Here is a 72,089-nt window from a genome sequence, read left to right as displayed (position 1 = left end):
TCAGCACCTTCTTTAGTGAGACCGGAGCTGGAAAGCACGTCCCCAGAGCTGTTTTTGTCGACCTGGAGCCCACTGTCATCGGTAAACTGTCGTGAAAAGTAGAAACCACGGTTACTCTGATTTCCTTAAAATCAAACTGTTGAGTCATTTCTGACTGACTCTGTCTCTTCAGATGAAGTACGCACTGGAAGCTACCGCCAGCTGTTCCACCCTGAGCAGCTGATCACTGGTAAAGAGGATGCTGCCAACAACTACGCCCGTGGACACTACACCATTGGCAAAGAGATCATTGACCTGGTGCTGGACAGGATCCGCAAACTGGTGGGTAACTTTACATCAGGAGTTAAACTTTTATTCATTTCGACAAACGTCAGACTAAATCATAATATTGTCTCTCATATTTAATCCGTCAACCTCTCTGTCTTCAGGCTGACCAGTGCACTGGTCTTCAAGGCTTCCTGGTTTTCCACAGCTTCGGAGGTGGCACCGGCTCTGGCTTCACCTCACTGCTGATGGAGCGTCTGTCCGTCGACTACGGTAAGAAGTCCAAGCTGGAGTTCTCCATCTACCCAGCCCCCCAGGTGTCCACCGCTGTGGTGGAGCCCTACAATGCCATCCTGACCACCCACACCACCCTGGAGCACTCTGACTGTGCCTTCATGGTAGATAACGAGGCCATCTACGATATCTGCCGCAGGAACCTCGATATCGAGCATCCCTCCTACACCAACCTGAACAGGCTGATCAGTCAGATTGTGTCCTCCATCACTGCTTCCCTCCGTTTCGATGGTGCCCTCAATGTTGATCTGACCGAGTTCCAGACCAACTTGGTGCCATATCCCCGTATCCACTTCCCTATGGTCACCTACGCTCCGGTCATCTCTGCTGAGAAGGCCTACCATGAGCAATTAACGGTGTCTGAGATCACAAATGCCTGCTTCGAGCCAGCCAATCAGATGGTGAAATGTGACCCTCGCCACGGTAAGTACATGGCCTGCTGCCTCCTGTACCGTGGAGATGTGGTGCCCAAAGATGTCAACGCTGCCATCGGCACCATCAAGACCAAACGCACCATCCAGTTTGTGGACTGGTGCCCCACTGGTTTCAAGGTCGGCATCAACTACCAGCCGCCCACTGTGGTTCCTGGTGGAGACCTGGCCAAGGTCCAGAGGGCTGTGTGCATGCTGAGCAACACCACCGCCATCGCTGAGGCCTGGGCTCGCCTTGACCACAAGTTTGATCTGATGTACGCCAAGCGTGCCTTCGTTCACTGGTATGTGGGTGAGGGTATGGAGGAGGGAGAGTTCTCTGAGGCCAGAGAGGATATGGCAGCTCTGGAGAAAGATTACGAAGAGGTCGGAGCTGATAGTTTGGGAGAGGATGATGAGGAGGAAGGGGATTATTAAACACACGCATTCCCTAGTATTTTCCTGAGCATTGTCATTTTGTTCTTAATAAATTGTGTTCGTTGACCGCAGTATTGTTTCCTTTATTTAAATTTTTTTTTCTCTCTCTCTCTCTCTCTAAATATATATATATTCTTTTTTTCACAGAGCAGTGGATTTGTTGCACTTTCCATTTTTGGATTTGTTGCACTTTCCATGCTCATATCAAACTGGATTGTATTTGTACATGGCAACAATCACTGATAAAAGTATCAGTTTTACATGTTAGATGTTTTACACAACTTAACATCTAGAATAAAATGTGTCACCACTTAAAAGATGTAATATGCTTTGACTTGCTGTTTGGTTGGTGGTGCAGGTTTTGGCCGTGACAGACGCACACACATGGCCGCTCGGTCAAAAGCCAGATCGAATGCACGCTACTTAGATTAAGAGGAAACCCAGCAGCGCCTGCCAGGCAGAATGAAGCTCAGACAGGTCGCGACCTCACTGTTTTCTTATTTTTTTGAGCGTGGAGAGGCTGGCGTGCAATATCAGAGCTGAAGCAGGAGACAGATGCTGCTGCGGAAGAAAGAAGCAAAAACATAGAACATGGAATTATGTTGCCAGGAAGAGGGAAGGTTGCTTTGACCCAATAAAACCGAATAAAACCAAATAAAACCAAAGCCTGAATCCTGAGGGTCTTCTGAGGAGCTGAAAGAATTGCTAAAAATCTTTTTATTTCTCAGCCTCTAAAGCAGATAGAGATATTTGATCGCTTAAACATTTGTCTTTCATTGTAAATCAGTTTCCCTGAGCTTTGGAAAAATATTTAGAAAAACCAATAAATCCAACAAATTCACAGAGATCGCCCGCTTTTCTTCCTCCTCCTTTATGAACACTGGATCATCGTCTGCATCTTCATCATTGTTATTTTCATTGTCTTCGTCAGTGAATCACTGCTGCTCATTACGACAACATCGCACATATTTATTCCCGCTCTAAAGGGAGAAGCATGGAGACGTCGTACCCGCTCTCAAAAGCATACACATGCATACGAAATGGGTTTATCGCTTGGTAGCCAAGACAAAGTTTACGAGATGACGCGGTATTTGGGGTCAGAGGTCAACAGGAGACATGAACACATGGGACCCATGGGACCCATGGGCTCCTTATTGGTCCCTCAGGAGTAATAATCCCCTTAATTAAGAGGCATTCCTCTTCGAGCGGCCCTCGCCGCAGAAGGAAGCAACCACTCTTCCTTTATTAGGGGATATTAGATGTGACTGGGCTGTTCCGCTGACTGGAAGCTCATTATTTTAAAAAGCGGCGTTACCTCAGCAAGCTGTCCTCAACCGCGTCTGTTCACGGAGAGAGAGAACTGGAAGAAAGAATAAAAAGATTCACATGCATGTTCCGAGGGAGGTAGTTAGGATGTGAGAGACCGGTGAATAGGAGCCTTTAGCCTGAAAGCAAATAGGCCAAGACCAACGGATGGGATGTGTACTGTGGGAATGACCCGCCCCCCCGAAATGAATATTCTCCCAGTAAATCCTCACATGCGAGCACACACACACACACACACACACACACACACACACACACACACACACACACACACACACACACACACACACACACACACACACACACACACACACACACACACACACACACACACACACACACACACACACACACACACACAGACGATGCCAAAGTGGTGCCATCCATAGCCTTCAGAGGAGACAGACAATGCAAACTCCCAGGCTCCAGGCTCGCTGGCCATTCAGCCTCACTCATTAGAGATCTTTTCCAATTACGGTGGAACTGTCCGCGGAGCCCAATGTCACGGTTATTCAGGCGCCATTGTTTTCGAGGGGCTCTGTCCATGTTCCAGAGTTTGGAGCCCGGGAGGATGGATATGAGGGAGTTAATGTTTTGGGGGAACAATGGCCGCAGCGCACCGAGTGGGGTTCAGGGAAGCGGGGCTGTTTAGTCTGTGAGAACAGGCCAAGAGAGTGCAACAGACACCGGGAGGGTGAATAGAAGTGGGCTGGAAACAGGAGCGGCGCCGTGGATGCTGCTGCTGCTGATGATGATGTCCTCGCACTCAGGCAAAAACCTCCCACAGTCTGAATGGCCTTCTCGCATGAGAGGGGAAAGACGGGATGAGAAAAGAGAACAAAAGGCCCAAAAATAGGATGCGCAGCGAGATGCCATCAAGCTGAAACGGGTTTGAAAATGCTTTCAGATAAAAACACAATGCATCCATCGAGAACCCGCATTTAGCATCTCCCTTTAGAATACAAAGGAGTGACGACAACAAACAGAGAGCGTGAGCGGAGAAAACAGGAAAATACAAAGACGGACAAAGTGCCACAAAGAGACAAGTCGTCAGGAAGACAAAGGAGAGGAGCAGGAAAAAATAAATAATAAAGTTAGGAAGGTATTGAACATGATGAGACAAAGAAAAGTTCATTCATAATGAGGAGTTAAAAGTGCACATGTGAAGGACTAAATCTAATGGCGAAAAAAGTTGTGTGTACAGAGTGCAGGAGTTGGTAAGTGGTTTTAAAAGCACCGGGGAGGACGTCTCCCTGCTGCGCTCGCTCCGCTAAGAGGAGCGGAACAGTTGAAGCGTGCACTTCAGGGCACTCAGATATTTTCAGCTGCAAAACAGACGCTGAAGAGAGAGAAGGTTAAAAAAAAATTGGAGAAAGTCGAGAGCATTGTTCACAGCTGTACTCACATGTGTCAGGGTATCAGGGGGTGTAAGGATGTCTATGTTTAATGTATGACGGCATCGCATGATTGTCTTGGGTGTATCGTGTTTTCCCCGCATGCGGTTCAACACAGGTTCAACATGATTCCACCTTGTTTGGTTCGGGTCTTCCGTCTTTTTGGTTCAATCCAAAATAACAGGTGTGAAAGGTTCCTCGGACCACAGCTCGGAAAACGGACCAAAGTTTAGTCCGACCAAAAGAGGTGGTCTCCATCTGAACAATGGTTTGGTTCATTTGCTGTGTGAAAACAATTTTGGGGATAGTTCAGATGTGCAGAGCGTTTGCAGGAACCTTAAATAACAATTCAAAGAATGATTATACAAAAAAAGTCACATTATTGCAAAGTGACATTGATTAATCACTATGTATCATTTAAGTTTCAATCGTCTCATTCATTTATTCAGTCTATTTGATTATTCATGTTCTAATCGGACCCTGACACCCCCACCCACCTGCCTCTCTTTCCCACCTGTGGAGTCACCTGACCTCCTCTTCATCAGGATACATACTGATCCAGTTCCTCTTCCTCTGTCACATCTGTCTGTGGACCATGTGCCCTCACCTCACTCCTCCTACCTTCCTGTTCTGATCCTGATCGTGTTCTTCACTTGGCACATGTGTTTTCTGGATGTTTTCCTCAGCCTGGCCCTTTGCCTGCTTATTTTACTTGTAAAGACTTTTTTACATCCGCCCCCTTGAGTCTTCGGTCCCTTTTCTGCGAAACCCCCGACACCGAGTATGGCTTTTCTGCACGCAGCTGTGTCAACGCCATTTCAGCATCAATATGTTCCCTGCGATTTCTCGGTGGTAATTTGGCAACGTGTGGAGGAGTGGGAACCGAGCCGAGGTCTTTCAAACGGGGGGCAGGTAAAGATGCCAAGTCTTGGCAAGAGTGTGTGGAAAAAAGAAAAGAATGCAGGTGAGGAAGATGCACTGGCAGCTTCACACGGCCCCTTATTTAAAAAACTATGGAGCGACAAACAAGTCTGGATAAATCGTTAAAAAAACCTAAATTTAAACAACAGAACAGGTCTTTGTTGCCCTCCAAAATAAACATTACGGCTGCGTCAGAATAACTCATAACAGCATGTTATGGTGTCGGTGTTTTAGGAGTTGGAAGGAGTCGAGTAAGAAATGGAGAAGCCTCTTTGATGAGAGGTGAAACGTCAAGAAACACAAGTAAGTCTTGTTGTTCTATGTGCACTTGTACAACTCCTGCAGATACCGTGACCTGGACATGCTTCGGAGTCACATATTTGCCCACCCATCCTCTCTCAACTCCTATCTGAAGGTTTTCTTGGCTGCGTGACAATATTACGCTACTTCTGGCTTCAAGAGAACAGTCAATATTTGCACAGACGTCTTGTCAAGAAGAGTAAAAATAGTCGACCTTTCTTCCCCTTTCTCCACTTTCTAAAAATGAAAATATGACCAAATGTGTCACGTTTCTCCGATAAAGACGATATATCACCTGACTTCCTAAAACAACAGAATTAATCAGAGTAAGATCCCATCATTCTTCACTGAAATGCAAAAACCAATACAACAAATTCTACTTTGCATAGCTCACATTGTTTGTTTGTCACAGTTTATAATCCATGGATCTAATTTATTGGGCTGTTTGCGTTATTGTGTCCAGCTCTTACTGTGAACACATAGAGAGTCTGCTACTCTCTCCATGGAACTACTTCAGTGGCCGTATGATTAAAGTCACTGCAGCAGAGACATCAAGACAAATTACTGTACATTTGCTGGACATTAAGCTGATTCCGACTAATAAGTTACGGAACATGAGCCAAATGTTACACTAATGAGGGATTTATTTCCTTTAGGAATGTCTCTCCATGTGCTGCACCCCCCTCCTCCTCAACCCCCCCCACCCCCCCCCCCCCCCCCCCTGCCTTTCTTGTACTTTCCTCATCCTTCACTTTTCCTTTCCTTTCCTACAATCTTGGCTTGTGACTGCGGGAAGGGGAAATCAATGCCAAAACACAATGCTATGCATTTTTCAGATGCCACTCCGGATTGCAATCAGCAGTCCTTTCTGAAATCAGGCCAAGAATTGGTTCGGGAATGCGGCTCGCTCCCGCTCTTATTCAGTGTTGTTGAAAAGGATAGTTGAAGTTGAAGGAATTTGCACTTTGATTTAGCAGGATGGAAGGTTTATATCAGATATTTCTACTCTAGGAAAAATATTGTACCTAAACTTATTTATGCTGCTTTTAAATACAAATAAAATATGTCCGTTTCAAACGATGTAGCCATCAATGATCATATACTTCCATACGACCTTTATGTAAATGATTGTCAAGCAATGCATGCACTAGAGGGCAGTGCAGAGTCGAGTTTCTGACAACAAACATGTAAAAGAAGTTCTGCCAATGTTGAAATTTCCTTGTGTCCTATGATCGTCTCTTTAACTATTAGCTACACTGCTCCCCTGTGGTTTCCTGTGGTACTTTTCCGTTCCGTCTGTTTTGTCCGTAACCGCAAGCTTTCATAAGATGTGCACACATACGGACGAAATGAGAGCATAGTCTGGATATAAGGCTCAGATTTTGTTCACGTTTGAATGTAACGTTGATCATTAATGTGCCTTCAGGTCTAGAACTTTCTGTCTTTCTGTTTGGGGTTTCCTTTTTAGGAGTTCTTCTACAACACAATCTTAAAAAGTCCATGTCCGTGTCAAACCTTCCACAGCAACGTTCCACCCAAGTTCTAACGAGGACGTGGCTCAAATCAGGGCACAGCTGAAAAGGGGAAGCTGAGAATGGAGTTCATTCGAGGATAATCTCGGCAGCGACCTTCATCGAGAGCGCAGACAAAAGCAGATGACCTATTATAACAAAATCCATACCATCATTTCAGTGAGTCACAGCGAGTCAATAAGAAACAGACCAAGCTCAAACCTCCCTCATTGTGCCATCCTCCACTCCCAAATAACAGGCTACTATATATTCATTGACAGCTTCCATCGTCTGTCAACTAGAATTTGCTTCCTCTCCACACAAGCATCATTACCGAGACCAACCTTTGTCCTCGGTAAACACTAGACTGCCTCTCTAGTGGGGATGGGACTGAAATCCTCTAATGTCTCTCTACAAGTCTAACTTTTTCCCGTGGCAGATGGGGATTGATTGATGACCAGCAGAGAGAAACCGTCCTGTATCTGTTGTGTATCCATGATTTGTCTCACATACGGAGGCAAGGCCTGGTGTACGAGCGTGAGAGAGTGTGTGTGTGTCAGAAAACGCTGCTTCTTTGCAGACTTAAGTTACAGGAAAAAGGTCAAACGGCGGCTGAACAAAATGAATCCTCGTAGGTTTCTCTCAGGCTGTCAATAAAATGTAGGCAGAGGGGAGAAGGAGTGCGTCTCCGGTGATCTTCCTCGTCAGCGCCGAACACGCTCTCACCTCGGTGAAACTTCAACCTCGGCCAAACACATTGAAATATAAATCTGGCCCAGAAAACAAAAAGCAGTTGACCGACTGTGGCCTTTCAGAAATTCAATTTGCTAAAAGTCCGATTTTTCACTGGTCGTTTTTTTCATTCTCTCTCTCCCACACACACAGAGTCTCTATAACACTGGTTAGGGACTTGTTTTTCTTTTTTACAGATATCTGACACTGTGCAGTTTCAGTATGAAATGTTTCAGTGACTGTTTGACTCCTACATGGTTACTATGGAGTTATTTTAGGATCAGCTAAAGGAGAAATATTATGCTTTTTCAGATTTCTTTCCCCTGGGGGGTTATATAGTTTGTTAAAGTTATAAAAGCTCTGTAAAGTTAAAAAGTAAAGTGGGGGCCTTAAAGAGACAGGAGCTAAAACTGTTTCAGACAGAGGCTGACAGAGGAGCTGCAGCAAAGGGCACTATGAGGGGAGTGATGTGTTTACTGAACATTAGAGCATGAAAACTGTTTTAAGTAATAGAACAAAGTAAAACTATGAACATGACTATGAGGAAATAATACGTTTACTGTAAAACTCTGTAATGAGAGTTGACAAAACAATCACACCTCAGGAGAAATAGGCTTTCGAGGGATTTTGTCAGTATCACACAATCAGAGCTCGTCCAGTTCCACTCCTCTGAGCTTTTAAAGTTGAGGTTGAAACTTTTCAACAAACTTTTTAAGATGCCGTACAAACTGCATGATCAGCAGGATTTCAGCATCACAGAGAACTGAGGGACAACGGAAATCCTCTGGACAGACAGTGTATAGATAGAGGACTTATTGAGAGATTTTCTGTCTGCAGGGCGGAATTATTTGAATTAATCGACGACTTATCACCACAAGTTATTAGAGTAACGTTCCGAGTGGTGCACGGCTAATGTTTACACACACCCATTGTCTTTTGGATTCCTCTGCTTGCACAGTGACATCAGGACGGAGCCGGAGAGAGGACACAGCAGCATCGTGTGTGCAGCAGCTGTGCCAAGCGACATCTGCATAGACAAGAGATCACATCTCCCAGTGGATTTGGGACGAGCGGAGGTGGAACACACAGAGAACAAGCCACCGAGGGGGAGGTGACCACTCGACTCTTCAGATGAAACATGATTCAAACAAACAGTCCAGAAAAACAATTCAAAGAAGAGCTGCAGCTGTTTAAACATAAAAGGAAATAACCATAAATCAACATTTATATTTATTTTTGCAGCCTAAATTTATTCACTTTGATAATAGAGAACTTTTTTTTAATTGATGATGAATATGAATATGTACAGATGGATTTCCGAGTGGAAGTTTCGATTTCTTCTCCAACACCGTCTACACAGATCTGTTTTCCTGTCTGTGTCGCTGACGTTGGGTCGGGATTCTCTGCACGATTTGCAGCTTCTAAAATAAAAAGCTTGCCTCATAAATGTGTGTATGGTGTACACCCTGCGGAAACAGCTTTATGCATGCTACTTTATTATAACTATTTATTTGCCTGCTGTTTTTAAAAAGGGTCTGTTTCTGACAGTTTGGTGAGAAACATGCACACCAGTAGCCTGCTGGAGGCTCTGGCAGTGCTCCAACTGTTCCTCCTCGCCCAAAGGAGCAGACACAGGTCCTGCTGGGTTGATGCCCTTCTGCGACCCCTGTCCAGCTCTCTAACCACCGGTCTCCTGGTACCTCCTCCATGCTCTTAACACTGTGTTTGGAGACACAGCAAACCTTCATGTGACTGCACATATGGATGTGCCTTCCTGGAGGAGCTGGACTACCTGTGCAACCTGATTGGGCTGCAGGTACCGGCCTCATGCTGCCAGTAGTGACAAGGACACCAGCAGAACACAAAGCTAGAGAAGGAAGGATAAGGAGGGAGCAACTGTCTGTGGCCACCAGATGCAGAACTGTTCCCTGTTCTGGGGGGGGGGGGGGATCACTTGTGCTTCTTAACTGGACAGATTTATTTCCCTTAAGTTTAACTGACTTATACTGTGACGATTAAGTGTTCCCTTAATTTTTATGAGCTGCTGTATTTCCCATGTACAGCACGTCCTGTTCAATGCCTCTTGCAGTCAATAAAACAGTTCGTCATAAACTGAGGTAGAACCATAACCGTGGGACGATGACAGCTCAGACAGACAAGTGAGCTGTAATGATAACAGTCGTCACCACAGACAGTGTCTGTTGACTGTAAATCACCAGAGGAGCCAAGAACAGATCACAGGATTCAGGAAACAATTCAACTTGTAGTAATTACACCATCCAATCAAGTGTGAGTCCAGATCCACTGTTCAAAGCTCAGAACAACGTTTGTCTTACATTCTTGGCACACACTTGTTTTTTCCCACCACATTATGGTTTCCCGTCTATTTTCTCTCTTCAATCTAACAAAAAGAAAACGTGTTGACTTTCAGATCCCGTGGGTTATTATCCTGTTGTTGTTGCAGGGAGGATGTGATGCGACTAAATATAAATGGAATAACGACAGGTGTGTGTGTGTGTGAGTGTTTGTCACACTGCCAGCAGTGGAATAAATAATCTGCACAAGCGTCTGCGGCTCCACAAATCTTCGAGTTGAATGACTTCTAACAAATGTTATTTCTTTTCTGACGAATGCGACACAAAGAGGTCACTGAAGTGTTGTGCACACAAACACAATTGCATGTTTGGGAAAGGCTTTGCCGGGATTCTTACTGTAACAGTCACAGACAATAGTTGTCATGTTTTGGAATCGATGACGGTGGATTTCATAAAGAAGAAACGGACTCTCGGTTAAGTTGGCAGGTGGAGGAACCAAACAAAGAAGCAGCATGGAGCAGATCTGGAAACAGCAGGAAATCCAAGCATGTGGACAAACCACTGAAAGCAGCAGGGATTCCTGGGATTTTAACAAACAAACAGAGACCAAGGGAGGAGAATAACTGAACTCAGGTGTGACACCAGGTGTCTTTCTCTTTCTTTCCTTCCTGTCTTTGCACCAATGTGTCACATTGGTGCAAAGACAGGAAGGAAAGAAAGAGAAAGACACACAAAGGAAAGAAGCTTCCAAAGTAAACTTACAAATCCAAAATGCAAACAGAGACATAAATACAAAACCAAAGTCTAAACACAAGAAGATTTCCAAGGACAAAATCTAAATTCCACCAGTTCAAAAAGGATAAAAAACATAAAATGAAAACTGAGGTAAATAGAAACACAAATCCAAACCAGGTCCACACAAAGAATCTGAACTTCATAAAAGGCCAGAGGCAGATGGAGGATTTTTCAAAATAATGGGCCATGAAGGGGCCACAATTTATACCAGGGGGCCAATTACATGTCCAACATCCCAAGTTCGGGTGCAGATTTAACCCTCAGCCTTTCTACAGTACAAATTATACACACTTTTACAAAACCCCCCTTTGTTGTGCAGTTTTCTTAAATATTTCTGTTACAACAAGACAAATCAGAGAAGACAGTAAAGTATCAGACACTAATGCAAAGTATTAAAACCCCTAATTGTTTTACGTGACATTACAGCTTCTTTTAAAAGCTTATGATGGAAAATGTTCGTATAAATATAAATATAAATTCCTTCCCTGTGTTAATTCTTTCTTGCTCCGTGCTTTTTCAGCCCCTTTGTCTCAGTGTCTTGTTATTTTTAAATCCCAACATATTCACCACGGCGATAAATATTTTACTCTGACACGCTGCGGCCGCATTCTATTCCGCGACATTTAAATAAAAAAGAAATGAAGCTTTTGGTGCGAGTTCAAACAGGAAGACAACCGTCAGCCGGTCTTATCTGCATCACGTCTCGCCGAGGCCTCACCTCTTTTCGCTGAGGAATCTTTAAACCGCCTCTCCGTGCTGTCATTGCAGTCTGCGCCGCTCGTAACTTCGCCCCTCCACCGGCGCCGGTGTCAAGGCCCCATCTGAGGCTTCCTCAGGGATTTCAGATTGGCTGCTATTCACAGGTCTATCCGCCGTAGATCTCCTTAATCGACGGATTCAATGCCAAAGTCTTTATTAAATAAAGGTTCTGCTCTCTTGGATTGAAGCATTTTTTAATATAACTGAAAGATCGCCAGAAAGAAATCCTCCTGAATTTTATAAAATGGAAAATGTCTCTGTGACTCGGGTCACTTCAGGTCAACTGACCACAGGTGGTTTGACCCTCATATACACAGCAGGAGGATTTTAGAGGCACTTAACAGACTTTACACTTTACACAGAAAGGTCAGAATCAGCAGGTATGAGCTGGACATTAAAATCTAATCAGGGGAAAACAAAAACAGGTTTCAGAAGAGCAACAGGACGCAGACAGGAGTGGCGTAAATTATTATGTCTACATACAACACAAGCTGTGTCCAAATCCAGAGGGCACACCCTTCAACGACTAATTTCGTAACAGCAGCACGACTTAGCTGTCTAATTTCAAAGGTCTCTTCAAACATGGCCGACAAATGCAATGAAGGTTTAAATGGGCGTGTCCTTCTCCGATCTAATTCATTGTGCGATGGTGACAAAGCTAACAAGCAAACAATGCAGGTGGCTGAGCTGCAGTAAGTGTAAAGGCCCAAAGTCATGATGCAACAATGAGGGCAGGAAGAGTAAGTGACACAAAATAGGAAAGACTGTCTCCTTTTGTTTTCAGCCTTCCACCCTGAGGATGTGGCCCCTGAATTTCGTCAAAAAAACATTGTAAGGTTCTTTGTCCATTTATAAATTGGACCCTGATGCCAGTAGAGCACACGCACAGAAGAAGCAGGTAACACAGGGTGACACGTTACAACATGAAGTATGTTTGCGTATTCGCCAGAGAAGGAAGAGCAAAGAGAGGAGAGAGGATGAGCCGGCAAACACAGCCGGAGAGAATCTGAAAGAAGGTGACGGGCAGAGGAATTAAACTGAGCAGACTGCAAACAACTCCAGTAATGAGTGGCCAATCACACCGGGGACACGGATGCCCAAGTGAAGCCGGGCGTGTCCTGCAAACACAAGTCTGATCATAATAACCTCTGATACACACAGATCAGGTGTATTGTTGCTATCATTGTAATTATTTGACCAATCATAGCAATAAACTGTATTTGAACGGAGCCGTTTCCTCTGCGGTACATTCCTTTATTATTTCAGCTCTAATAAACCAATAGCATCGATTACATCAACTCACGATGGTGTATCTGGCTCTTAAAGGGAATGGAAGACGACACTGTGATTGGTGGATTGCTGATTACACCCAAAACATACCAATGATTAATTAAGAGATTACGTTCCACCCTTTGGATCCATGTGCCTGACATGCTGCAACGATTTCTGCTGTTAAAGTAATTACTTCAGTGGGTAGCACACAAAATAATTCAATTAAACAGATTAAACTAATACAACTCCAAACTTTAATTTGTGTGTTTCCAATTTAAGTTTTTTTTTAAGTTGGTAACAAATGTTCTTTTTTAAGTGATAGCTAAAGTGGAGGCCAAAGAGTCTTGATCGCCCCCTGGTGGTTGGCTGAAGTGTAGGTCATAAATCCCGCCTCCTCCATGTTAGTAGATGGGACATGGACCAAAGTAAAAAAGTTAAAGTACACGTACACATTTCACACTCATGTATTTTTAAAGTGTTAATTTTTCCGGTAAGTCTAATTTAAATAGTTATTTGATGCTTTAAAAAAAGGGTGAAACGTCTTGATTGACAGCTGAGACTGACTCGTGATTGGTCGACAGTGTCTAACGGCGGGACTTTGATGCCATGGCTTCAAACAAGATGGCCGAGTTCGTATCCAGGATATTTTTTCACTTCATTTCTGGATAGCAGCAGGAAGTAGAGACGTGTCGTCCATCTTTATATTAACTCCATGTTCCATATGTTTTAGACCATGTGTGTTTTCCAGACCTTGTTGTTTTTAAACCAGTGAGGTGGAGTTTTATTTAATAAACCCTTTTGATGACAAGATATCGGCGCCATGCAGCAGGCAACACAATAGATACAGGAGATAAATAGATATATGAACACAGGAGAGATCTCCACATCCATCGCATCCGAACCTCTGTTTACCACCGGGACTCCCTCTCCTCTTGCCACAAGTCTTAATTAGAGCACTGTGTCTCTGTCTGCGTCTGCGGCCAAGGTGCCCCGAGTCCCCGCTCCACAAGCAGCAGCCCCTGCTCGTCCGAGTCGGTGGTCAGACCACATCTGTCAAAGCCACTACTGGCGATCGGGAGAAATAAATTGGAACCGTGAACCATGATTACACTCCGGCACGGCGGCGTCTCATCATGAGGAAACAGAGGCGGACACGAGCTGGAGATCCGGTGGTGGAATCCAAATCACGTCACATGTTACGTCACGGATCTGCCACTTCAATTAAAGCATAAGCTCGACACTTACTCACAAACCCCCCGAGGACTGAATCATCCTAATGTTTGGCCATAAAGTCACGAAAATAGAGCGTTATTATTTTTGATAAACGTGAATCGTGTCTCGCAGCGGAACCCTTTGTCTTTATCGCCCAATTCTTTTACCCACCCCCCCCCGCCATCTCCTCACATGTCGCACTGAGTTACGACGCGTTCAGGTCCCGTAAAACCAACAAATCACTCGCCTGCCCTCGTGTTTCCCCCCCCGACCCAGTCAGAGTCTCACTCGCACACACTCGCAAATCTGTCCCTGCCAGCAGGAGTTAATGAAACTGCGCATGCCAGCAATTTATTCCAGAATCAATCAGTGCAGATGTGATGAGCTCGATTTGATTACATATAAAATTGTGATTTAATGTTTGGCCGGGGCCTTGTTGTTATTATGGCCCCTATTGAAGAGGGTATGAAGGCTGAAGTGGCTATTATCACATGACCTATTGATGGGCTATTGGCACTGTTGGGTCAGGGTAATAAGTTCTAAAGTATTTCCTTAAAAAAACGATGGCGAATCCAAAGCGTTAGAGGAGTTTGTTACTTCTGTCTTCTGTGTTTACGTGTTCAATGATCTACCACAACATTTAAACCTGATATTTTCTATATATTTTCTGTGATCTCGAAGTGAACGTCAGCCGTTTGGGAGATGACCAGCGTGATCTTTGATGTTTGACTTTTCTCGGGTGTCAGGATCAAACGAATTGCAGTAATTGGTTCGGTTCTTTTTGATGTTTGCTCTCAGTAATTCGGTTCCTGGCGAACGCGTTATCGACTTGTCACGATACAGACGTCACGATTTTAACTCACTGTTTACCGCTCTGTGAGTGACCCACCACAGACTGGGGTTGACATTTGTATTTGTCTTATCTCTGGTTCGGTTTGGGCAACAGAAGTACTTTGGTTAATGTTTGGAGAAGAGACTGGTTTGGTTTTATACAGATAAACAAACTTTTAATGGTTTAAGGCTGAAATCACTTCCTTGCTTTTGTTGGAAATTCCGAATATGATGATGCCGCACCAAAACAACGAGCTGAAAGACGCAGGAACGCGGCACAAAACTCAGTCGTGTGTCAATTTTATCTCCATGACAAGAAGCGAAGAAAACTAACTTGTTTGTCCGCTGCTCCATTTCAGTTTCTACAGCGTTTTGCCAACGTATTACAATCAACTCTACAAGCATGTTTTAACCTCGTTGGCCTTAGCCCTGATTTAGGGTGACAGCTACAAAAGAATAATCAGCACGGCACCAGTTGCCAAGTGAGATGCTAAACTAATAAAAGGAGTAAGGGGTGTGAGATCTGCTGAGGCAAACGCCAGACCGCTGCGCCAGTGACCTTTGTCTTGTCTCCCCTTGACATCTGGAATCTGGGCCAAAGGAGCTGGATGTTGCATAATCTTCAGACGTGCTTGGAAGGAGTATGAGACGGGTAATAAAGGGATCCGGGCTCATCGCTCATTCGAATCCTTCCGCACTAGACTTCTGTTTGACTCGTACTTATTTATTCCTCAGTGATAGCGCACAATTATCCGCTGAAAAATGCTGCATCGGGCATCACCCGCCCGTCTTATCAAAGCCAGTGCAGCTGTACAGACAGATAAAGGGCAAAAGTAATGATGGAAGTGTCTTTTCGGCGCACCCCGGATCGGACAGATGAACCGCCTGCTGCTTTTTTTGACCCGTACAGAATCCCGGCTGATAAGAGGAAGGGATGCCAACCTTTTTTAAATTTATTAGCTCATAAACAAATGATGAATTTCCCCTTGTCTAAGTTGGGAGCAGTTTTACTTGTCATGCGCCACAGCACAGTGGAGACGTGACCAACTCCAGACACTGAGTCTGACATGTACAAATGAATGGATTCCTTATTTATCTGCACCTTGTCGTTATCCACAGAGCTGCTCGTCACTTCTGCACTTTTAATGTCTTTACATTACACCGGGAACCATGAGAAACTTTGCATTATTCACGGCCTTTTGCCCAAATGTGATAAAATAATCAATCTGTGATCTGCAACAGGGGGACCTTGTAGAGAGCAGTTCATTAAATGTGATGATGAGATGAATCGTAGGGAAAAAGAATTTGTTCTTTCTATTTTCTGCTGAAATGTTCATGGCTTCTGCAGAATTAGTATCAAAACCTGTTGCGTAAAAAGCAGGTTGTTCATTTTAAAATCGCACCTGGGGAGGTCTGTACAGAGCGTTCCTTGGAAATGGGGCTAAAGGTTGTTTGTGGCACTTAACAACAATCTTAACAACTGTTCTTCTACCTCAGGCAAGAGGTTGTCACGTCCGTTTGGTGGTTTGGTGGTTTGTCAGCACGATTACGCAAAGAAACTACAAAACATAATTCCACGAAACTTTGTGGAAGGATGGAACAGAATCACATTTTGGCACCAATCTGGACGAAGAGGGCAGATCCAGGAACTTTTCATCACTTTCTTTACCATTGTGATGAATAAATATAAATATGTATTTTTAAATTGTCCCAGATTTCACAGAAAGTCATAGATCTTGTTCAGCTTGCTCTGCTTTATTAAATTTGCACAAGATGACAGGCTTACGATGCCTGTGCTAAAAAATTTAATATAACATTTGCAGTTGTTGAAGATTCAATATTCATGATGTTTATTGTATAATTGTGTGAAAAACCTTTGCAGGGAAGATCTGTAGCAAAAGTAAACTAGTTCAGTAAATAATTAAAGTAAGAACATAACAATAAACAAAGAAAAACGCATAGTTCTAGAATAAAATAGGTATTTTGAAGTAATACTATGAAACTATGATGAGTATAAATAGATAGACACATTTTTTTAGTGAATAAGATTTGTAACAACCTGGTGGGTAAATACTTTCACCTCACACAAGTTTCTTTTTGATTTCAAGACTTTCATCTCAGAATGAAAAGCCTCAATCTTGACTCGTGACTTGGCCTCAAGGACTCATAACTTAACTTGAGATGCTTCAGTCGACATCTTGGCCTCCTCTCACTTCACATGGAGCCTCTCCGAAAATCCTCCGAAGCAGCTCGGGCAGTTATCTAACAGGCCAGAGTGGAATCAATAAAGAATCTCTCAGCTCTGCCCTGAAGAACCCGCGCACAAAAGCAAAAGTGCTGTCAGATGTAAGACTGTTGTCGGCGCGCACCAGTGTAGCTGCACCTCGCTCTGACCTTTTCTCTGAGAGATGTTGGGCTCCCGCGCTCTCAAGTGAAGAAACAGAGGAATGAAAGTACAGCGAGGACTCTAATGTTACCAGCAGAAAGAAAATGTCACTATTGTAAAGTGGGAACCTCAGAGTGTGTGTCTGTATGTGTGTGGTGATGTCGGCTGACAAATGCCAAACTATCAGCTTTACCTCTTTATTTTTCTCTTTTCAACTTTTTTTATTTTTTCTCAGAACTTGAGGTTAACCCTTCACTATACAAAACATGTTCTTCATACATCTTACCGGCTATTTGAAGAGTTTTAAAATGTTTTATTTCATTTGGTTTTTACTCTTTTGTCGTCTGTACGTTTTGATTCTCATATTTCTACCATAATATTGTGTAATTTGTTTCCTTTCGCCTTCAATTCTTCATTTTTAACTTGTAAAGCGACTTGTTACTGTTTTGAAAGGTTCTGTATAAAATTCTCGACTTAAAAAAACATTTTCTGAATTGACCTTTAGTTTAAGTAGGCGATTTTATGTCATTTTAAAACATCAGTTACATAACTGGATAAATACTCAAGTGAGAATTGTTGTAATCGATCATTTAAGATCATTTTTGATTAAATACAATAAAACATGATACTAGTGTGAGTGTTGTTATATTTCAGTTTTTCTCTCAATGAAGCTTTGAGTTGAATCAACACGTCTCAGACATGTTTTCTCATGTGAATCATATTCCTCTGCTGCTCGTGTTGTCGTGTCCTTTGCTGCCGTTGCCAGAGGACACAAAGTACTTTGACCCCTGGAGACGAATTTAACAGAAACCAATCCGAGCCTAATTTTTCCCCGTCTGCTCTCGCTCTCTTTGGACGACGCAGCATGAATACAGGCGGAAATCTGTGCAGGAATCGATGTCTGAGTGCTTTAATGGGGCCGACGTTCAAAAGTTACAACATGTGAAGTGCCTGAAAACATCTTCTGATGGTTTGACTTGTGATAAATATCAGTTTATGTTTGTGGTGGCTGATAATTCATTGTTTTTTCCAAACGTGGGCCTTATTGTCCCACATTTTTGAGTCTCAACACTTTTACCGACTACGTCAAAATGGCTGCAATGTTATTCCATGAGGCATTTTTCCACCAGAGTGTAGCTCTGACTGCAAACTTAATCGAGCCCGAACTGCACCCAACATACAGTAAATTCTCATATTTCCATGTTTTTGCCGGTTCACAGATTCAAATAGCTTTTCCCTCAGGAGATGGTGGAGACCAAACCAGAGCAAGTTACCGAGGTAGACATGTTTTTAACAGTAACCTCTCTCTGAAATGTAATCGTGAGGTGAGTTGTTGCAAGACGACAAAGGTGTAAATATGAGTGCGTGCAGACAGAGATGTGCTGAAGTTGTGCTACAAATGAATAAAAAACCCTCCTGAACCTCGTGGGCCGTCGTGTTTGCAGGGGCCACGTTGACCGGGACGACCGCTGCCACTCAAACGGAGTAAATCCTACACAAAGCACTTTTTATCCTGAGAGGAGAAACCTGCTGCAGGCGGAATGGAGGTAATGTTATTAGCTCAAGTTATTTTGTTGACCTGGCTCCATCGATGCTGACAAACAGCCCGTGGGGGTTTCACTGCAGGAGTTTCGTGTTTCCTGGTTTTCGCAAACTCACTTAATGTTGGACAAAACATATATAATCATATAAATGTTTTATTCGAACATTTCTGCCCTAATGTTGTGATCTCTACATGGCTTTTAATTCTTTACTATTAATTTTCCCGTCTGTTTTTTTTGGTGCTAGCTATAAAAATAAAGTTGATTATTATTTTTCTTAATTCAATGATTGTGTTATGAGGGATGTTAACGTTTAAGTTTTGCATTGACCTTAAATTCGTGGCAACAGTTTTATATTATTATAAAATATCTGTAAGATAATTGATAAATATTCTTGAACAACACAAACGAAGGTGGAGACATGTGAGCACTGACGGTTTGATACAGAAAGTCCACGTTTTGTTTGCTGCTGTATAAATGCGTATATAGATTCATAATTTCCAAACCTCAATATATTCAAGAAATATAATGTATAAATAATGAATAACATCAGTTGTAAACAGTGTGTGCGTCAGCTGTTGACGTTTGTCAGGAGGGAAGAGATATTCAGCGTTCTCGTGGCCCGAGGCTCGGAGCACTTCTTTATTTTGTCGGTGTCTAATCTTGTCGAGTTTCCCTGACGGTGGAGGAGGCAGGATTTACTACAGCTGCAGAGGAGGAGGTGCGAACGAGGCCTCCAGGTCAGCAGAGCAGCAGGAGACGCTCTAATGGTTTCGTTAACGGTGGAGAGCAAAGAGCTACAGTGGAATATCTTACAGTGAAGAGAAGAGAGGAGACTGTTGAGCTCCGTGTGACACGCTCGCTGCAGGAGTCTGATGGGTGGAGTCAGGTTACCATGGAGATTAGTGTCTGACGGCTGGCTGCAGTGTAGGTGTATGTTAGTGGAAGGGAAATGGGCCGAACCAAAACGAATACATTTTCCACAAAGATGGTTTCTGTCATTTTAGGTGATGCTTATTCCACAGATGTTTGTTCAAGTGCAAGTTTTCCCAGTAAGTTTGGTTTTAGTTATTTGATGCTTTAAAGACAGGGTGAATTGTCATGATTGACAGCTGAGACTGACTTGTGATTGGTCGAGAGCACAGACGGGACTTTGTTACCGAGGCTCCATCCCCCGAAAAACACATTTCACCTCCTTTAGTGTCTTTCATCGGTTGCCTGTTTATTTCTAATTGATTTTGGCACTTTATTGATTCCTTCAAGGCTCTGTATGGCTTTAAAAGTGTTATCTTTCTGAACATTTAATCTTTTATGAGCTTGTTCTCTGCCTGAGGTCATCGAGCAGGAATCTACTGACAAGTTCTGTTCCCCCGGTTTGACTGTGCAGCGTCGCAGGCACCAGCTCAGCAGCATCAGTGGACACCTGCAGGATATCAGGCGATCAAATGTTATATTTGTCAGGTTTATCGGCTGGGACACTCAACTTGGCGCCGTCAATGGAGGTGAAGGTTTGGGGCCAGTAAACATCATTTCTTCTATCTTATCAGTGAAGGACAGTGAGGAGAAGGCGTGTGGGGGTGAGATTTGAACATTACGATGCAGAGGAGTCCATCAAGGTGAAGAAGAAAACAAGGAGACGGAGCCACGGGTAAATCACGTTTGAAACTTTATTTACCGTTCGCATTAGAAAGTAGCTCTGCAATAAATTCATTACAGTACAAACCGGGAACAAAAATAGAAGGCCACGTACTAGACAGTTTGAGGGGCAGAATAAAAATTTAAAACAGCTTCTCGGAGTGAGACGGGTGAGGTGCTGGAGAGAGACGACAGCTGGGGGAGGAAAATAAGAGGGGAGACAGCAGCGGAGAATAGCAGATGAGGGTGGATGGAAATGAAATGATCAAAACAACGCAGCCCTTCATAGAAGGAGAGAGTACAGACCTCCAGCAGCTTTAGCTAATGCTGCAAAGAATGGCTGTCAGCACGTGGGAGGAAGGCACCGCGTCTTCAAACGGGATGCAAAATAACATCAGTATTATTTAAGCCTCCCCTCAAAGCGCTGTCGACGTGATCTCCCAGCTGTTGAACCAGATGTTTCACCTGGACGAGCTCCTTCGCTGCACTCGCGCGACGCCGCATGAGACACAGCCAAACCCGAATCTGTCGGTGCTCAAATCAAGATTAAATTATGAATCCAGGAACACGGCGGAAACAGATCCAGATCACGTTAGTCTCCCAAGAAGCCGGAGAACGCCGCTCGCTGATTGGCCGAGGTTGCCGTGACGAATTAGAAGCCGTGTCCTCTTTAGGAGTTGGGGGCTTGGAAGGTCTTGGAGGTGGCCAGCATAGCTCTCACTTTGGCCATCAGATCCTGAAAACAGAGGAGAAACAAGTTGTAGGAATGTGTGACACTAAATGAACCTCAAGTAGAATATAAGCGCTCTGGGTTTGGAGCATCACGGGTGTGAGGAACGTGGGTGTTAAGAACCGATAACACTGGCATGTTGTCGAGCGCCTGAGGGTAAAACACCACCACCGGCTGGGGAAGGAGAGCGGCTGCCAACCTGATGAGGCCCTGAGGGGTGTTTACATCAGGCCGTGTGTTGTTGGCTCTGAATCCTGCAGAAGCTGGTGATGGTTCTCTGAGTCCTGGTTCAACTCAAAATCATCTATTTATTCTTCTTAAAAAAAGCAACAAAGCACAGCCACGAAAAAGTCCAGTGGAAATTATCGAGGGAAAACCTTCGATCTTATTGTTATTTATTGAAATAACAAATGAAATGAAAGTGATGTGGTTCACTCTCTCTTATTATTCCAAGTGTATTGCTGCTGCGCAATTAATAAAGATGTCCCTTATGATTAAGTCTAATTACTCCCTGTCGTGTCAAAGATCTGTTGGTAAAGCTGCTTCAACTCCCCAATGTGCACTTCACTATTCAGCTGCTAGCTCTTTGTTTCAGCTGTTGTGTCGACTCCTGAAGGATCTTTACATCAACCACGGAGGATCTGATCTAATCTGTGTTTGTTAGTGAGCAAAGTTACGCAAAAACTACTGAAGAGATTGAAAGTTTTTGGAAGAAACTAACATGGTGAGATGGAGCATTAGCCTTGGCTGAGCTCTGCGCTCTCCAAACAACCCTCTACAAAACCAATCTCATCCTGACTTGGTGGAGGGATGGGGCCTGGGAATAACCCATTATATTGATTTGTGTTTTCCTTGATACTTTTATTATAACGGAAGATATTTTATTTGCAAAAAGTCGACTGTCGCATATTTTCAGACCATTTAAAATGATTTGTTCCACCAGTGTTTCCTTTCTAGTTGACATATTTCAGACCACTTCCTTTCCACTAACAGAACCAACGAGTAGGATTGCATGACATTGGTGTAAGTTTGTGCTCTGTCATTCAAATTAAAGCTGTTTTTAAATGTATTAAGTGCAGATTAAGGTTTTCACTTTCCTCTCCCTCCCTCTGGAGGTACAAATTGCTGACCAGGGGGCGATCGCTTACACTGCTGAATGGGAAGAATTAATTTGCCTCCCAAGAGTGATTCAAACACGCGTGGACAAATATTCACCCTTGAGCTTCACTGACAGATGAGACAAATTAACAGCTGTAATCACAGAGGGAAGGGGGCTGTCACATCAAATCACTCAGAGGCGGTTTCCCTCTCAAACCATTGTTATTACTGAAAACACACACACACTGTGACAAACAATACTCCAGATTATCATCAACTCAGTGGACAGAAGCTCAAAGAACAGCTGAATTCTTGTTAGCGCCAAGTGGCAAATGAAAGAGTTACATTACAGCTGTCTCACACACAGGGAAGCCAGAGATGGTTACATCATGAATCTGAAAGAGGGTGAGGCTCATTTACAGAGTTCAAAAACAAAAAGGATGTAAAACTAAATATTCTTTATATCATTCAACCGTCTGTAAAACATTAAATAAGGTTTAGATTTGAAGAGTAAACTACTTACTCTGCACCAATCAGATACAGAGTAATTAAATCAGATGTGGTGCATTTCACTCCTAAAAGGTCCTGTAATTGAAATGTTTACTTATTATCACCACCAAGGTTTCCATTGGTTTGTTTCTTAGCAGAATTACCCCAAAAACCCTTTACCCCAAACTTGGAAGCAGGGGACATGAGCCAGGAAAGAACTGATTACATTTTGGACGAAGAGATGGATCCAGGATTTGTTTTTCACTCTATTCTAACATTGAAAGCATTTTTTTGGACGTTATTTACAGATATCCCAGGAAATAATGCATGGAACTTGATAAGAGAAGAATCATGCATATTTAGGGGGCTGCCATCTATACATTTGTGCAATTTGGTGCCGATCCAAATATAAATCTGTCTCCAGCAGATTTAAATAAGGTTTCATTGGGGAGTAGGGTTTTTCCAGCCATTATATGGTGAAAAACAAGGCTCCGAAGCTTAAGCCACCAACAATGCTTCGCTGAGATAATGTGAATTAATTTGGTTTGTCTTTTCATCAACGTACCATTCTCCCACAATGGAGATTAAGATTTCATTATCTGCATTGTTGCGTTAGCTATCAGGTTTGATTAAATTTAAATCGGACTGCTGGGCCCTAGCGGAGGAGGAACGCGCTCCACCGAGTGCTGCTCTACTTATTTGAAATGACCAACTCTGTCACAGACATGAACAAACTGAGTGCTGGATATGAAAAGCCCGTGACAACAGGAAGTCCACCTGCGTCTTCTCTGCAGCTTTACTCACTGGCAGCTTTTGGGTTTTCAAATTGAGCAGCAGTGTCACTTAGAAGATGACACGCTGGTAGTCATGCAATTTAGAAACTCGTGTAGCAACGTAGGAAACTTTAGATCCAGTAAAAAAAAAGGAAGGGCTTATCATGGAGACCCAGGCACCAGTGATGGCCTGAGAAGGAAATGCAATTAACCTCATGAGTAATTTGTGCAGCTTCTACCCCCACTTCCTCCAACTCTTACTGATACTTAAATTGTCTTATCCCAGGCTAAAATTACAGGAGTTCCTAACCAGTTTGAAAGCAAACTGCATCGAACACACTTGGGAAGCAATTTCACACATTCGCTGCTAGTTGCAAACATCCCCACACTCGACTTCACAGGATTACACTTCACTATACTGTTAGGAATGTCCCGAGTGAGCTATGCAACACCTGGAGCCTTCTCTCCGTCTACAACTCACACACATATCGCACTCTCGCTTCGGATAAGTTCTCCTCAAATGTTCTCTTTCTAGCCCCGTTACAGGTCTAACAGCTCCTCTCAAAGAGCACTAGGTGTGCACCAAACAGAGCACACCACATCAAACACACTGCGGAGAAGGAGAGGAGACAGAAAACAGAGGAACAAAGACAAACATTAGGAAAATAAGAGACGGGATGAAGCAAATGGCGACCGAGCACCCTCAGGAAAGAAGAGACCATTAGGCAGATGAGGATGTGCTGAATTATTCAAGATGTGTTTGTAAAACATCACAGATGGGGTATAAGAAGTTAGTGGTTGTGAAGCTGTGCGAGTGTTGCGACGGCGGGCGAACACAGTGTTTTTCGGGGGGGGGCTGCTTTTGTTGGTTTGTAGGGATGAAGGCGGGAGAAGAGAAGAGCTTTGAGATTGTTTGTTTGTGAGCGATAATGAGAAAGAGAAAGAAATCAAGATGTTTTTGGTTTGAGAGAAGCGTCGGGAGGGAAACTCACCGGGACTCAGTCACTCTCACACACACACAAACAAACACACAAAGGGCCAGACGAGAAACTATGATCCAGATCCTGTGTTTCAGCTCGTGTTGCCTCTGCATTCCCACTCTGTTGACCTCCATTAGCTTCTTGGATTCGCTGCAGCCTCTCCACATTCGGCGTCTTGGTGTTTTTTTGTACTTCTAAATGCTCCTACGCTACATGTTTATAAAATATTTACTTGCAGAATATTACTGAAGTCACATTTGCTGTGTACACCGACACACTGGGCTCTACACCCGCATGCAGTTGCAGACTGGTTGCATGAGAATCGATAGCAGCTAAAAAATATTGCATCACTCCACGCGATGCCATGATGGTGGAAATGAAGAGCTCAGATATTTCGGAATAATTTATCAATTACACTAATGGAAAATGTAAAGTCGAGACGGCCGCGGGAAATGCCTTTCTACTTCCAACTGATTAAAGGCGTTAAAAAAATCAAGGTAATTGATTTTGAAAATTAAGCGGAATGTTTTCTCCGTGTTTCCACAGCAGTTTAAAATACATTTAAAAAAAAAAAAGAGTTTGTGATTGTTATCTGCTGGAGCATTGACTTGCAGCTCAGATTAGTATTGACATCTTTTAGTGACACAAACACCAACAAAGAAAAATAAAGACAAGCAGTTGTTAAGACTCTAATGATCCAGTGTTTTCTCTCTCTCCCTTGAATCCATTCGGTGTTTTAGCCTTTTTCTAGTCGTTCTGCAGCTTCTCCTCACAGAGCGTGTGCGTGTGCATGCATGTGATTGTGGCGCATTTGTGAAAGCAGTGATGAATTGGACATCGCGGATGTAACCGGGGAGAACGTGCACCGCGGGTCAGACTTCATTGGTGAGGTGTGTGCGAGGTTACAGTGAGACTAATGAGTGTGTAACATTTATTCAGACACATTATTTCAGCCATTGTGAGCCAAATGGGGAACACGGTGTTCAACATACCACTTAGCTTCATTTAAACTGTCACATTCGTACAACCCGGTCATTACATTACAATACACGATAAAGGCCAAAAGTATGTGGACAGGCTTGAATGCTTTTGAGTACTTTTGGTCTGGAGCGGTTTCTCATCGTTTGGGTCTGATATCTTAGTTTCTATTAAAGGGGAATATTTTTTATTTTATATTTCGTGTTTCTCAACCTGGGCCCCGTGTTTGTGAATGTGGCTGAGTAAAGTAATTACAAAAACTGGAATCGGCTCAATGGATCGTCTCCACCAGCTGCGACACAGCAGCTGTGGCTTCAATGTAATCTTAAGGGGCAACTGCGTTTACTGTGTTTACTTAAAGAGATTTTTTCCACCAAGAAAGGCTCAAATTGTTATTCTGGGTCTTTGCTAAGATTCAAGCAACACTACACCAGGTTAGAAATACTGGAATAACCTTTTTAAAGGAATTCGTAAAGCTTAAACATTCAGATACTGGAATAATTTCTAGTTTCTAGTCTTGTTAAATCAGGTACAACCGCCCTCAACCCAGACCCTTGGATGTTGCCCAGATAACAACCACGGTTATGAGCGAATAAACACTCCATTGTTCCATTTCTTTAAATCTTGATGCAACGTTTCTCTCACACGTCCAGAACACAGAACCTTCTTCCTTAATTAATTTCTTGCTCCTGCCCACACACATATAAACAATAAGAAGAGTAGACGTTCTCATGGGGTTTGCAGTGTTTGCAGTATTTGTGTTTCTGTGTGAAAACAAAGCGAAACCAAATAAAAACCTGTTTACAAATTCATCAAACAAACTATAGGCGTGAAAACACTTTTCAGCCAAAGTGTCCTTCCAACTTTATGGCAACAGTTAGTGAAGGGCCCTTTCCTGTTTCAACATGGCCTCAACCCCCTTGAACACCTTTAGATTTAATTTCGGGAACAGTGACTGTGAGCGAGACCTCATCGCCCACCTTCATCAGCAGCCGACCTCGCTCACGCTCTCGTGGCTGAACGGGAGCAAATCCCCGTGGACGGGCTCCGAAAGCAAAAAGAAACGGAGCCGGTTGCTGCTGTACAGTGATGCTCACGGTTTTGGAACGAGATGTTGAAGAAACACATGCGACTGTAATTTTTTCGTTGTAAAGTTTGAGATCTGAAGAAGCTTCAAGGTCTGAGTTTATTATACAAATCTATATTACATGATGAAGAATATCTTGATAGGATAAAAATGAAGTAAATGCTACTTAAGCAGGTATTTTTTCTGTGTCCTTCCCATTTGCATGCTGGAAACAGAACACCACTCTTTGCTTTTACCGGCTCGGCTGTTAAATTTGACAGCAGACGCATCTGGGATAAAAAGAGAAAAGAAAGTACCTGAGTTATTTTGGACTGAACAGAGGATACTATGGATGAGGACACCGTCTTGTCTTTCTCCTGAGAACCATCCCTGTGAGGAGGAGACAAAAAAAAAAAGGGAGAGGAGGCAGAAAGCCAATCATGAAAACAGAAGAGGACATACAGTATTCATGATGTCTTCTGAAAAGTTCAAAGCTGGACAGGCATGGGGAGCGGAGGAGGGAAGAGAGAAAGGAGCGAGAGGTAAGAGAGAAACCGGACCCGTGAAAACTCAAAATATACAAACGAAAACCCCAACTATCACGTCAACACTGTCAGACGCAGCCGAGCGTGTAATCATGTAGACAAACTGCGGAAAGTGCCAAAATTGCTGGCCTCAAATTCAACTTCATGATTCTGTCTAAAGCTTTTAATCTCACCAGCATCTAACATTTCATTATTTATCAAAAGGACCTTTAAAATAGACAAACGCGTGTGCATCAAGTTGATTGAACACAACAGGTGAAAGGAAACTGCAGAACAGGCAGCTGCAGATGCTGCAGAGTTTTCAGGCATCACTCCTACACAGGAAAATATCTTCGTGCGTCTCCGTCAGGCAATTTTGTGTAAAAATAAAATATGGGATTATTATATTATGCTCCTGTGGCTCCATTCTTTGCAGAAAGTCAACAGCAAAACCTGAAACTGCCACAAACCAGCTCACATCCATTCACAGTTTATTTGTGCGCCGCCTACGCAGGTGATGCAGAACTTCTGTTAACACAGTAAACGCACAAAAATAAATCTCCAGGAATGGTTCCGCTTATCTGGCACCTGAGGGAAAAGATAATTCAATACATACAAGTAACAGAAAAGCAAAAGAACCCCACTGGAATTATCGGATTGCTGTTGTATGCAGACGGCAAACGTCAAGTTTCAGGATGTAAAGTCACAATCTCCCCTAATGCTCCTGAGTCATGGCGATGAGTAATGACCATGAAGCTGGCCTTTGACCTTTTGGATATAAAACATCATCACCTCATGATATTTATCCTATTAGACAATTGTGTGAAATGTGTAGCTCGTGTATATATTACTGAACTAAGGCCAAAAATGTGTTTTGCAGGGTCACAGTGACCTTTGACCACAAAACCCTCGAGTCCCAGTGGACGATGAAATCTGCTCCAGGTGTCCCTGCAGTCATTAGCACTGCTCCGTGTGGGATTTGCATGTTCTTAACGTGACTGTCGGTTTCCTCTGGGCTTCTCAAAGACATGCACTTACAAGAGGTGGTGATTTTACCTGGTGGATCTAAATTGCCTGTAGCTGTGAATGTGAGTGCGAGTGGTTGTTTGTCTTTATGTGTCAGCACCTGTGACATCTGCTCGGGTTGCACCCGCCTCTCGCCCAGTGTCAGCTGGGATTGCCTCCAGACTCTCAGAGGAATAAGAGGAACGGCAAATGGACGTGTGGGAAATAATGGGACAGACGTGAAGTCAGTGACCTTGAACTCTGACCACCGAAATCTATTCAGTTTTACTTTGACTGCAAGTTCAGCTTTTACCTTCTGAGACTCACGATAATGAGGGAGGAAGAATCGACAAGTTAAAAAACGTAAATGGCTTTGGACATGACGGTGCAGAGGGAAAATAAAAGTTCCTTTTCCTAAGAAAATGCTTTTACATTATAAAAAAAAGCAGAAAGTGAAAAAATTTAATTACAGCTCATCTCCTTCAGTAAACCAGGCACCGTTTTTCTTGTCATGTTTGTCGACATGACAGTGATTTCTTTGTGGATTCATACAAATGGAAAATTGTGTTTTTTATTCATAATGGTTCTGGTGTAACAAATGGTCCGCTCTACTTATGAATCCATTTGTACAATGGATGTATGTTTTATCAGGGGACCGAACGGGAGAGGAGGGCGAGGAATGAATAAACCATGACTTCATTCTTTGTGTCCACGTGACTCTGCATTGTGCCCTGCACCATTCAAACATTGATGTATTAATCTTTATTTCCTTTTTGGATATATTTGAAACAGCAAACCAACAACGCCCAGACATCAGAGGAGATTATGTCGGTCGTTACGAATGCCTTAGTGCTTTAAGACCTTGAAGCTGAAAGACGTTGGCTCCAGGCCAATCTATCACTGGCTCTTTAAAATAAGTATCTTCCATCCTTACTGGATTTAGAATTCCTCCGACGCCGGTGACAGGACCCAAGCTTTGTTTTACCCACTTTCATATTCACAAAGATGGAATTACAGTTGTTTTCTGCACATCTTGTGGATGATGCGGCAGTTTATACTGATGGCACACATTACAAATGGATACAAATTATACTGCCTCTCTGGCTGGATTAAATTTTATAAAAGGAGAAACCTTTTAAAAGGGTCTTAAGATGATGCTATATACTAAATCGCAAGCTACAGGGCTGTGGCTGAGACGGTTTGTTTGTACTTGGCTGAGATCTGAATGAGGTTAGATTTAGTTCATACTGTTCTTATTTTCAAACAGTATGTTCTCCTTTAAGGCTTAATGTCTTCGGTGAATGTTACCTTGGGTAACGTGTTTGGCTGAGGTTACTGGAGTGTAAATTTCCCCAAATCCAATAAAGAGCAGGACAGAGCTGCTTTGTTTCCTGACACTCTGATGTAGTAGCACCAAGCAGCTCTTGTAAAAGCAGACACAACCCCCCCCCCCCCCCCCCCAAAACACTCTAAACCGGTCTTAACACTTCTGATCTAAAACCTCCCCTTAAACACTTCAAATGCTTGGAATTATCGCTAATACAGCTTCATGAGCAAGTGGAAAACGTGGAGGAATCCAAAGAGCGATTGTTCTTTGTTTAGAGCGAAAGTTTGTTTTTCCACAAACCGTAAAAGAAAGGATATTAATTGGAGTCAGTCTGGCTTCGGTTTTTTCGAAAAGATCAACTTGGAAATACCAGATCCAAGAGTTTGGGGGATTTTGACACTGTGCCTTGTGGAGTGGAATATATATCATCATATCCTGCCTCCTCCATGCTCTACACAGACACGTCTCACCCAGACAATCACCTTCTACATACTTCATATGTGAAAGGCAAACCAAAGGCAACCAGAAAATATATAACGGGGTTACCTGGAGTGGGTCAGGCTGGAGGCGGGGCTAGCTGATGGGGATAAAACTCTGCCGGGTGAGGAACACGGAGAGAGAGAGGAACCCAAAGCCTGCATCTGTCCCGAGGACGACAAGAAGCGCTTCTTCTTTTCAGAAGGGGACCTGAGAGATAAAAAAAAGCAAGACAGGAGTAAGCAGGAGTTGAAATATTTCATATTCAGACAGCGACACTACGCAATACACAGTGTATCAAGGGGACATGTTCTGAAGGCAGCAAAGCTCTGATTGGATTTGAATTCATCCAAGTGGAAGCTGTCCGTCGCAGCTTCCTTCAGAGGTCATTTGGGTTTAAGTATCTTGTCATATGTTGTAAAGCCGAAGCAAATACACACATAGTATCAGCAGTTTTCCACTAGTTTAGTGAAAGAAAAAAATCTAACATTAAAGACTGTGACAAATACCAAAGCCCCTCTTTGCCTTGACAGGTGTAGAAAAACCACATTTGGTGCTGTATGCGACGACCCGTGACTCCCCCTCTGATCACAGGCTGGTGACACCTGCTGTTAGCTTTACCTGGATTTCGAATGCCCCCTGGGTACGCCGGAGCTGCTGCTGCTGGGATGATAGCGCTCCCGCTCCTTCTCCTCACGTCTCCTCTCTGATGAGCTGCCCTTCTTTTCCTTTCTCCCCGGGGAGTGTGAACGGGACCTGGCCAGACGAGAACAGACAGAGGAGGTGTGAGACGGGAGGGAAGCCATTCAATTACAAGGGGGCAAACCTCGGAAGATGCATTTGAAATGAAAAAGAAGAGAAGATGATGGAAAGAGAATGAGAAGAGAACAGAGATGGTATGGAAGAGAAACCAAAGAGCCAATGAGGATTAAAGGAAAGTGTGAATAAGTTCAATTGGACTGTCTAAGTACCTCAATGTGGCACAGTTCACATTAAGGCAGTTATAAGAGCACTTAGTTTGTATAATATAAAAGTGAGTATATAAGAAAGTCCAAGTACTAAGCAACTAGGCCATACGTCCGTGAATTACTTTGTATTATAACTACATCACACAGGCTCTTAATATGTAAATAGTGTTTTTCTAAATGAACCTGAAAAGAAAACTATTAAATATTAATGGTTATGTAAGAGATTAATGCACTTCTCAGATTTCCTTCCAGAAAGGGCTCAGCTAAATTAATTTCTCCCACTGGCTCATGTGCAGAGCATGCATGCAATTTAAAAAACGTGAAAAAGTGGGTTAGCTAAGGAAATTCTATTTATTTTATAGAAACCAACCCAGCAAAAGACAAACAAGCGAAGGAAAATCAGTCAGCGCTGTGGAGGCAAAACAAAGCTGTCTGGTCGATATTGTTCAATTCCGCCTGACAGGTAAATGGCAAAAATAAAGCACTTCCTGCTTAATAACTGTCTCTCGACCCTTTTAAATTATTTCTTTAAATGTTCTTTCTCATATATTCTTTTCTTCCTCTTTAGGCTGTGTATTCCTTCTGTGCATTAGAAAGAAAGCATAGCAGCAAAAATAGAAACAAGCGCAAGGTCAGAAGGATACATTTATTTCCATTAATATTTTTTTTCCCTATGATTGAAGTGCGTTATGCACTAAATGTTCAGCTGAAGTGGAATTTCAAACAGAGGGTGATTCATAATCATGTTCTCAGCCTGTCACATTACACGTCTCAAACCTTTAACAGCAGCAATCACAGACAGGCTTCTTTAAGTAGGACATTAAGATTTCTTTTATTTTCTGTGGAAATTGAAAGCCTTGGATTCACATACAGAAAGAAGCAGAATTTTATCTTTCAGCACAACCATGGATATGTGAAGTGAGTGAGTCTTTAGGAGGAAAATTTGATTCAGTTCGGTTCACTTGCAACACTGGCTGTTATATTTACATGTTGCATTAATTGATGATTAGTTTATAAACTACTATTGTGAGAAAATTGTGATATTATTTCTCTGAATATTTATGCAAAACAAGAAGAATATTAACTTGTGTAACTATTTTCCCTCCTCATTTTATTGAGATCCTCCTCTACAGTTCATCCTTTTACTTTCCAACAGAAGGAAATTTCTCTGGAGAAATAAATGAATAAACACAATAGAGGAGTAATCCTCCTCCTCATCGTACTCCCTCCAGCCTGCTGTGTCTTTAGCGACCAGCAGCAGAGACCAGTAAAGATCTAAACTGAGCAGCTGCACCTCATCTCTTAAACAAAATCTGAAAAAGAGTTCAGATATAATTAATATCCAACCTAACTTTTTCGAGATGGACGTAAATAAATATGGTATTGTGAATGTATTGTCATGTAGGACCAAAAATATGTGAAACAAAAACCTGAGAGAGATTCTCAGCTCTTCCACTGACAGTTGTGAATGAGTGAGAAAGGGGAGTGTGCATGATGTCTTACCGGGACCGGCGGCCTTTCCTGTAGGCAGTGGGGAGGGCGTGTCGGTTCTTTGACCTCGACCTTGACCTCCGCTTGTGTTTTTTCTTCTTTTTCTCTTTGTCCCTGCCTTTGTTCCTGTCTCGATCTCTATTCCTATCTCGATCCCTTTCCCGCTCTCTGTCCCGATCCCTTTCCCTCTCTCTGTCCCTTTCCCTATCTCTGTGACTGTCCCTATCTCTGTGACTGTCCCTGTCCCTGTCTCTATCTCTATCTCTATCTCGGTCTGATCCTCTATGGGAGGATGAGGAGGTCGGCGCCTCCCTGCTGCGATGGGATCCATGGATCTCCGTGGGAGGCTTTTGATCCTGAAGATACGCAGGTGGTGTGGAGGAAAGATGAGGCAGCGCAAGGTCAGACAGAACAGAAAGGGCTTCTTGCATCTAGAGACAATGGGAGAATGAAGAGGACACAACAAAGAAACATCAGTGATGGCATCGTTTTTACAGACACATATGGATGCTGGATCTTCTCTGCTTTAATTGGTTCAAAGATAAAAAGAACATAAATAATGCATTGATTGAATTAAACAGTCAGTGTCGCCCTGTTTTGCCATTAGGGACATTGCACACTTTCCCAAATGCTTATTATCTCTGTGCATCTGTGGACAATCAATATGGGGGCCTGACCACTTAAGGAGACGCAGGTGATGCACAAGGTTGAGTGAATAAAGAGATGTGTTCATGCAAAATCCCCCGGGTCCCTTGTTACAGAATAATACAGAATAATCCAACTAACCTGGTGTAGAAAAAGTTAAATAACACAAAATTTCCTTGATATGGTTCAAAGAATAACTGACTTGTGATTTCCGGTGACACATTCACTCCTAAACCTCAGCAAATATAAATAATTGTCACACATATTTCCATACTTTGATTAATAATTTAAGAGAACGAAATATAAAAGTTATCTGTGATGTATTTTCGATACGGAGTAGAAAAGAGGTAAAGGTGGTGGAAAAAAATGTACATCAGGAGAACTTCTTTTTAAGACGATATTAAAAGTGCTAAAAGAGGGATGGGATCATAAGTGGATGGCTCAGGGAGAGTCAAAGTCCCTTGCTCTCATGGGAAATTATTACTCATATTCTTTCCTTACTCAGCTGATTAAAAGATGGTGCGGGTTATACAACACAGTGCAGCCATCTGGCTACACACTGAGTTACAACTGTCAGTGGCAAAGTGCCTCTAATTACCCCAGTGTGGGTCTGTCGGCTCGTATTAGATTGTTCTGCTGCTGGATTCACACTGGAAAGATGGGGCCCGCTCCATCAGCAGATTAAACATGATGCTAAATCTTTCAAGGTCACATGTCATCTTCTAGGATTAGGCCTTAGCTCGCTCCTGGGGCCCCCCCATGATACAAAGTATAGGGAGGCATTCATGGTGCTGTAAGGGAGACGGATAATTAATGGCCTAATTTAAAAGCCAAATTTGACATGAATGGCACGTCTGACAAAGAGATGAGTGATGCACATGGAAGCCATGAAGGGAGTGTGTGGTTGTGTGTCATCGTCTAGCTCAATTAAAATGTAACTCTCCTAGCTTAACAAGTGAGCGGTTAAGAGGTTAAGAGGCAGAGCCTGGAAAGGAAGGAGAAAGAAATGCTCACGACGGAAGACAAAACAACAGGTATCTAAAAACAGGCAGGGAAATAGAGAAAGGGAAGAATATTTATTACACCATTCTGTTTGCACCCTATCTGCTGTCTGGGCTGAGGCTGAGATAATGAAATGATAGGGAGCAAGGTTTGGTTTAAAATTAGGACTGACACATGGGAAGCTTATCCCAACACCGGGCCAAGAAAATGGGCGCCCCGTCACACACCTGCTGTGGCGAGATACGGAAGTTTGGACAGTAACAATAAAAAGTTCCCGGGTTAAGAGAGGAGGGGGAGGAGGGGGAGGAAGCAGAAACATCAAGAGTCTTAAAGCTGAAAATACAAACATTTGTGTATTGTTGAGGGGGTGGGGCCAGAGCTGCTTTTTGGACAGACATGATGTTATATGTTAGTCACAACACCCGTCAAACTGGGTTGGACCCAATGACTGTATATTAAGATGGACAGCATAAGAGCCCCCCTGCTGGCTGGCAGCAGTATAGGCCATTAACCCCACCCCTTTCAATGTAAGAGAAGGGGACATGGGCAAAAAAAAAAATCTAAGTTCACGTCACATACAGGGTATCTGTTATTTTAAAGCAAGTATGTTCATTTATTATTTTTTCTTATATGATATGAAAAAATTGTGAAGTGTCATGATTGACAGTTTGGTTGAACAGAACTGCTTTTAAAGTATAATTTATATTTCTGGTCATTTGCTTTGTCTGTTTTTTAACTCATGTTCAGTGTCTTTGATAATAATTGTTGAAAGCACCGTATAAATGAAATGTGTTATTATTATTGTTATTATTACGATAGCAGCACCTGCATCTGGAATATCTCGGCTTCATTTTTCAAGTAGTGGGAGGAAATGGAAACGCGTCGTCCATATTTATACACAGTAACATTTCCATAACACTTTTACAAGTCTGAAGTGAATTCCTCAGATTAACATGTAGAGTTCAGGCAGAAGGTTAAAACTGATTAAATTTATAGAGACTAAACACATATTTTTGACCTAAGTAAAACACAGCAATAAATCATCATCACTTAATGACCATCTCCTACGCTCATAGAAATAAAACCAGTCTGATGAGACTCTGCAAATGAGCTATTTTACAGTGATAAGGAACTTTTTCTCATGTCGGATAAGAATAGCAAAGTAAAACTACTCACACACTCCTCTATTCTACTTTATTTTCTACCAAAGCCAAGGCCATGGAAGACGAATCAGGAAAAAACTTTGCCTACAGAATGTGAGTTAATAGGAATAAATGAGTCCTTACTTCTTTTCATTCTACGTCTATGACAGATATTATGAAGTGGTTTAGGCAGCAGAAATCTATAATAAATGAGGAAACTGATGAGTAAATTTATTAGAAAAGTCACTGAGAAATAGGCGAGCTTCCCTCATGCTCACAATGGTCATTAATAATGGCTTCAACTGCAATATAATTTTTAGAATCCATCATTGATGGCAGCCTGTGAAAGAACTGAGAACATTCTTTCATGCTCATCCATCCGTCCATTATCTATCTATACCGCTTATCTTTTGAGGGTCGCGAGGGGCTGGAACCAATCCCACCTGACACGAGGCGAGAGGCTGGGGTTTTTTCATGCTCCGTCACATCATTACTTTCCAGTTAACAGCACTTCTCAGCAGTGACACTACCACCTTCTCTGTTCTGTCATGTCTGAATGAACAGGTGAGAAATATTTATGTTGAAGTTACCGTGTCTGACTGACACAAGATCATCACTCTAACAGATGAATCCAGCGAAGTCCATGTCGGAATTTTAAAGGAATTTAAGGATGCATCCATGCTAATACATGGCTAACCTACACATGCAAACACAATCACATACATACACAGTGACAACAGGAAGAAGATTATCTGCTTTGCAGTAGGTTGCTTAGTTGCAAAAAAGATTGCAAACGAAAAAACACCGATTACCAAAAGAAAGAGCAAGGGTTTCCTTTCTTGGACCGACGACAATAAGAACCAATTAGGAAGCAAATGCGGATTCCTGCATTATTGTTTCCAAAAGTCTGAGTTTCTGTCTGTCCACACTTAAAGCAGCCCTGGAGTTAACCAAATAAAATGGAGCCAGCAGCTTTTGAGGCAATACAAATCACCTAAATCATGTGGACAGCAGACGTGAATTTAGGGTTAAGGTTAGGACAGTGGTAAACTTTAAAACTGAAGTGAAGTAGTTTGGATGAAGCCTAAAATTGGGCCAAATGGACAATCTGAAGCAAACGCAAGCAGTTTACAACCCCTGCAATGCACAAGTCTTGCAGCATCATCACTATATCATGATGGTGTAAAAAAAATGAAAGTTACACTTGCTCCTATGTCGTTGTCGCATAAACAGCATGATGCGCTATATGGGATATATGGAGCTCTTGCATCAACAGATCCAAGTCAGCTCATTTTGCCAACCCCACAAAGACCTGGCATCAGCATTCACACGTCTCATCAAACATCCCTTTAGCTGCACCACTAATTTTCTGGCCTTCCAAAATACGGCACTAACTTCCAGCGTGCTGCTGCCAGAACTTTCACTGCAACTTCAAGTTTTAATCACCTTGAATCTATTCGGACCTCCCTTCACTCCAAATCCAGGTAACATCTGTTCTTCAAAGTGTTTCTCCTAATGAATGAATCATTACGCAGGCTTGCACGGTCGTGTTTATCTGACACAGAAGTCACTGAATATCTGGGAAAGAGTGACACAACTGGTGCAACAGTGATGGGAGCGGGCCCAGTGCCACCTGGCCTAACGGGCAACAAGCCAGTTCACCAAGCATCCGTCGGGCTCACATGAGGAGATGACAATCAACATCCATCAAATTTATAGGCAATCTACACATCAAATGACCATCACGAGGCCTATTTGCACTATAAAGTATTGTTACCAATCCTGATTATGTTTAATATGACGGACAAAGGCTTTTAAAATTTGCATTATGGCAGTTTGGCATTATGCATTATAAATTTTAAGATGGAGACACCCTGAATTATCTCAAAGACCGAAACAGAGAACAGAGGAGCTGGTGAATAAGTGGGTGACATGGTGGTTAGTTTTCCATCTCCTCGGTGTGCGCTCTGGGCATTTTACAGAATAATTATATTTGCCGAAGTGGTCTTGGTGCACGGCATTGTTTTATTATAATTAAATGCAATAAACAATTTAGAATCATATTAAAATGTTCCATAGTGAAAACAACGAGTTTCTGTCCCTGGTGCCAGTTTGTGTACATGTATGTGAAGTCGATGAATAGAATAGCTCAGACAGATTCATTTTTCAAAACAGGTTTTTGAGTTTTCTTTACAGCTTGATGTTAAGAAAACTCGTAACGTGCAAGCATGTGCATGGACAGACTTTATATGAAATAATAAAAATCGCACTATGGGAAAAAGAAAAATTATACCAACATCGAAATTAGCTTTTTTAATATTCAGCACAAGTCAGAACTCCATCTCAGGGTCAGACTCTCTTGTTTACAACACTACAGGTCAAGGAGAAGATGCAGCGTTTAATAATCACAGCCAGCAGCTAAAGAGCGATCAATTTCCTCATCATAACAATCCGCCCTCTAATGACTAACTGGCACATAACTGTACATGAAAAGCAGTCAGAACTGACCTTTCCACTGAGATAAGCACAGACTCAGCTCGACAGTAACAGCTCAATAAAAATATGTGACGTGCTTTACCGGATGGATGTACAGTGTTTACCAGGATTCACACAGTGTCGTGCAGAGCCAATAAAAACCATCACAGGATTGGAAAACATAGAATGACATCTGGCGTCAGCACGTTAAAATCCTACTCAGACATATGAGTCGAGGCCGTTTCAGTAAAGAGATACTGAACCAACTGTAGAAAATTTGATTTTTCTCTTATTGAGCCTTGTGAAAAAACTAAGAGGACAAAAACAGAATCCAGGGCCAACAAAAAATGTTAAATGGTAAATAGACCGTATCTTTATCTTGCTTTTGGAGTCTTATCTACTACTCACAGCACTTTACATTACAGTTCACATTCACAGACACATTCACACAGTGCTTTCTATCACTCATACATCAAACATCCACAGGGGCGTTTGGGGTTCAGAGTCTTGACCGAGGACACTTCCGACACGCTGAGTTGGGAATTGGACCATTGGCCTTCTGATTAGTGGATGCCCCGCTCCACCTCCTGAGCCACGGCCCCCCCAACAATGTGCCACTGACCTCAGGCCTGAGTGTGGACATGTCTATCCAGGTCTATCCAGTGGGTAAAATTTAGAGGAATCTTATTGCAGAAACTGAATAAAATACTCAGTTATGTTGTGTACGTATATGTAAAATCCTCTGAAATTGAGAATTGCAGTGTTTTCGTTACTTTAGATTAAACCCTTCACGTCTACATAGGGAGTGGGTCCTCTTCAATGGAGCCCGCCATGTTGTACCACCACATTTCTACAGTAGCTCAGAAGTAACAAACTAAGAAATAAGCCATTGGTTTAATAAATGCAAACACAAGAGATTTGTGATGCTGGAGATCCTGGACTGTATTGTCTCATACTCAAGAGCACATTCACTACAACTTGAACTCTTTACTAGTACAAATGGAAATACTTACAGTGTTAAGTCAATATTTTAGATACAACAATTACAAACACCGACCCAGCAGTAACCTACCTCAAGCTGTGTTGATGAGTCGAGCTCGGCTCTCTTGGCCTCGGGCTCTCCAGAATAGGGGCCGCGGAGGGTCTGTAGGAAGAGCGCTGCCTTCCTCTTCCTCTCCGCCTGTAGCTGTTTCTCTTTGGACTCCTTAGACGCCTGGGCCAGCTTCTCTCTGGCTGCAGCTGCTAGACGATCCTCCAGTTTCTGCTTGGCTAAGGACAACAAAAAAAAAAAGATGAGTGTAAAAAGCAGGAGAGCGATGGTTGGATGAAGATGAAAAAAAAATGGTAATGGCACTTTTTTTAGCTTTTGCTGCAGCTAGATATACTTTACTTCTTCTAAATGGTGATCAAGGAGGAAAACATGATTGAAAAGAAAGACAACGACGAGGGAAAGAGAAGTTGCGTTCTGCTTTAAAAAGAAAAAAGCACAGAAAGAGGGTTTAAGGAGACGGAGGCTCAAAGACAGAAAATTGAATGTGGGGGGAAAAAAATATAACAGGACAAAAAGAGAAAGACAAGAAGAACATGATAATAAGAGTAATTTTCACTTGATCCATCACATCTAAATAAGGTAATGACTGGCATTTTCTGGAGTTTCCCCACTGCTGTCGAGTTCCTGCGCTAAATGATGAGGCTTGCAGTCTCTGGTGATACATAATTTCATGGAATACAGACAAAGGAAAGTAGGAGGAAACGTGGGTAGAGAAGAGGAGACAGACATCTTCGTGACAATGGGGGTGGAAAATATGCACAGTTTTTCTGAGAGATGAGAAAAGGATATGAAGCGACAGGGATGGGTGGGGGGGATAGAGAGGTTAGGGGAGCACAGGAACAAAATGGGGCGCAGAGAACAAGAGGACGAGAGGGACAGAGGAGACAGGACAGTGACGTACAAAGCAAGTGCTCGTGGAAAACAAGTTGTTTTAAGTTACACAACCGCTGGGGCTACTCTTATCTCGTCAGGGTTAAAAATAGGCTGGATGCCAGAGCAAATCATATTTGAGTGTAGAGTGAACAACAGGCAAGTGGAGCAGAATCCCTCTGCACCCTAGACAGTGACACAATACACAGTCCTGGCCAGTCTGAGTCACACTACTGTATACACAGGCTCATTTGGCGTAACTCATCATGCAGCAAAATCCTGATGTACTTTTTTGTCCAGTGGATTTATACAGGAAGCAATTTAATGTATATACATTTACATTCGATTTGAAAAGAGCTGAAAGGTTCCTATTTCTTCTCATATGTGAGAATTGGCTGATTTTGTCCTTTAGTATATTTTTTGCAGAGGTAACAGCTTAAGACTTTAACGATTAAGCCACTGTGGAAAAGTAACAGAGATAAAGAAAATAATTATTAGTTGCAGCCTAATATATGGATTTATACAGCAAACACAAAATTATTAAAGTTTTAGTATTCCCTTCAATGAATTTAATACGCTTTAGGTGTTAAATATAGTGTATTTAACATCATCTCCACATTTATTGAAAGTAGAATTACTGCCCTGTCCGCGTTCTTAAGATGACGCATTCATGAATCACGTTGACCTTGACCTTTAACCACCAAGGTCTAATCAGGTCATATTTGAGTCCAAGGGAACGTTTGTACCAAATTTGAAAGGATACCCTGCAGGTGTTTCTGGGATATTGCGTTCACAGGGTCACAGCGAACATGACCTTTGACCACACAAATCGACTCTGATCATCCTTGAATTAAACTGAACGTTTGAACCAAATATGAAGAAACCCCCTCAAGGTATCGTGTTCATAAAAATGAAACAGACGGATGGAGGGACAACAAACACATAATGCCTCTGGCCCCTGGTCTTCGTTGACGTAGAGGCATAAAAACAAAGTCTTGTACCACTTCTATTCAACATGCACAGCCACTAGGAAATGTTTGCAGCCTAAACTATTCATGTACTTATCACTGGGAGCCGTATTTAGCGTGTGCCGCAGTTTTCCAGCCCATCAGTAGAGATTAGTGTTCTGCAGTCTGCCACTGATTCTCCTGCTATCTGATCAAGTTTGGCCTGCTGACTGACAACCACTTTACCACACAGCACATCGGTCAGCTATTTATTAGGCTTCTCCAGCCACTTTCTTGGGCCATCTTTCAGGTCAGTGAGACACCATTATACTCGAACACGGGTCCACTGAACCTAAATAGGACCTGTCAGATCCCTTGTTGCTGTAAAGTAGCATATTCGTCTTTGACCATCCGTCTGTCTGTCCTTCCTTTCAGGATCTATTTTAGAGCGGTCGATAAGGGAGAATAAAACACCTTTGTTCCGTCCTTCCAGACCTTATAAAATCCTAAAATCAGTGTCCAAAAAGCCTGCAGTGTCTTTAGGGGTTTTGTGTGAACAATTGACTGACGGACTGGTACCTCAATCATGTGTCTGACAAGCAACCTCATTCTATTCCATCAGAGTACAGTCTGGTACGTAATGGTAGGAATTATCTCAAGCATAAGACGAGAGAAGGACATTTAGTAGCAAAAGCTCTTGCAGGATTTTGTACCTTGGATATGTTCCCCATGCAAATCCAAAGCACAACATTTTTTTTTATTAATTGCTATAAAAAAATATCAGACATCTGAAAATGAGATTTTATGGCATAAAAATGGTTCTTGTGTTTCTTCCAAAACAGATATGGTTTCATGGAAATTCAGTAAATTGAATTCACCATCCTGCCAGACAGCTACTCTAAGGTTAAAGATCATTTTAGTTGTATAAAGCAAAATAGCTTACACTCATCCCACATAATGATTGCTAATATGGAAAAGCAAACCACTTAGTTTTTAAATGGTATTTAAAAACAGAGGATGATGACTCTGTCCAGCTTTTTAAATCTAAAAGGTGAGCAGCAGCATATTTTGGAGGGGATGAAAGTCTAACAAGATGCAATAAATAATATTTAAGTATAGTAGCTTCCAGTTACCAATAAAAACGGTTATTGATTTTCAAATTGATTGTCAATGAAATAAGAATGTATGAAAACCTAAAATATAATTTTCCCACCTCTTTTGCAGGAGCTTTCGTAATCCATACAAGTATAGTACAAGTAGTAAATAAACCTATTGCAGCACATTGTTTTTGACATGAATTACTTTAGCACAGACTGAATTGACCCAGCATGCAGTATTCTTTATCAACGGCTGAACAAGAGAGAGAGAGACAACTAAGGAGAGAATACATCTCCATTAGGTCTTTGGAGAGATATATGACGGTAGTTTACTGTACTACACTGCATGTATCTTACCGCGGGGAAGCCTGGTGAAAAGAAATGCATAATTCAGACTCAGTGGATTTATTCATCTCCTCTCCTCCTCTTTTGTTTTTCCTCCAGTTTTCCAACCCTCCCAGAAAGTAGCAGCAGCCAGTGGGTGTGACTTATTTGTTGAAGCTGTGACACCACAATTAAATTTTGCCCACCCACATTTAAGCCACGGAGCTGATAGGGAAAAGGGGGGGGGGGGAGTTCGGACAGAGGGACAGAAAAAGGCTCCATCAAAACTGGAGTTAATATTTCTGAACTTGTTACCTTGTTTTGCTTCCAACTCTTCCAAACTGAGCGGGGGTTTCTTCTCCTCTGATGCACTGATTGGAGGAGGCTCCTTGACGGTCATCTCCGCTCCACCTATTATGGCCTCCAGTCCCGCATCATCCAGCAACTTCAATCAAATGTGTGTGAAAATTGTTAACCTCAAAATGTGCCAAGATATATTTTCAAAAATGGTAAATGGACAGTATACAGCACTTTTCTAGTCTTAATCACTTATAGGATGCAAACCCCATTGATACACGTCTATACTGTGCTCCTTTATGCAATGCTTTTCCATCAGACATTATTCACACAGTGAAAGCACTATTGTCTAGTGTCTGGTCCAAGGACACCTCTGCATGTGGACTTGAGGATCGAACCACGACCTTCTGGTTAGTGGACGACTCCTTCAATGTCCTGATCCACAGCCGCCCACACGCATCGAGGATCAGGTTTCATACCCACCGCAAATTACCCCTAGCTCTACTGCACGTGCATTGAACAGACAAATCTGAACCTGACCTTGTCGTCGTCCGAGTCATCATCCAGTCGAACTCTGTTCTTCTCCAGCGGCAGCAAATCATTTTCCTTCGCCTTGATGGCGAAACAGATGGGGGCAAAGGAGGCTAGACAGACAGACAGAGAGTAAAACTATGATTTATAAAGAACAAAAATGATTCAGAAGAGTGTATGTGCATGTAGACTACTGAATCCTGGTATTCTTTTAATTGACAAATTTATAGTAAAATAAAAATGAATGAGAACTACAGAAAAAAGAGCAGGTAAAGGAATAAAGGAAGGGCTGGAGGACAGAGGAGAAACAATAAAAAAAAAAGGAGCTGAGAATGTCAGAGTAAGTTATACACCGACGCACAGACAGGAAAACTAACAGGCTGGACAAGATGCCGAATGAAATAGAAACAGTCTGACAGAGAGGCAAACAGAGATCTAACCACAAAACTGATATGAAGCAGCAATGGTGTGTCACATTGATTTATTTTTTGTAATCACATGCATTACCATTGAGATGAAAGAGCCGACCGTGCGCCTCGTTCTCTAAAGAAATAACCTTAATATAGGACCTTGATTCTTATTGCGGAAGGCTATATGGTTTACTTGAGCGATACTCCAGCTAGTTATCAGTTTTCCCAGCCCTGCTCCGTGACCTGTCGCTTCCAAATAGCCCGTGTGAATGCACGCCTTCATTTGCATATATGTGCATGTTTATTGGTCCCTCCAGTGTTGTGGTGAGCAGACGCTTTCATCTCATGCATAGACTTTTCCAGCCTGATATCGCAAAATGAAATTGCTAGCATAAATACCAAAAGACTCACAGGCAGCTGTGCATAAGAATACGACACACACACACACACACACACACACACACACACACACACACACACACACACACACACACACACACACACACACACACACACACACACACACACACACACACACACACACACACACACACACACACAAGAGTAAATATGTGCATGCTAACTCCTATACACATATTTTCAATCTCATTTAATGTGGGAGAATAATAATTACCTTTATTCAGCATCGAGTCCTTGAGTAACTTGTCTGCCTGAAGCTTATCATCATCTTCATCATCTACTGTCACAGTCTGGATGAAAGAAAATACAGAGAGAGAAAAAGAAAAGAAGATATAAACTTGAACTTAGTCTGAATCTCTATACAGCAAACCAGTGAAATTACTGTAAACGCCACAAAATTGTATTCTCCTAAAACGACTCCACATTGTGGGTAAACCAGTTCGACTTTGACAAGAGACAGATGGTGGTGAAAATGAGATTTTGTCGAAACCTGCTCCGCTTAATTTTTACATTAGGTACCTTTATGACTGGAAGGAAGCAGAGCAGCAATATGTGCGAAAAGTTGGTGTTTAAAAGTTTTAAAGCAAGCATTCAGAAATGCCAGTCGTCTGTCAGTTAGTTTAAAAAATGTTTAGATGAGTCACCTCTTTCCTCGTCTGCATCGCTTACCGATGAAACTTTAACTGTTGCATTTAATTATTGTAATTAGTCATCTGCAGGGTGCAATCCACGGTCAAGGTTCACTCTTCTTTAAGATGTCTCCCTGCGGTGCTACTGGAAATGTTGCTTAGAAACAAATAAAAGTAACTGTGTAGAACTAAATTCTGGCTCCAGCCCAATGTATATTCTTTAGTACTTTTAAATTCCTGCCCGTGGCAGCATGTGGTGATGATGAGCAGAATAGGAAAGGTCGCGAGGGGATTAACAAAAGCAGAAAAACTCAAGCCAATCTAGTCAGATGAAAACAAGTGATTGTGAACCACTGTTACTGCACAGCAGGTAAAATAAAGAGAAGCCAAAAAAGCAAACAGTGTAATTTATTAAATTGTGTAGAGAAGCGTCTCAAGGAAAGCTCACATTTTTGCCTCTATTACTTTGCATTTCAGGTTGGCTGTGCAACAGCTGACTGACAGTTCTCTCCTTCACTCACACACAAACATGAACTCCTCTTACACATGAATGGACAAACACACAGCTCACTGGACTGTCACTGCTCTTTGAATCCAATAAAAGGAAAGAATAAGAATAAAAAAGGAAGATTTAAGCAAGAAACTGGCCGTGGATACGAATCACACTTTCTGGTTTGAACTGGAATATATATATTTCCTCCACCAACCAGTCAGGTTGCAAGAAATATAGTCATGTACACGTTTATACCAGAGTTATGCAATTTAATAATTGCCAGCAAAGTGTAACATACAATATAAAATGTCATCACTTCAACTTTGTATTCTATTAGATATTTGTATTAAGATTTGTCATAATTAGTGTTTGAGTAGAGTTATTGCCAAAAGTCACAGCGACCTTGACATTTAACCACCGAAATATAATCTATTCATCTTTGAGTCAAAAAGGATGTTGACAAATGATGCGCCAAATTAGAAGAAATTCCCTCAAGGTGTTGTGATCATATCTCTTTTACAAGAATGGGCCAGACAGATTGATAGAAATCCAAACATACTTATATTCAAACAGCCAAAATAATGTATCTAGCCAAGGCTGTGCAATTTAACATGTCCACATTTCAATTACTTAGTTATATAATTGGCAGCTAAGTTTAGTTGTTGTTACTTTTATTTGCCAAGCTGTTCTCATCACAAGGTAAACTCTGATGAAAAATGAACATGAACAAGAAACTAAGAATCGGAATAAATCTGAAATAAGGGGCCTTGGCCAATTCAATAACAGAATGATACGAGCATTCATACCTACATCAGGTAGTTTTAACAGTTTCTGGAGGTGGCACGTCGCTGCATCATGTGAATACAGTATCTCCTTTATTTCATGGAAGGATTAATTCATATCAGTGGTACTTGTTTGGTCACACTTTTCATTCTCCTTTCTTTTTTCTGACAGGTATAATTAGTTGTGTAAGTCTATTTAGTGGCTTAAATTGCTGTAAGTATCTTAATTGGCTTTCTAATATTCTACTAAATGGTCTGTTAGTCCTCACATCAACAAAGTGCCTTCACAGAGCTGTTAAAGCTGGCTCGTGTGCACAGGCCAGATAAACAGAAACCCCCTGTACCAATACCTGTGGTCCACGTGCTTTCAGCCGCTATCCCAAATATAAACGACTGATAGAGGGGAAAGCAGGGATGAAGCCAATTCCATGGGAGGAGGAAGAAAAAACATGAACCTCATGAGGTTTATTTTATCATGCTTGAAGACGGCTTCAAAGGCAGATTCCCACTATTCTGCTGTAGCTGAACAGAGCTTTCAACAGTCAAAGCACTTTACAGAGGCCCCAGAGAACATGACTCCAAAAAAAACCTCACAAATCAAAGCTCACAGGAGACGCAGCAGGAAGAAACTCACTCATCGTCCTGAGAGGAACTCAGCGGCAATATGCAGAAACTTGATAGCACTCATATAGACTCCTTAAGCTTAGTATTTAGAATACTTGCAGATTTTAATTTCCACACGTTACGGTAACACAGCACAGGACAGGTCAGAAGGTAATAATCCTCCATGCTGAATGGGAACAGGCAGCATTTCACAGCAGGCCTGCACAATCTCTTTGCAAACCTTGACTGCTGAACACAAGTGGTCGGATATCATAGGAATTCAAAATGACACATGCTTTTTGCAAATGAAAAATGTTTGACTTGCTCCAGATTTTGGAAACTTAGTCTGTGCTTGACATCTCCCCAACTGAATTATATTGTCGAGCAAAGGATGTCTGCTTTGGTTCATTTCAAAAGATACTGAATTCTCAAGGTAAATACAACCAATAAAGTCATTGTTCAATTTTGTCTACGAAAGCTAAATACATTTGACGCAAAAGAAAAACTGTCAGATAACAGTAATAAGTATCTCTAGCGAAATATATAACAAAGTACAGAGTATAATTGCCTCTATGACAGCAGAAGAGATGACAGCTGCAGCGCATCCTACATAGACTCGCTGTGTTGTGCCTCAAATGCATTTGTCTTATTGAGACTCCATACAGATTTGTAAATGTGTCAACTCCTCTCCCAGTCTTAAATCTGACTTTACAGAAGTTAATTATTTCGTTTTTGAGCCTTTTTTTTTTAAAGCTTTTGCTCACATCTCAGCTTCAGATGCAAAGTGAAAGCAATACAGGGCCTGCTCAAAGCTAACAAAGTCATTTCAGAAGCAGTGGAATGAATTCTAGTTTAAATTCCAGATCAGACAGAAAACATAATTCTAATTGTTCAATGCAAGTGTTTAAAACTGAGAATGTGTGTTGTATTAAGGGACTAGTGTGTAGGATTAGAAGAACTTTTGTAATATTCATAATTTGTTTTTCATTCATGCATCCCCTGATATTAAGAATTAAGTTTTTCTTACACTCTCTACACAGGGAGCACGTCCTCTTTCACAATCTGCCAACTCACAGCGAGATGGCACTAAATCACACATATGGGTGCTTTAAACCTGCATATCAACATAAAACAATCATCCAGTGATGATTTGTACTATTAAGAAAGTTTGCCTTTGTGGATAATAATTTTATTTAGGCACCCCCAAAGTGCATCATTCCCAAAACGTACGAGATTTGAGCGTTACGTAAACAGCAGCCGCACAACCTGCTGCCGTCTGCCTTGACTGATTCCAGCCCCCTTTGTCACTTTTTCATTAACTTTGAAAGCATAAATAATAGCACTGACAGAGCAGTGATATCTGCATCCCATTACGCACAGCACAAATCACAAACACGAGGCAGGCGTTTTGATAGAAAAGCACAGCAGCTGTTTGCTGGAGCAGCCTGAGCTGTGTCATAATGGGCCACACTCCTCTGCACTCTGACAAGCTAATGGATTTGATTCGCCAGGAGACAAATTGCCCCTCGCAAAACTTTTTCCGCTCACTTCTCGCTACTTTCTTAAGACACACCAAACTCAACAACTCTTGACTGTATGTAAGTGCATGGACATCCAGTGCCTTCAGACACAGAAGTATTCAGAGACTTCACTCTGTTCTTAGGTGACTCTGTGGGCCGTTGTCGTCAAAGTCATGGCTTTTTGATCAGATATGCATCGTCAGCTCTGAGAAATCATAAACACGGGTGCGTGCCCTTCCAAATCATGTCCAAGCTATTGAAATTACCACAGATGGAATCCAGTCAATGTGCAGAAACATCTCGAAGAACATCCAAGAGAATGAGAGTCACCCGAGTTAAGTTTCAAGTCTCACAGCAAAAAGTCTGAATACTTGTGTCACTGTGGTATTTTCAGTTTTTCCTATATATAAAATTCTCCGTCTCGGGGTACTCAGGTAAGATTGACGAGGGAAACAGTGAAATCAAATAATTGAATCTGTGGAAAAAAGTTAAGGTATTTTAAAACTTTCTGAAAGAACTGTATTGACATGTGGATATGGAATCTATTTGTCCATCTATTCACTTAATAGTTTACTGTTCAAATCACATAATTCCCTTGTCTGGGAGGGAAAACGGCTTAATGTGGGCTCCAATGAACTTATTGACCCAAAATATAATGGATCAAGAAACACCAGAGCGCAGCTGTGAAACCTGAAATACACTTTACTCAAGTTGCTAAATCCAGGCATATTTGTGAAATATCCACTTAAAATAAGTAGTTGCCTGCAAACTGCAAAAATGACATTAACTTATTCACATACTCTAGATGTTTTCCATTATCCACACGATCATCAACCTAATATTCAAACTATGACCTTGGATGTTGTTGGTTAATAACTCCAAGAAAACGAGCTGCAATTTAAAAAAATCATGCTACAACTCAAATACCTGGTGAAAACCTATAGTGCACAGTCCATTCATCTTCAGGGTGTCATGAGATCATATTCTAAAGGGACCTTGGCAGGAAAACAGGCTGTACTTTCAGGGAGTTGAGCTCATAATTGCTTTTATTTTGTGCAGCATGTAAGATAGATTACAAGTGCAGAGAGGATATATGATATATCTCCTGTCCTCTGGATTATTAACCTTAAAGTATAAGTTTCATACTTTCTAAGTCTGTTTCAAAAGATACTTACATGCGAATATGTAAATTCAAAGGGGATTTGGTTGCTGTAAATGTCTCTTCTCTCTGTGAAACTGTCAACGGATCCTTTCAAGTGTGACTCTAATGTAAGAATTCTACTGCTCTTGTTCTGCACATAGAGCAAATGTGAGGCTTCAGAAGACTGGGTCCGTCTGTTTTAATGTATATGCTGGTGTTTGATCTGGATACCTCTAATTTTAGCACAGCAGGTAAAGGCATATCAGCAACAAGCGGCTAATTTCAAGGTTGACTGTGAGAGCAGTGGATGCTTAGACAACCTTTTTCCCTGATTAAGATTTGGCTGCAGATGCAGATTTACACAGAGAACAGGGAGTTTCATGACAGGAGACAGAGAGAACAGTGTTAATACTGGTAATAATGTTTGGGCCCAGCACAGCACTTACTTGTGCAACAACAAATTCCTGCTGATTTTGCACAGGACGGTTGGTTCTCTGACAACTCTGCCACCGCTTTGCGAGAACTCCATTCGCTATCATTTAATTTCATCAGTTCTGTGTGCAATTGTGCGTCTGCCAGTTGTAATGGGAGCGTTGAATGTGTTTTTGCTTAACTGATATGAGCCTTATTACTTTGACCTTTCTGAAAATTGACTTAACCGGTTTTGTAAAAAATCCTTCACCAGCATCCACGATGGCAACGTTATTACTCGGGTGCCACTTGACACGGCTTTATTAAGGCACTAAGAGATTTATGTGGGAGTTTTTGTCATTTATGATTGTGTAGCAGATAAAAAAAAACAGTTGTGACAATAACCATTAGAATTCTAACAACCACGAGTACCCATTTCAAATTAATGGCAATGCAGTAGTTGTACCGTCAACTGAATCGAACAAATCCAAGGCAATCCAATGTCAACATGGGGACAAACATGTTAAGTTGCTAAGAATGACAGATAAGCTCTACCACTCAAATTCCTATTCACAGAAACTAAGGATGTGAGCAATTAGTGAAGTAAATGATTTACCGCAGGTCAATACTAGAGATACCAGTCAGTTAAACTAATTATTAATATTATATTAACGTACGACGCTTATCAACTGTTGCGTCTAAGATGTTACGCAGCTGCCAGCCAGCAAACAGCAGCAATGCAAAATCACATACAGCACATAGGACATTAATCTGCAAGGAAAGAAGAATGTAGGTGCTATCTTTGCTAACGTTGGCCACACAATGACATGATTTGCCTGCGGTTGTTGTGATTATGATTAAATTGTGCTCAATTTTGATTGTTAGACGAGAAGTTTTGATTTAAATTTAAAATCGGCAGGGAAATTTGTCGTTCGGAGCCCACACACAAATCTTACCTCTGCTGTGCTTCTTCCTTCCCTCTGCATGAAGTAATTCTTCTTAAACTCATAATAGCTGTTGTACTGATTCCAAGACTGCAGGAAGTCAAACCTTTAGTAGATAGAAAGAAGAACAAATATTGTTTAAGATCAGTGGTAAGCACTTGTAAAAATAACGAGCCACAAGTTGATGAAAGAGATTCTGCAGCACATGAGGGAAAAGTTACTGAGCTTCTAAACCTGAGCCATGATATGACTCACAGATTTATTTGTGGTAGGGACACTCACCGTGGGTCATTCTTGGCACGGACACTGGCCTCAAACTTTACTCCGTTTCTAGCAACATACTCAGCCAGCTTGTCTATGACTGGCTGGGTGTCAGGTGGTGGGGGGATGATGGCTTGTGGTGCTGGTGCTGACACTGGAGCTTCTTCTTTAGAACTGTTTTCAGGGAAAATCAAAGTTGTTAAACTTTTTGAAACTGTGTTAGTTGTGTCACCTTACTCTTTGTAATGATTTAATCCAAAGTAATAATTCCTAAAATATCTTGTAGACAGACAAGGCAGAAAAAACACCTCTGAGTGGCATTTAGCATTTTAAAATGCCACTAAAGCCATCAAGGGTTGTCAAGGGCCTTAACAGTGTTGAAGTCTGTTAAATGTCCTACCTGGTTTCTGCTGCACTTGTTGGAGCAGCAGAGCTGGTGATCTGAGGGGAGGCTGTAGCTGGTGGTGCCACGGGGACAGTTTCAGGAGGGGTGGGTGTTGTCGCCAACTGAGCCCCAGCCCCAGAAGCAGCGGGGGGAGCAGTCACTCCAGCTGTCGGCATACTGTTATAGTAGGCGGTTGCATCAATCCCTGGGGGTGGCGGGGCCAGGCAGAACGTTCCATCAGGCAGCATGTAGTACCCATAGTACATTGCTGTTGGATTTCATGCAAACAAATGAGGAGCAATTGAATTAAATGGAGCACCGTTCATATATGCTTCAGCTGTGCCAGATGAAGGACAAACAGTTATGTTACTTCATGTGGGATATATGGATGAATAAATAGCTGCGCATCGATATTTAGGATGTATGTGTGGAACTGTTCCCTTTGGTTCACGGATGAACAGGTTTTGAATGTGAACACAAACTGCACAGTATAATTCCATCCATTTTCATATCCATTGCTCTATGGTGTGGTGGATGCCTCTGTGCAGGAAGGTGGAAAGTAAAGAGAAACTATTATTTTGAGATATGAGACATGGTGGTGCATTAAGAGAAGATTAAATAAATAATGTCAGGGTCTTTATAATCTTTCTCTTTCAACATCACAAGTTCTCTGCCACTTTGACCCTTTAAGGTATTTACAATAGAAATAGTCATTTGTGACCACAATACATTTTCTGTGGTTTGAAGGTGACACCAAACCCTTAGTCTGTTTATTGTTAATATAAATATGAGCTCTATGTGGGTGCTTTATATAAACCGGGTTGCAATCTACAAATTGTACACATGTAAAGAACAAGTAAAAAAAAAACAGAACAAAACTGAGTTAATTAAGTGTTATTGCTTTAAACATATCCTGCTATCAGGAACATTTTAAACTGTGTCATTAGTAAAAGTGGAGGCAATGTGCAAGCAGCATGTGTTCATGATAATGTTGTGATGCACCTGCGGTTTCTCAAGTTTGCTGATGTTAAGTACTTTCCTGTTTAACATCAAGCTATGATAAATGTTTAACATGTCCACCGCAGTAATTCATTTACATCAGAAGGAAGTAAACAGAAATCAAGTGACCGATCTACAAAAAGGTCATCTCGTCTATCAGTGAGGCTGTATTACAAAAAGAACATTTCCCAAGAAGAGAGGGGGGGGCAGTACAGGGACAAGGACAAAATAAATGGTCAGTGTCAAAGTGGGAACTGTGATATTAACACATTAGTCACTGAGCTGTTTGACTTTGATCACACATCCAATTTTCTCTTGTCAGGAAAATGGGAAACCGAGCAGAATCATTTACAAACCTGACATGTGCCAGCGCTGAGATAAAAACGTAAGATGTGTTAGTGGAAGGCCGGAAAGAAAATTCAAAATCCACTGTTTAGATAGATGATTAGATCTCTTCATACATTTCACAGACTGACATTGATGTTGAAGTTAGCTGGTATTTTGGGAATAGCTCATACATTCAGCTTACAGCATCCATTATGCTGAGAGGGAGTGATTGCATACATTACACTAAAGGGAGGCAATCTAGTATAAAAGAGGTAATGGAGCAACTTCTAATTGACACCCTATAATAACATCTAAATGTTTAAAACCCAGGAGAAGGCTGTATTGTTGTACCCAAGCCAAGAATAGATACATGGATGGGCAAATTAATAGCCTGTTTCTGAGCTCCGGCGCTTATCAACAGCATTAAGCAGCCAGGTCATCCACAACCAATTTACTAACATTAACAGTTTTATATCTGCAGCGGAGATCAGATCAGAGGACGCCCTCCACAGCTGTCTGCGAGATGAATAAATTGCAGTAATGGCCAAGTTAACTCTCACGGGTCAAGCGTGGCCAGCGACCATGAGTTTATTTAAACAAACTGTTTCAGGGGAGGGTGGACACATGCATGGTGCGATTACTTCAGCAGCGGTGCGGTCAATAAAGACGCGAAGGGGTGGGTGGGACTTATCGTGAAGGGATATGCAGATAACCCTTTTATACAGTATGTGCAGGAGCCAGCCATTTGTTTGTCAATGAAAGTGATTACTTTCATTTTCATTTAATTTATATTTATATATTGGAAGGATTTTCGTAAAAATATTATATACATTTCATATATGGGAAAGATCAAGGTACTACATTAGCCTCAATAGTGTTAGTTATATCCACAGTGATTTATTTAAAGCAGCTCTTTATGATCCTGTTCATCTGTGAGAGGGTCACGATAGCAGCAAACAAGTGTCTGTGGATTAAGAGCTTATCTGGTTTTAATATTTCAAGCCCGTAGTTATTTGAATATTTACCTCTTTGTTGACTCAGTATCAATGAAGAAAGATTGTAAGACAGCAATGAAATGAAAAAAGATCATAAATAAGAAGATGCACATAAAAGCTTTTGAGTTTTATGTTAAGACTTTCAAGTTTGTTATTTTGGGCCGGCCTCCGCACATCTCCTTTAGCATTTTATCTTTTGATCTGTATTTTATCCTGTTCACATCCTTTTCAAGATTTTATTATTTTCTCTTTATCTTTTCCTGATATAGTATTTTATTATCATTTCTATATAATTTTATCGCTGTTTACCCGCCTTTGGTGTTTCCTCATGAGATTTACAATTGCATTTCCTCAATTCTTGTTAATATTGTTTTGCTCCACGCATGGATGAGGGTTGGGGTATTGTTTTTATTGCTTTTATTCTGTAAAGCATTTTGTGCTCCATTGTTTGTATGAAAAGTGCTGTACAAATAAAGTCTGCCTGATGTGCACTGACACCGGAATAAGTTACGACACCTCTATCAAAACGTCAAAAAAAGTCACGCATCCTGAGTAACTTCTAAATTTATGAAGATGACCCCCAAAAGTCAAGTGACGGACATGATAAAGGAAACTGGCAGATCATAAATCCACAGCAAGTTTGGCAAATCACATCAAAACTGTAGAGAACAGCTTAGCCGACTTGGCTGACTTACAACTGCGTGCTGTCAGAATATAACAGTGAAGCCCAATCAAAATAAAAACATCTTTAAAAGTCCAATCTAGCCAAGAACAGGTTAGCTGGCATCCTGGTCTTCTACTCTGTCCCAGAACACCACTAAGCTTAATATTACTTTGCAGACTGTGGTCGGCATTAAGAAGTGAGAAGTGGAACTGAACAACCAGCAGTGGCAGAACAAACAGACCATTTATGTGCTCAGTGGTAGACGAACAAGAAGATCTCTCCTTGGCCGAGGAAATGAAAAAGTCAAGATGGCACAAAATAAAATGGAGCAGCCCCAACATATGAGGAAAACAATAAAGGTCTTATTGCATTTCACTTGTGTGGTCTTTTGTTCTTAGAGCCCCCCCCAAAAAAACACCACAATACTCACGGTCAGCTGTGTAGTGCGCTTGTGTGGTGGGAGCAGGCGTTTCTGCTACTTCCTCTGGTGGCAGCAGTGGTGCGGCTGCCACTGCTGCTGCTGCTGCTGCTGCTGCTGCAGTGCCATTTCTTTCTTGCTGGGTTTTTCTTATAAGTGCGGCCAGAGGATGGTCCGGGTCCATGACTTTAAGAGGCTGCAAAACCACAAGGCTGTTTGTTATAAACAGTATTTTCACCCCATTATGTTATATTTTATTAGATTAAAGGTTAATGACACCTGCTACGAGCATAACATAGGAGGCAGAGCTGTAAAATGTTTATACATACACCACATGTTAAAAGCTTTATCAAGTGAGAAGCCATGAAATCATTAGAAAGTATTTGAATGCAGTGCGAAAAATGTGCAATACTCTGAAAGTATCCCTATGCAGTTATCTTCCTTGGTAACCCCATAAAATATTATATATGAGCCCTTAGAGGAATATTAGAGCGACTGATTTGAAAAGGAACTCCCTGCTGATGGGAGACAACTGTTCGACAGTTTCTTATTAAAAGGAGCTCATTATGTGTCTTTAAAAAGACGTGCCTCCATTCTCACTACTCAGTCAGAGACTAATGGCTGTCCTGACAGGGGGAACATGAAAGTGCTCGAGAAAAACTGCACCACAGTTATTGCAGACATGGGGGAAAACAAACGGGATGTAAATGTAACTCGCATGAAAGGCAGTGGTGTCCTGATAAGAATTAACACATTTGTATGCACCATTATAATGAGGATGTTTCAGTTTGACTGCTTTAGCTTTATTTTCACTGTCCAATGAAAATCATGTATTTATGAAAGGATTAGATTATAGACTACATAAGCAGTTTACAACCCCACTGGTTTGAAAAACATGAAAAAAACCGGGCTGTTTCCTTAGCATATTAAACATTTTCAAGATCTTCTGTTTTCACACGACAGCAACGCAACGTTAAATATTCTATTGACCAGGTAGCCTGTTTACATTACCTTCACTAGCTCCTCCAGACGAGAGCACTTCTTCGGGGCAAACAGGCTAGGATGAAGGTAATTGCCATCCCCATCATCATCCGAATCCGAGTTTGAGTCTACAGTAGGATAATACAAATAAAATTGATACATAGAGTACATGGCACTTCTTGATTTTGCAAATGTAGTGCCTGGGTGAGCATGTTACTAGTCAGTGACTGCTTCCTGTAACTCACCCTGCTGCTGCTCTTGCTTGTTGACCATGTTGTATCGCCCATCCTTCATGGCCCGCAAGATGTGTTTGTAGTAAGGGTTCAGGTAATGGTCGAAACGGAGGAAGTCAAACTGGGAGTTACCAGACTGCTTCGCTTTCAGCACTATCTCAAACTGAGCGCCCTGCTTAGACACGTAGTTGGCCGTCCGCTCGACGATATTATGGGTCTTTATGGTTGCCGGCTACAAAAAAAAGATGAAACAAGAAAATAAACATCATTTTAACTAAATGCAGCAACTGAAATTTCTTGTTTCTGAAGAAATAAATAGTTCAACAGTGAATAACAAGCATCATTACCATATATACATGTGTGAAGGTGAACTGTGCTGTAGACAAGATTAAGATTCAATGCACAGTTCATGAATAGCTTACAGAAGCCATTTTGTCTGGCAAGTATTTTCATGCCAAGCACTCTTATGTTCATTGTGATGACATAAATTCTGAAAATACACACGGGGTGAAAATCAGTGGAACAAGAAATGGTCCATTATTCATTCATTATTGTTCCCCTTGTGTGCTTTCACTGATTAATCATTGTCATTACTTCGAGAGCGCAGAGAAGTGCAGCAATCTCCAAAAGAACACGCATATCTCATCGGCATGAAAGTCATAATAAATACCGCCTTTCAAGACATTGGCCAAAAAGATGCCAGCGTCCGGCCCTCACAGACCATTATTGTATTCGGAGCTGCCAAGGACTTCCTGACATACAAGGACTCTTCTCACTCTGATTAAAGAACTTGGCCATTAGGAGGGAAAGTGGGTGTGTAATAATTATTTTGATGTTGATGTGAAATACACAGAGAAAGCATCCTCCCTCGCACCTGTAACTCAGCAACAGGGACGGCAAACCAAAATACAGAAAAATACATAACTAACAGGAAACAGTTGTAAAGCATCACAGCATCCTGAAAGTGATACAGGCGCAAATCATGTTGATCACGGATGAGGTAATGTATTAAGAGTTTTATTCAAATTATGCAGCAAACGGCAATTAATACAAAGAGTGGAAGGAGAAACTGGCTAACTAGCTAGCAGTGGGTTTGTGTGGTAAAGCCACAGGGATTTGATGCAATTAAGGGTGGACACAATGAGGTGGACTAAGAAAAATGACTGCACTTTCATGATATACACTTTTAACCTAAAGGGGAAACGAGAAGAGGTGATAGCGAATGCTTGAATGGCGATATAGCCTATTTTATATAATATCACAGTCTACAGTTGAGAGAGATGTGATCATAACGACAGACGCTGGAATCACAATCTGTTTCCGTTATCTGAACTATTACATAACACCTCAAAATAAAAGGCTTCAAAAAAAAGTTGGAGGAAGGAATCTAGGAATGAAATACTCACCAGTTCCATATCAGGAGGGATAACCAGCCCCGGGGGAGCCACAAACGGTTCCTCACTCTCCTCAGGCTCTTCTGTACAAGTGATGAGATATTTGGACAAAAAGAATGTGATCAATTCTTTGTTAGTCATTTGTCAGCAAAAAAGTAAATATACTTTGCTTGATACATACCCAGCTGAGCAGTGCGGCCAGATAAAATGTGAGTTCCCGAAAGCATTTTAAATGGAGGGAAACTACAAGCCTAATGCCTTCTCCCCAGTAGATAAATATACAACACTATTCATCCTGTATCATCTGCTGCTTACAGGTCAGAGGGAAACTGAATTAACATTTTTAATAATGTAACGTAGCAACTTTATGAATTTTGGTTACTTCAGTGACGGTGAAGTGTGCAGATATAAATAAATTCAAGTAATGAATATACTGCATGATCAAATTAAGTTCCTTATTAACGGGTATATTATGAAACTACTTAGTCACAATTAGTGTGGAGGTTTCGACAGAGAGCAGAAAACAAATCATAGTGAAATTAACCATCTTGCTTTTCACTCATGAACAATTAATAGTGATGAGCATTTGTTTTATATTGTGATAATTTGTCACTGTATCCATCAGACCTAAAACTCTCCCATCGTGGCTCTCATATGCATTTCATGGTGGAGGTTTTAAACTGTTCAATTAATTTGTATTGTGACCATGTCAGTCTTTAATGAAGTGAAGGGAGAGACAAAAGACAATTGGGAAAAAAAGGGCGTTAAGTCAAATTGCTTAAAATGTTAATGGCCACTGTGAGGTGAGACGTTACTGACTTTTTTTCTCTGGCATTTGGGAGCTTTAGCAAATGTATTCATACCCTTGACTCAATTCTACAACCTCCCCAGAGAGAGGCATCTAGGCTGCTTAACTGTTAGGCCAGTGGCTGGGACAAAGTGCTTCCAGCAAAGTCCACATCAAATATTTAACGTTGCAGGAGTGAGTATGTGTGTGTGTACTTGTATTTTTGTGAGGACCAGTTTGACTTGGACCTTATGGCGCGAGGACAGTTTGTGAAAGCACGGACATTTTGGCCAGTCCTCACCTTCTAAAACATTTCTGCACAGAGCTTATCCGGGGTTAAACTTGGGTTGTATGGTTTGGGATATAATTTGGTTAGAAGTCAGGTAAACGTTGGGGTAGGTACTTAGTTGGGATAGTTTAGGTTAGGGTCAGGAGCTTGGGAAAACATAATGTCAATTAGCGTCCTCACAAAGATGGAAGTACAAGTGTGTGTGTGTGTGCGTGTGTGCGTGTATTCAGATATGGATGAGTGACGAGTGACGGCCGACGACCAAAGTTGACAGTGATGTTCACAGATGATTACTCGTCTAAATGTCATACTTCCAGCAAAACGTTTTGAGGGCCTCCACTCGGGGTTTGTTATTACTGCCATGAAAAACCTTGATGTTAAAGTAATGTTGTGTAATTTCACATACAGTCGACATGTTCACTGTGAGCTCTGCAGGCAAAAAACTCAGCGTCAGCAACCCCCTGGTGGATATGTATCTGCAGATGGTTGCTTGGATAAGAATAATTTAAAAAAAAGAAGAAATGGATTAGACAGACCTGCTGTGTTCTTCACGGCAGTCTGCAGCAGCGAAAAAAAATTCAAGCAGCGAAAACTTGGACATGACACAGAGCCCACCACAAGCAATGTGTCAAGAGACACAAGGGGTATGTCAATGATTCCAGATTTCAGTTTTCCCATATAAGCATCTAACAGCGGCATTACACCACTGCTGGAATATGACAACTGCTGATTTTTTTTAAGGAGAGGAGAGGAGAGTAGTTGAGAGGTTGTTGCTGCGTGTTTTGCCATCCTGTTTGTGCATTTTCATTTCTATCCAATGGAGTGACAAACTCTAATGTGTGTAAATGAAGTGAATTCTCACCAGCTTCCTTGTTAGCTTCCTCCTCCTCCGTGGGCTGAGAGGGATCGTAGTAGTCAGCGCTGTATTTGAAAGCCACTGCAGTGTAGGTGCCTTCATCAGCCAGAGCCTCACTCAGACGTTTGTACTCCTCCTCTGTGGAAAACAAAAATACAAGCAACAGACAGCATTTTACTACTGATTGATCATTCTTATCAGACTCCACAAACTATTCACAGAGGTTTTCTGGTAGAGTCCTGGATAACAAAGTACATCCAGCTATTAATAGCAACGCATTTATTAGACGAACCATACATAACCACAAGCTGACAATCAACACTTGACTTTCACCATTTGTACTACTGATAACACTTATGTTATAAATGCAACAAATATTACTGAATCTTACTTGGACATTCTATCCTACAAATATTGCATTAGCTCTACAACCTATCAATAAAAAAAAGATAGTAACAGTACTATAGTAGTTACTTGGCCCCAAACCCCAACAATTTTCAATTGAAGTTCATTTCAAACTAATGTGTATCTTTGTTAAAGAAGCAAAGGCAAAAATTCCACTATAACTCAATATTTCCAGTGCTTCCCCACTGATCTCTCACTGGACAGATGGGTAATACCCTCAGTGAATGGGGTCAGGCTTTCAAATTCAAGGACAAACTAGTCTGGGGGATGAACCCACGGCAGTGAGTGTGAGTGTGAGTGTGTGTGTGTGTGTGTGTGTGTGTGTGTGTGAGAGAGAGACACATCATTAGCTGACACATTCTGTGCTGTCAGTTGTGGCATAAGACACCATATTTCACTTAAAAATCTGGCTATGAATTCCATTACAGTCATTAAGTCTGTCTTTCAGAAGGGTGCTGTGTCATCAAAACAGCCGGTTTCATTACAATGTGAAATGACTGAGATGCAAATACACTCGATGAGTCAAAAGTGATTTCCTTAGAAATGCCAGCTCTTGAAGAGATAGAGAGAGACTAGAGAAAATGCCTCAATAAAAGAAATATCAGTCAGGAAAATCTGATTTTACGATGCCAAGATTAAAGAGCAGCAAAGTTGTCGCTTTTCTATTTGCACTGACGGGATTGTCATATTAGCCCAAGTGTTAAACGAGGACGCACGCCTGATAATAAAAAAGTTTTATGGACAATATTTCAAACAGTGACAGCCTGAGAACATTGTCACCCTCAAACAGTAAGACATCACCGACACGGACTGAAATTATGACTCGAGGGATTCAAGTAATTAGTGTAATGTGATATCAGTAATAAAAGGTAATAAACTCCGTAGTAAACTCAACAAAGTGTCGAAGTTTTGAGAGGATTTCAGTTTGACAGCAGCCAGGCCACTGGTTGGTCGCCTTTATGTTTAGTTGTAACTTGCCCTGTAACCTTGGCTACCACAAAGTGACAGCTGCCTGCAATGCCAGTAAAACACAAGGTTTAGGACTGCTGCTGATGGGAATCAATATCTGTCAGTGGAACGCGAGTGTCAAGCCATTTGTAAGTGTCATTATGTCAGTGACAGAGCAGTGACTGTTTACTAACATGTACCAAAAAAGCTGTTCTACCTAAAAGTCCTTTCTACAGACAAAAGATCTTCTTCAATTTAAAAAGACACATTTCACATTCACTTTTTTTTAACCTGCTTTTGAATCCTTTATTGTTGTTGTACAAGTTACAGGTCATGTATGTGGGTAACAAAGTCATCCCGTGTCCTGTTTGAAATACTTCCTCTTTGGCTGGCTCGCTGTTTGCTTTCATTAAGTGTGAAAAACACTGTCTCCTTAGAGAAATTAATGGGGTGGTAGTTACCCTTCATAAGGAGAAGAGCACTACATCAATAGCTTTCCAGAATTAAATCATTTTTCCTGGCAGTGAGAGGAACAAATAATCTGTGACAATAACCTTGTCCATCAATTATGCTTTTAACGCTTGAGGCTTTGTTGTTTATTTATAATCAATTTGGGATAAAGAGAGTACAAGATAGTGTTCTCAGAATACCGTGGTGAAAATAGTTAAATGCATGATTCCCCCCCCCAAGGCAAACAAAATATACTGGATGAAGAGTATATATGATATCAATCAACCGAGATTTACATTGGTTGACTACAGCCTGAAAACTTTAAGTGAGTGATTAATTACTTGTGGACCCTGCTGCATGATCCAATATGGGTAGATTCTGGTAGAGAGGTGTATCTTAAGTGTGGATGTTTGAGGAAGTTTGCCCACCTTGTCGGGCCTCTTCTTCCAACAGGTCCGTGTGCAGGGCCAGGTACCTCTCCTCGTCGCACAGCGCCTCGATCCTGGCCTCCTCCTCCGACAGCTGGTAGGACGTATTCCATGAGCCGCTGTCATACTCTGAAAGATCATGTAAGTGACCACGCCCATCGTATCTGTTGGATGATAAAAAGGATTAGAGAGAGGGAATTCGACAAACTTTTTTGTTTTCAACACAACATGGACCTACTTACCAATGAAAGGAAACCTACAACCCAAAAGTTACAACATCTAAAATGTTCTACCTCTAGTCTGTCATGATGTAAAATACTTGAAGTTATGAAAATTCCTCAAAATACTGATTAAGCCTTTGGGCTTACGTGTCAATAGCGAACTTAAGATACCTAACAAAAGTCCTGCTGGTCTTACAAACCATGAACCTTAGAAAGAAAAACAAACAAAGCAACTGGCTTCTTACCTTACAGGGTTCAACCCCCCCCTGTACCACTCATGATTACTTCTACATCTGCAAAGATAGTTACATACACACAAACCCGAGCACATAAATACCTATCCGTAAGAACCCAAATGGACGACATTTTCCAGGGTTCGTCCCTCTACGCCACTTCCCAGATGCAGTTTCTTCAGGAAGACAAAGAAATGGGGTGCTGTGGTTGGCATTCGGGGTTTGGCAGGACCCCTTAGCCTACCTTGCTGGGGAAAGAACTGGGTTATGTGATAAAGACACACATACAAAAGCTGTACAAATAAAACACAAGTTGGGGTCACTGCGGATGAAGGTGATTCAAAAAAGGACAGAGGCACTAATCTGAGGTTTGAAAAATGTATCAAATATTCTGCAGGGGTGTTACATTACCCCACTCCTGGTCAAATCATTACACTTTTGGGGCGCACTCACAGATATTAATGAGATTTGGCATTCTGGTTTGGTCGCATGAGAGAGCTATGGAAACTAAATATCATATGTGTCTGCATATGATTGCATTTAAGGGAGATGTAAGATACAATTTTTAACTTTTTCGGGGGGGACTCTGTAACTTGAACTGGTCAAATCTCCCTTAGTATAGTTCAAGCTCTTTCCCAGCTCCATATCAGTCTGAACAGTATGCTGTCCCAAATACTGCAAAAGTTCAAAGACACAAAGTTTTGGTTCCAAATGTTTCTCATATTACCAAATCAGAATGTCAATTTTTGTTAATATCTGTGAGAGTGTGGCTCCGAAAGTCTGATGATTTGACAAGAATTACCCCATCAACTTCTGCATTCTTCGCAGAAAGGGTAACAGCATGTTTAAATCTTAAGTCAATAAGTTTACATTAGCACAGTGATATTTTGAATCACCTTAAACAGCAGTGACTTTAGTCTTGGTTAGAATTTGCTCTGGCCTCGTGGACTTCAGCGCAGCTTGATGAAATCCCAGGTGATCTGATTTGAATACGGGTTCCTACTTTAGGTCAAATTTGAAAATTGGTCATCTTTGTTGCAACTAATTCTTTATCGTCTTACTTTTTCAACTGTAAAATGTGTCTCCAGAGGAAATTCTCCAACGTGCCAAAGATGCAAAGCCCACCTCGAAGCTGCCACACATTGATTTAAGGATCATGACATTTTAATATCAATTTAAAAACCCTCAGTTGCCAGTTTGAGAGGCATCTAACTCAAACTAATGCAGCCTTAGAACCAGGACTGTCAGTTTGAACCAGGACTGCCGGCCCTTAAGGGGTCACACACTGACAGCTCAGCATCATGGCTAGTGTTAGCAACGAGATGCTAGGCTTTTGCATCGTCGCATGTTGTGCCAGAAAACTTCAAAACTCCACGTGTTGTGATTCCAAGACGTCCAAAGAAGACAAGTTAGCAGAACAAGGAAAATGAAAACACACTCGTCGACAGGTTACAGTTTTTTGTTTCTCTTTCATCCCAAAGCTTCTGCAAAGACAAAAAAAAACTCCCAAGTGGTCCCCCTTTTTTTGTTTTTGTTGCATTTTTGAGACAGGCTAACGGGACAGGAGGAGAGATGGTTAGCATGAATGTTTCGGGTTCTACGTTTGTTTCAACCGACCTATCAATCGTGACGCTCTTTTCCCCCATCCACGGGATGAGCTGCTTTCCATGCTCGTGGTACAGAGCCCTGTCGTCGTCCCGGAACACTTTGCAGGCGTAGCCGAACACCAAGAGGTCGGCGTATTTATCACTGTCACTCACGTCCTTCTTCGCAGGCTTGTTGTTGGGGTCTTTCTTGGCGGCTCCGCGACGATACATCTCCCCCCGGGAAACTCGTGAAAACCGAGTATGTTGACGTGCAGGATCCCCCGGGAGGCTGTGGGGGTGCTTCTGGGAACCAGGCGGCTCGCAGGTGCTCCTTAAATTACGATAATCCGTCAGGTTATCCTGCAAAACAAGGTTCTACGTGCCAGCGGCCGCCATGTTGGAAAGCGTGTAGATGCAGCCGTGTTTTTCCGGGCAGCACTTACGACAGATTCCTCAGCATTAAACACACATTTCTTTAAACCACAGGACGTAACGTTTAGATTTAAAATCATGTGATGTTTTTAATTCAATCATATGTTTTATTATAAACGGATAATCTTTACAGGAGTCGTGTTTTTGCCATGGACTGTTTTTTTTGCCCACGTTTTCATATCTGTCGAATGTGCCGGAGGGAATCGAACTTGCAATGTGCTGTTAAAACTGGACTGAAGTGACCCCAGTTTATAAAAGTAAATAAATAAAATAAATAAATCATCTTTCAGGATTTTGCTGTGTTGAGGGTCAAACACGTTGTATTTTGGTTTAAAGCATCTCCATGACCTCAGTTTGAGATGAAGCTGGTTAAGAAGGAGCTGATGCACAAAGGTAATGTTGAATATCAGAAATTAATCTTTGGGTTAATTCAAAAAACATCCTCATCTCCAGTTTTTTTAATCGTCCTTTTCTTCTTTTGCGTGGAGGCCATGACTATTTTCTGTTTTCATAAATCCACATAATCTGAACCACCGATATAAACTATACAACCCCATAAATAGTCTTTGTATTATTATTGACATGACACACACACACACACACACACACACACACACACACACACACACACACACACACACACACACACACACACACACACACACACACACACACACACACACATTGTTTTGCATGTTTACAATAAATCATCATTGCAAATTGTTTTAGATTTTTGAACACAGTTCTTACATGCTGAAGATGTTTGATATTTTTTAAACGTATATTAAAAACCCGACTACATAGTCTGGCTTTTATGTAGCACTTTGTTTATTCATTTATTTATACATTTTTCATTTACTTTTATAGACTGTTTTCTTAACCTTCTTTTATTGTTGCGTGTTCTATTGTTGATTGCTTCGGTATGTATTAGTCTCTCTAGATCTATAATTCATTTTTAACATCCTACATTTTGTCTTTATTGCATTGGATTTGTTTGAAAAGTGTTAAATATATAACATTTGATTGATTGATTGCTTGATACATTTCCCAGGACAGACAAGAACTTGTGTAGAAGGCAAAGTGGACAATGCCAGGCCTGCATGACATGTGACAATCTTGCGTCATCACAGAAAGACAAAGTCATAATCAGCCTCTCCATGCATAAAACTCCTAATTCAGTGAGCAGACTGTTTTCCTTCAGTGTTCTTATGAAGTTACACAAGAACTAAACAACTAGCTCCGGTTCAGAAGACAATATAATAAAGTGAAATGCATTTTAATTCTATGAGGTGACTTTAAAGTTGTTTTCATTAGTTTGGAGTGTGATGAATGTTTTAAAAACAACTATTTTCACACACAGATGATAAATGAGAATGTACAGCAAGTATTCCTGGAGAATAAGTCGATTTTTGTGGTTTATTACAGACTTTCAGGGAACATTAAAACGCAATATATTACTGCCTTGTGCGCCATTGAGCAGTTTTAAATGGAGGGAATGGACTGTGAGGTTTTAAAACTTCTATTAAAAAAAGAGCTATAAAGTAAGAATCTGTATTTTCTTGAGTTGATGCCCTTCCCTTTGAGGCCTAAATCCATGAAGCAGGTCACGGTCAGGTACACAGTACATTACTGTATGCCTGGAAATGGTTTTTAGATAATACAGGGCACCTTTTTTTTTTTTAATCCTTAGTTTGGAAGATTATTTCAGCATTTGGGAGGAGAAAAGATACGAGTGGGTGATGGAGCAGTGAGGAAAAGACGAATCAGCTTGGATTGGCACTTTCTCCGACTGTTGAAGAGCAGCGAGATTTGAAAATGCAAACTAAATGATTTAGAAAAGAGAATCTCTGACTGCACCGAAAGAAGTGACCTTAAAAACAGACACCTTGCAGAAGTGGCTTTTTATTAATTTTATTTCTTCAACAGAGATGGATGTAGAGAAGTTCTACATTTGCTGAGTGGTGATGTAGTTGTGTCCCACCATCTGGTTTTAATAATGATGTTTCATTTCCAGTTTTATTTTTAGACAGTTAAACATAGATCAATGGGGGAAAAAAAACATTTTTCAGCCTTCCCAGTTCTACCTCTTTTTAAGTTTACCTCTGTAGAAGTATTCTCTTCTACGAATGTGACAGGACAGATGGTGGAATGGAAGAAGCCACTGTCAATTGTTTTCTTTGATGACGGCAATGTGGCCAAAAATGTTTGGGAATGAATAGGAAACTGGAGAAAACTTGATCGGACCAGTTCCTGATATGAGATTTAGATGGAATTACTTTTCCTCTGTTCTCTCATTTGCAAAAAGCTCTGGTCCGGCACAGACAGAAGAGAGGAGTGAGTTGTACTAACAGGAAAATGTTTGCATGTTACAATATGTTCTCGACGGTTGAGAGACTGCAAAGGAAGTAAAAAATAAATGACTGGATCCGCCCATGTATGTGGTCCACAAAATTGAATGGAAATTGGTTTGGTCGATTTTACATAATCCAGCAAACGCTGATGAAAACACGACCTCCATGCGGTAATAATGATGCAAATATTTGTGATTCTGCCAAACAATGGCTATGATGAATTATTTATAGGCGTAAATCTGAGTAACTCTTTAAGCCTAATGAAATACACAGCTGACCTGGTGCACTGCAGCAGCACACATTAGGACAGACGAAGGATTTGTAGCCTTTACCCTCCACACACACAAACCCACCTCACCCCTTCTTTTATTTACAACCTCTGAATGTGTTTTATTAAAATGAGTGCTCAGGTTCAGATAAACCCACTCATGAAAGCAGAGGGAGAAACGAGCGGGGCAGAGAGCAAGAGAGATCGAGAAATGAGAGCATGAAGTCAATAGTTTGTCGTCCTGCGAGGGAAACATTAGTGTGGCTAGAAAAACAAATAGTGTATGTGGGTGAAGTGTTGATATGCAAAATGCTCACATCTATAACTAGAACTTCTTACACACAGTATAGGAATATAGGCTAATTGATTGTTGTGGTTCTCTCCTGTTAGAGTTTAGAAATTGTACATTGTTTGTTTTTACTTTAGCACCAATTAAAAGGCTGCAAGTTTTGCAGAACTTGACTTTTTATGTAAACATGTAAATTTACATGAACATGGGCTGATACTGTAGAAGTTACACTGGGTTTTTCTTCATACTTGTTTTTGCATTAACCCACAATCTTAATGACCAGATGGTAATTAAATGCACGTCATGCATTAATGTGGATAATTTAATGTTTCCCTTCCTTCTGTAATATACTTATAATATATTCTAATATTTGTTTAGTTAGTTTAGTTTTATTGTATTTGTTTTCATTCTCTAACACACACACGTTTTGGGATTGGCTTGTCTCATTTGTCTAAATAAGGTTTTTAGAAAGCGTCACTCCCTCCATTGTTTCTTGTTAGAATCTGTGGTATCATCAAAAAGCAGGAGTTATTTTAAGATGTCAGGATCCAGCCAAGCTGCTCTTCTTTATAGTCAGTGAATAAGAGCCTTGATAACAAGGCTTTGCAGTGCGTCAATGGTGAGAAGAGGGAATTTAAAAGAAAACCGTCTAAAAAATTCTCTTTACAGGTCTCATTTCCTGAAATGATGCAGTCAAAAGATGTCTATGTTGTACTTTTTTTTAATTCTGCCCCAGTATTCCTACTGAAGACAGAAACAGGGTCAGACAGAGGTTCATTACTTTGACCATTAAAATTATTGGATTTATTATAAAGCATCTCCCGCTTTAATCGCAAATAGGACTTTTGGCTTCATCCTGCATTTAGACAGAACCTTCAATTCCACGTCAATGTCATTTTACAAGATGCCTCAGCAATCAGCTCAGAATCAGGACACGAGGAAACTTTGAATGCTCCGAGTCTATTCTTTGATCTCGCCGCATAATTTCTCTGAGAGGATTAGGCTGTCATATTAGATAGATTTGCCTCCGTGGAGAGTAATATAAATCTTCCACTTTCCCACAGCGAGATCAGAAACCTTTAGCATCAAGCGACTGTACACAGCGGCGTGGCTGCAAAATGCAAATCTCTCCACGCTTGGACACTTCGTTTCTTTCCTTGTTATGCTTCACACAATATGTCAAAACTCACAAAGGCGACAGGAAAGGGAAAATCTACTTTGCTGCATAAAAGGGCTTTTTATGAAATTTGAATTCGTGCATCCAGGGGTGTGTTGAACAAATTCTAAGCATGGATTGTTTTTATCGACACAGTGATCGTAGGTGACTGCTGAGAGCTCAGCTGGCTTTTCTCTCTCTCCACAGTCAGATGTCACTGTTCCGAATGAGTCTTCCAGTTTCCTTACCTGCCTCTTTGCATTATCACACACTCACGTCAAGGTCTGTGGTATAAATCCAGGCGATCCTTCCTGTGACTGACAGGTTGGACAGGCCGTGAGCCAACAAGGACAAATGTCTCCGTGTCGCAGCTGTCACTGTTTGTGTTTGGGCGCGTGACAAGTCAAGTTGGATCGTACTGCACAGAGAAGAGTGGATTTATTGGGTTTAGTCAGCAGCCTAATGGGACCCCTGGGCTTTTATCATTATTTCACACAGAGCAAACCTTTCCAGGTGCAGGTTAAACAAAGTGTGAAATTAATAAATGAATATTCATGTTGCTCTCGTTGGAATGTTTATTGTGATGATTGTGTCGATGAGATATTTTGAGCTTTCCACCATAAGGGGCTCTGAGTGATTGTGATAGTGAAAGACAGATGACAGGTTTTTATTGGTTTTCAAGGTGTTTATGGTTTGACCTCAAGTGATTCAGGATGCACACAATCACACAGAAGATGAAGAGTATTGAAATATAGACGATTGATGAGTTTGTGAGCAATAAAACAATATCAGTAATGATCAGAATCAAATCTTCATCAATATCAATATAATAAAGATTCACTATGTATCTATGCAAACACAGTGAGGAGGTATAACACATTGATCTTCCTCAGATTCGTAAAATGTTTGTCATAAAGAAGAATTTAAAATCATAGCTCTTCACTTAAATCATGCAATTGAGACAGTTTATCTCAATGGATACAAAGAATTAATTTGTCCCAGCTGCCACTGGGTTATTAAATAATCTATCGTGATTTTAATATATTGAGACCGAGAAGTGTTTCATGTTTTTTTGGTTTCATATTTTATCTCCTGTTTTATTTCAACTTCTTATGTTCTGGCTACAGGGAGAGAAAAATATATTCATGATCCTTTATCAGGAGAAAAAACTTGGTCTTTAAACCTAAAAGAAATAATAATGTGACATTTATCTTGATAATGTCAAACCTTTTTATCTTGATATAATTCTAGGCCATATCTTCCAACCCTAGTGTGTGTCAGCTGCTTAAATGTGTGTGTCCTGCCACAGTGAGAGTGTGTGTGTGTATAATGTAAATTCAGGCCTTCATACACACAAGCCTCAATGTATACAGTTTCTTAAATATATATACATTCAACAATTCACTTTCTACACAGTGTGACACGCCGTCTGTCTGCAGGCATGAAATTGAAATGAGTTTCCAGTGAGGAGTAATGGGCAGATTGATGTGAATTAGGTCACCATCAAGCTGAGCGCTGTGCAAATCCACTTTAATGCGTTCCCCATGTGATCTCTGTTGTGATTAGGTTCATGTGGCTTGAAGGGAAAATGTGACATTTTGAATTGAACCGTCTCGTTTTCAGTCACAAAGCAATTGTCACATTAAACGAAGGGAGCGTGTGTGTGTGTGTTTGATCAAAATGGCTTAGTTAACCTTGTATATTTTAAATTGATGAATGTTTCTGTTCGTGTAGGTGTTGTGTTTTTTATCAGCCCGTCTATTTTTCTCCTACACACTGGACTGCTGCTTCAGTTTTGTGTATTTGTCTCTTTTCTCCAACTTTCTCACGTTCACCTCTAACTTTGAAACAACTTCAAGCAGTTTTTATCCTTTTTTTATTTATGAATAAAATAAGTCTGTTTGCTTATAAATTACCATAAATTGTCATTTTATGGTAATTTATTGATTCTACAAGTTGATGGTAATAAACTGCAGTAGTTTCTTGCTCCTAATTGGGTTCTCAGGCCTGCCCCCCCCCCCCCCCCCCCCCCTCCCCCCCTCAGTAAAGAATCAGGTCATTGCAGAGTCCTATAGGCTCAGAATCTGCAAGGGTACCATTGTCATGCAGTTATTTTAATTTTTACGAAGAGGTATTTGCACTTCAATTAACTTATGGAAAGCAGTGGCCATTACTTTTGTAGAGACACTTAAGTAATGCTAATGATTTACATTCCCATGAATGTCACATTTTCTTAATAGATTAACATTATACACTGAAAGAGTTATAGCGGGTTGTATTAAAAAAAAGTTAGAATTTCCTTCAGGACGTCTGGTCTCTGTGTCTCGGAATTATCATGTCTCTTCCAGCCTCCGCAGTCAAAGTCAATCAAATAACAACTTAATCCACACAAGTAGTTTGGCCTCCACCTAAATCGCATTCGACAGCGGGTGTAAAGGTTAAGTAATTTGTGGACTCTAATTGCAGACACAGAGACAGAGGCGGGGAGAGTGTGTTATTAAAACGTTAAAAAAGGGGTTGAGCTGAGCGGGCTGGCAGACTGAGGTTTCTGATAACCTAACAGGACAGCCTGAGGTTTTCCTGGACGACTGATTTCCAGGTACCGGACAGGGCAGGCAGATGAAGGTTCGGTGATGGATCCAGATCCAAAGTGCAGATGAAGACCAGGCTGGGCGTGATGGGGCGTCGGACAGCGATGCAGGTTTCCGGAGACACAGGGAGACTAAAGGAGTTTTCAAACCAGAATTAAATACTGCTTCAGGGGTGATAAGTTGATTGGCTGAAACCAGGAGCCACGACCAGCAAGCGACACAACAACAGGACGAAAGGAACTGATCAAAACTTGTTATTGTATCAATAATCAACTTTCTTCTACTAAATTGACCTTTGCCTGTGGCCTTCTCCGATAACTAATTGAAATGGTGGGTGACAGCATCTCTTGGCAGGATTGAATTAGTCCAGAGCAAAAACCTGTTTTATCCCGACCACTCAGAATATAGATGATTCCGTGAAGCCAAGACATTTCACTCATTGAGCTGGAGGTCCAAGACATTTAATCACATGAAGCATCTGTGACGGCAGAGGAGACCCCATATTCTCAACTGTTACTGATCACAGAGTAAATCATTTGCAAAGTAAAAATCTGGAATATTCCTAATTCTTAAATTTTTCAGAAAGAGCAAAAGTAAATGTCAGATTAACACTGAGTAGCAGAGGCTAGCTCGGACGTATCATGTTTATCCTTCATTTATTCTTTAGGGTGCAGTCTCTTTAAAGTGTGAGTTGTAATATTAACCCCATGATATATGACCGTGAGGGATAATTGCTGTGTACTTGATAATTGTTTTTTTATCACAATGTTTCAAAGACAGACACACATGTACAGCATATAGAAAAAAGAGCAAGAGAGGAAAATAACCTTTATGCCCATACTACATTTGCCAAAATAGGATATTGGAAATGGAAATTTGTGGCCAAGACAATGGAATAAAAAGAGAGAAACAGAGCTGAGAAGGAACAAGTCAAAAGGTAATCACCAGATGGGACAAACCAATAAATAGATAGAGGCAAACAAACAGCCAGCAGACAGATACTGCTGAAATTTGCTTCTTTCCAGATGTGCCTGAGTATTTCTGGTGGGAAAATCTGTGAATGCTCCGAGACTCACGCTGCACAAATGATGAACAGGACGACTCAGTGGCAGTGACGGGGCCGTGGTCAGCGCACATCGAGGAGCTCATTCTTCATCTTGGCCTGGTTGGAGTCTAATGGAATGGCAGCCTGACAGTCTTTGACAGAGGGAGCAGGGGAGGGCAGCGCGGTGGCATTTTTCAAATACTGGACATCAATGAGGGTAATTCGGTCACTTCGTTTGCCTCCTAATCAACATATGCAGGTCGTGGCAAAGCTGCACATCACAGACTGCAGACCTGCTCAGCCAGTCTGAGGCAGTGGTGCTCACAGAGTGGAAGCATTACTAAGCAACCAAAGGTACATCTCTTATTAGTTTTGACATATAGTGATACTGTGTAGTACATTATTGGTGGTTAAAGGGAGTCAAATGTGCTCTGGGTTTTTCCCTGTGTATTTGGTGTATCTTCATCATGAAGAACTCAATGATAGTACAATATTCAGTTTGAATTGTTACTCTTTTAAAATTAATTTTAAATCCCTCCTTTTTGTATTGTTTTATGTCACATTCAAAAGTTGATGCCATTTACATTTCATGTAAAGAAATTTGAATATAAATATACTCGCCTTGCCTTTTCATTTAATTCACACAGCTTCATGTTTCCACTTAATTTCATTGTTCCAAAGTATTGCTTCCTGCAGGAGATTCTGTAAAATCCATGTTCCTTTAGACTGATTTTAAGCACACGTAAATATGCAAGAAGTATCAGAAATACGTTGACTCCTCTAATTCTAACTAACGTTAACGTTCCCCTTTCTAATCCCGCTGACCAAACAGTAATTGATTGGCTTTTTTCTCAATAGGAGGAACCAGCCTTCAATGGGCACAACACCAGAACTTACTCAAAGCTGTGAACTAATCAGAGATGTGGCTATTCCTGTGAATAAAAAACTAAGTTATAATCACCATGGATAACAAAACTGCCAGTAAACATTTTCTGAATCTGCTTAACAAGACTTTCTGGCTAATTGACTGAAACAGTGTGGAGGTGGTTGCACGAATCATTCTGAGGTCACACAACTGGTGTGAGAAACAGCCTCCTCCTCAAACAACAGGAAACATGGCT

At 41.4% G+C, this 72,089-nt stretch overlaps 2 protein-coding genes across 3 annotated transcripts in view; one reads left to right on the top strand and one right to left on the bottom strand.

Moving 5' to 3' along the window:
* Positions 1-1,434, top strand: part of LOC117771641 (tubulin alpha-1C chain-like) — a 1,571-nt gene extending 137 nt beyond the window's left edge. Inside the window, exons 1-3 of the mRNA XM_034602242.1 lie at positions 1-81; positions 173-321; positions 429-1,434. The exon at positions 1-81 is cut by the window's left edge and continues 137 nt beyond it. Of these exons, the coding sequence (XP_034458133.1) occupies positions 1-81; positions 173-321; positions 429-1,406 (1,208 nt within the window). The 3' untranslated portion in view covers positions 1,407-1,434. The remainder of the gene's footprint in view (positions 82-172; positions 322-428) is intronic.
* An 18,915-nt stretch (positions 1,435-20,349) lies between these two features.
* sfswap (splicing factor SWAP) lies at positions 20,350-63,268 on the bottom strand. Of its 2 annotated transcripts, XM_034602232.1 has the most exons (20): positions 62,868-63,253; positions 61,355-61,426; positions 60,797-60,960; positions 58,572-58,703; positions 56,646-56,716; positions 55,252-55,471; positions 55,037-55,134; positions 54,038-54,221; positions 50,638-50,890; positions 50,259-50,411; positions 49,989-50,082; positions 43,668-43,743; positions 42,633-42,736; positions 42,111-42,240; positions 38,579-38,775; positions 32,255-32,673; positions 30,405-30,539; positions 29,853-29,993; positions 26,768-26,840; positions 20,350-21,072 (listed from the first exon to the last, which is right to left on the bottom strand). In XM_034602232.1, exons 2-20 carry the CDS (start codon positions 61,381-61,383, stop codon positions 21,007-21,009), a joined length of 2,739 nt encoding a protein of 912 aa, XP_034458123.1. In that variant the 5' UTR covers positions 61,384-61,426; positions 62,868-63,253; the 3' UTR covers positions 20,350-21,006. The 2 variants fall into 2 exon arrangements, with proteins under 2 accessions (XP_034458123.1, XP_034458122.1); XM_034602231.1 differs by lacking the exon at positions 61,355-61,426 and having other exon boundaries at positions 62,868-63,268.
* Positions 63,269-72,089: the final 8,821 nt, after the last annotated feature.

The sequence above is a fragment of the Hippoglossus hippoglossus genome, chromosome 12 (genome assembly GCF_009819705.1).
Source record: "Hippoglossus hippoglossus isolate fHipHip1 chromosome 12, fHipHip1.pri, whole genome shotgun sequence".
Classification (NCBI taxonomy): Eukaryota; Metazoa; Chordata; class Actinopteri; order Pleuronectiformes; family Pleuronectidae; genus Hippoglossus; species Hippoglossus hippoglossus.
The sequence above is the reverse complement of the archived record's forward strand: the minus strand, read 5'-3'. Positions and strand labels throughout refer to the sequence as shown.

Coding starts and splice junctions, on each gene's coding strand:
- sfswap (XM_034602231.1), bottom strand. CDS start 63,067: ATGTATCGTCGCGGAGCCGCCAAGAAAGACCCCAACAACAAGCCTGCG. Junction 55,135..55,251: donor CAAGCAAGAGCAGCAGCAGG/GTGAGTTACAGG, acceptor ATCCTACTGTAG/ACTCAAACTCGGATTCGGAT. Junction 32,674..38,578: donor ACTCATCAACACAGCTTGAG/GTAGGTTACTGC, acceptor CATTGTCTCTAG/ATGCAAGAAGCCCTTTCTGT.